Source organism: Tamandua tetradactyla, chromosome 7, assembly GCF_023851605.1.
Source record: "Tamandua tetradactyla isolate mTamTet1 chromosome 7, mTamTet1.pri, whole genome shotgun sequence".
Classification (NCBI taxonomy): Eukaryota; Metazoa; Chordata; class Mammalia; order Pilosa; family Myrmecophagidae; genus Tamandua; species Tamandua tetradactyla.
The window spans coordinates 84,692,553-84,764,641 of NC_135333.1; the positions used below are offsets into that span (position 1 = coordinate 84,692,553).

At 37.3% G+C, this 72,089-nt stretch overlaps 1 protein-coding gene and 1 non-coding gene across 2 annotated transcripts; both read left to right on the forward strand.

Moving 5' to 3' along the window:
* The first annotated feature begins 6,195 nt into the window (after window positions 1–6,195).
* On the forward strand, window positions 6,196–29,966 carry CMAS (cytidine monophosphate N-acetylneuraminic acid synthetase). The gene is made up of 8 exons (XM_077170268.1): window positions 6,196–6,531; window positions 13,601–13,743; window positions 13,892–14,047; window positions 22,356–22,489; window positions 24,230–24,324; window positions 24,705–24,876; window positions 25,677–25,830; window positions 29,184–29,966. The coding sequence occupies exons 1-8, from the start codon at window positions 6,272–6,274 to the stop codon at window positions 29,372–29,374; spliced, it is 1,305 nt and encodes a 434-aa protein (XP_077026383.1). The 5' UTR covers window positions 6,196–6,271; the 3' UTR covers window positions 29,375–29,966.
* Window positions 18,685–18,790, forward strand: LOC143642948 (U6 spliceosomal RNA). Its single transcript, XR_013156006.1, has one exon. It is a non-coding gene; the product is annotated as a U6 spliceosomal RNA (small nuclear RNA).
* Window positions 29,967–72,089: the final 42,123 nt, after the last annotated feature.

Here is a 72,089-nt window from a genome sequence, read left to right on the forward strand (position 1 = left end):
AGAGAACATTGGCTAATACAGGGACTTATAGAAATAATTAAGGAAAGGGAATTTCATACAGAACTGGGATTCTTGCATCACTAAACAGAGGGTGATAGATAGCTATATTTGGATGTTGGTGTGGCTTCATTCTTATCTGCTGACTGGTTAGATTTAGAAACATTTAAAAAACTGCAATAAACACTACCATGATTCTGTGCTAGGCACTTTAACATTATCTAACTTAGCTCCCCTATAAAAATGTTCCGCTTAAACCAAAATTGATATTTAAACATGACTTTCAGATGGTGCTACATGATGCCCTTTCCCCAGTTTTTATTTATGTCAAACTAATGTATACTGTATCTGAAGAAAGCATTCTTGAAACAGAATTCAAATAGTGTCTGTGCTTGAGTGCATGCATACCTAGAAAACTGAGGAGCCCTGGAAAGAGCTGAATCACAGAAGGGATAATGAGACTGGCCCCTGAAACAAAATTCATCAAAAGAAAAGAATGAGTCTGGAATGAGAGCTTGAAATCCGTGATAGCCCCTGAGGATGAGAATAGAGTCGTGGTTTCAAGCACCAAGGTCAAACTCAAATCCATCCATATCCTCCACCCCAGAGACCTATGCAAACCCTGGGGAGAAAAGAGTAAAGTGTTGTGTACATATATATGAAGGGAAGAACCATTTCTTTCTGAAACTCAATAACACTCTGGGGCCCACACAACCCTACTGGGGGAACCCTGCAAATATAGAGGTATGTGAGCATTCTGCTTTTTTGCTTTGTAAGATACTAACAAGCACAGGACTTGCCAGGGTGATCAGAGATCTGTGCCTTAGCTGTGTCAAAAGATCAGCATGAAGCTGAGTTGTCATTTTGGAGGTTTGGAATAACAAAGGTGACAAAATAGACTTTAAAGGGCACTCATCATATCAACCTGCCTCCCCAAGCACATGCCTATAAAGTTCACCTTCTTTTCTGTTACTAGCCAAAGCCAGTCCTTCCACTTTGCATTAGATCATATCCCCTGTTGTCTAATCAAGGAAAGTGTTTCAGCAATTCTCTCCTCTCTTTTCTGCATCATCAATTTTTCCCCTTCTATTGGATCATTCTTATCACGCATACAGATGTTATCATCTCCCCTCTCTTAATAAAAAAAAAATTCTTTTGATTCCACTTTACACTTCACCTCATGTCCCCTTCCTCTTCACTTACAGCACAACTCTATCTTCACTCACAATCTCTGAATTCCTTCCTCCCAGTTTCTCCTTAATCCATTCCAATAAAGCTTTTGCCACTACCAAACTGGTGAAACTACTTTTCTTAAGATGACCAGTGACTCCACATAGTTAAACTTAGCAGTCATTTACATGACAATTACAGCATATTTGATCATTTTTTCCTCCTTCCACCATTTTTATTCAACTTGGCTCTCAGGCTACTGTGTGGTGCACAAAAGGCTTGGAGGCAAACTGACCACAAGCAAAGGAATTTATTCAGGCACCAGCATGGTGGGGGTCTGAAGTCAGACTTCAGCCCTCCTGGGAGAGCAATTAGAGGATCTTTTATATCTGTGGGACTGGACTGGGGTGGGGGTGGGGGACAAGCGACACGTGGTTTTGGTGGATGCAGCAAGTTGGGGAGTTAGCAACTCTTCATTGGCAGGGCTTAAAATTTAAATGCTACTATAGTTTTGGCAGGGTTGTAACTGTAGGAGTTTGGGTGGGCACTGAGCAAGGAGATTTATCACAGGAATGCAGTTGCCTGAGGGCGGATGCTGGGTCAAAGGGTTATCGCAGAAATGCGGTTTGCAACTGCACTGTGGACACCTATGTTAAGGGTTGGCTAGTCATGGGAGTGGGAGGTGGGTGGTTGAGGGTCCCAGGGAATTCTAACAGCTACCAAATTGGCTTCCCATCTATATTTTCCCCATTCTATGTCAGTCTCTTGATATCTCCTGTTTTCTCACCCCTCTAAATGGTGTATGCCACAGGACTCAGTCTTTAAACTCCTATTCTTTATCACTTTTTCATCCTAGGTAATCTCACCTCCTTTCTTCTCATTTATACCTGTCACCTCCTTGCTGTCATCTATTCATAAGACTGAATATTTTCTATGTATGCTGATGTTTCCTAAAGTTATATTTATGTCCCAGATCTCTTTCCTGAACTCTAGACTAATATATTCAATTACCCACTCCTTGGAATTCCCCAGAGAACAGGGGAGAAGGGGCACCGTACAGGATGAAGAAACACAGACACAGATGATAGTTAAGTGGGGTCAGGGGACTCAAGCTTATCAGAAACAAGAGTCCTGAATATTATTGTGCTTTTACATGGGAACTGCTTTAGGGAGTATAATCAAAGCAAGATTATTTTTGAATATCTGTCATGCCTGCAAAGCTACAAAGTTTGGTTCCCAACTCCTTATTCCAGGAACCGTTTATTTCTTATCAGAATGCTCTCTACTCAGGTCTCTTCTGGCTCTTGAGTTAGTGTCCTTGAGAACATTTGCTTCAGTGGTTTTCCACATCAGCCGAGCATGGTGTTCTGATGCTCATGCCCTTGGCCGACAGCCAACCGCTTGAGCCCTCAGAGAACCATCTCCAACAACCCACTTTTATTTCCCTTTGGATGTCTAAGAGGCATGTCATATATGACATGGGTAAAACAATTCCTAATTCTGTCCCAAAACTTGGTCCTCTTAAAGTCTTTCTCATCTCAGTTAATGATAATTCTCTCCTACTAATGGTCAGGCCAAAGATCCTGGTGTGATCCTTGACTCCCACTTTCTCTCACAACTCCATCTGTTCTGTAACCAAATCCTGTTAGCTATACTTTCAAGATATATTCAGAATATGAGCACTTTACCATCCACCTTCAATGTATTTCCAGTGCCCAGAAAAGTGTTTGATACACATTAGACACATAGTAACAATGTTCTGAAAGAATGAATGCAGAGAATCATGTCGTAATCCTGATCACCATCACTTCCTTGGGAAAGTTTACCCATAATACCTGTATATGCTATAATTTGGCCTATCTGCTCCTCTCTAGCCTCATCTTTTTGCTAACTGACAAGTATTATATGTTCTAGTTATAGTGACTTACTTCAAGTTCCCCAATTTATTATGCTGTCTCATTTTCCTCTACCTTCTACAATGCTATTTCCTTATAGCACTCTCATACATTAACAATATCTCAAGAGTCATCTCAGTCAATGAGAATCCCTTTCTGGTCTAAATGTTTCTCCCTGTGCTAGCCTGCCTCAGCATGTGCACCACTATTATGGCACAAACCACACTCTACTGTACCAGACAGCCTACTAACCTATCTCCCCTGTGACAGAGGCTCAGCTCTGGGTGTTGTCATCTTGATTTGGCATTCTTAAAGTCTAACACAGGGTCTGATGCAATACATACTGTTCTAATTTGCTAGCTGTCAGAATGCAATATACTAGAAACGGAATGGCTTTTAAAAGGGGAATTTAATAAGTTGTTAGTTTACAGTTCTAAGGCTGAGAAAATGTCCCAATTAAACAAGTCTATAGAAATGTCCAGTTAAGGCATCCAGGGAAAGATATCTTGGTTCAAGAAGGCTGATGAAGTTCAGGGTTTCTCTTCAAATGGAAGGGCACATGGTGAACACAGTGAGGGTTCCTCTCTCATCATTTGAAAGGGCACATGGCGAACATGGCATCATCTGCTAGCTTCTTCTCCTGGCTTCCTGTTTCATGAAGCACCTCAGGAGGCATTTTCTTTCTTCATCTCCAAAGGTCGCTGGCTGGCGGACTCTGCTTCTCGTGGCTATGTCATTCTGCTCTGCTCTCTCTGAATCTTCTTCATTCTCCAAAATGTTTCCTTTTTTATAGGACTCCAGAAACTTCTCAAGACCCACCCAAATGGGTGGAGACACACCTCCAGCTAATCCAGTTTAACAACTACTCTTGATTAAATCTCCAGGGAGATGATCTAATTACAGTTTCAAACCTTCAATACTGAATAGGGATTAGAAGAAACAGCTGCCTTTACAAAATGGGATTAGGATTAAAACATGGTTTTTCTAGGGTCCATACATCATTTCAAACTAGCACACATACAAATGAATGAATATAAGGGTTCCTCTGTATATTGAGTTTGTTCATATACTAAAACATAAGACAAGTTTGTAATATAAATGTATATGCTGTCACTATAAATGAATGAATTATTAATCTTTGTCAGCAATGCTTCACATTCATTTTTAAAGGAAGGATGACTTTGAATATTTGCTTCCGGAGTGACTTGTATGTATTTCTCCAACGTAATCCAGTGACAAACACAAGCTAATACTTCCTCTTTCTCTTTCTTATGTGTATTTCTCCAAAGTTATCCAGTGACAAAGATAACATTTTCTCTTTTCTCTTCCTGACTGGATTACTCTTCAGACTAAAGAAAAATATTTCAAATGAGTATACTCTACTTTCACTGCAAAAAATATTTCTTAAACTCCTATGTACTATTATATTGAATAGATACATTGCATTACTTTCTACTTTTCACTAACAGCTCCCCCTTTCTTTCCTTTCCTTTCTCTTCTAGAGCTTGAGATCACCCAGTTGTCAGGCCACACAAAAATTGTGTAGTAAGAATGCAAAATATTTTATCACAGGATTGCAACTATATATAAAAAGAATGCGTGGGCAGAGACTGGAAATGTAATGTGAGATATAGTTCACCAACATAACTGAGCATGTACTGTGACCCAGGCATTGTTCTGGATGAGAGGATTACAAAGAAGGACCTGTCCCTGTCCTGGAGGAGTCCACAGTCTCATGGCATTCACTCAGATTTCTGTAGTCTCATTTGATAAGCATGTAACAGTGGTGCCTCTTTTTCTCTAGCTTGAAGGATACCAACGTGGCTTAGGCTGTCAAATTCCTCACTAGGGTTTATGGGCCTCTAGGGAATTACTGTGGAGAAATGGCAACTGTATTATCCTTGGGAACTAAGCTGTTATTGGGGTGAAGAGGAGAAAGGAGTCTTTGATGTGTAAGAAGTAGTGGGTGTTCTCCTCATATGATTACCAAAAGTTCAGGGTTGGTGTCTCTGAAACACAGGAACTGGCAGGGTCTTAAACAAGGGGTCAGTGTGCTTGGGCAATTTCACCACCTGGTCTGTAGGGCTGGAGTAGCCCATGGAGCCTGGCACCTCTCCAGACACTGCACTGCTTTCTGTTCATAGCACCTTCTTGCAAAATCAGTCCTAGGAAGGGCTGGGCCATCAGCTACTTCACTGGCACAGGGACTTCAACATTCCAAAGGCTTATTTTGTCCCCTTTAGAAAGGGCCTAGCTCTGAGAAACCCAAAGTTTTTTTTTTTCCTTTCTGAGAGTGAAAAGCAATACACCAAAGCAGCAGCGCACTACCCTCCATTCCTTCTGGATGCATCACCCCCCACCTAGGGCAACAGGAAGACTATTTCCGGTTGTTAGAGTGGTGAAAGACCAAAAGCTGTTAGTCTTCCATACAACAACCGCCCCAAAGTCTATTTTTAAAAAGTCAAATACATATGAGGTTTAAATGATGTCTTTTCCCCTTTATCCCTGCATATCTCGGCCCTGCTTTCTTCCATGTGATCATAAGTCTCCCATTCCATTTCAGAACAGCAAAGCCCACCTACCCTCAACTTTCCCCCAGATTGCAGGCTAACATGGTCCTTAGCACCTAAAAACTCATCAAGAGAACGATCCTTTCTTTGCCGGAGTCTCTAGAAAGGATTTCAACAGGTCTACTAGGTTGTATTCTTGTCCCTAGACAAAATTGTGTTCAGAAAGATGGGGTACTCTGACTAGCCAGCTCTGGTTTTACACTCACCCCTACAATGAAGAAGATATGAGTGAAAGCGCCAACAGGTGACAAATGCAGAGGTGTTCGGAAATCTCCTGGAAAAAAATGATCAGGATTCCAGGAGAAAGATGTTGATTTAAAATATAAAATTTTAAATATAAAATTGAGTTGTGTTAGGGTACATCGGGTGTGTAGTAAGAAACCCACTATAATTCTTAAGAAAAAGATTTAGCACAAAGTTTGGGGACCCACTATCAGCAGCCCCCTCAGTCTACAGGGCCCAGGCGAGTCGAGCACGAACTATAACTCCCGGCGTGCCCCGCGAGGGGGCGGGGTGCGAGGGGCGTGGCCAGGAGCAGCTGCCAGCAAGGGCGGGCGGGGGGCCGGGCGGCGACACGCTGAGGTGGCGGGGGAAGAGCTCCCGGATGTGGAGAAGCTGGGGAGGAGGCGTGGGAGGAAAATGGACTCGGTGGAGAAGGGGGCCACCACCTCCGTCTCCAACCCGCGGGGGCGTCCGTCCCGGGGCCGGCCTCCGAAGCTGCAACGCAACTCCCGCGGCGGCCAGGGCCGAGGTGTGGAGAAGCCCCCGCACCTGGCGGCCCTGATTCTGGCCCGGGGCGGCAGCAAGGGCATCCCCCTGAAGAACATTAAGCACCTGGCGGGGGTCCCGCTTATTGGCTGGGTCCTGCGGGCGGCCCTGGACTCGGGGGTCTTCCAGAGGTGCGCATGTGCGGGAGTGGGCGGTGCGGCCTGGGCGCGAGTGGGGGTTGAGGGGGAGAAGCTGGGGAAGCTGGAGAATCTGGGGGCGTCCCGGGAGGCGCTCCTGGCGTGTAGAAGGGGCGTGAGGGTCCGGGCGTCTGGGCCCAGGCCGAGGGTCGAGGGAGGAAGGGCGCCAGTTCCTTCTTTGTTACGTTGCTGCTAGTATTCGTGATCTGGGATTGTTTCTGTCCCCGTCCTTGAGAATGCCCATCTGTAAAAGGGGAGATGTCCACTTCCTAACCGTCCGCTTCGCCCGGTCCCTCAGGGGAAAGTAAACGTCTGGGATAATGTGAATTTCTTTAGGCAGAGGCCTTTGACGCTCCTTGTTGCTCAGCTTCTGATAACCGCTTGGTGTTTATGGATGAGGGAGGCATCACGTTTTTGAATGAAGTGGGGTGTCAGGGCTTTCTAGTTTCGCCCTAGGCTTGGAGCTCCTTTCCTGACTTTTGCAAAAATACTCTGCCTGTGAGTCAGCACAATCGAAAAAGCTCCCTACGTTTGTATATAGCTGAGAGACAGTGAGAAGATATATAGCTGGCTATTTTATGACATGCTTGTAAAATGTTTTTAATCATACCTTTGAACCTTGTCTGGCCTAAGGATGGTTTTAATTATGCATCAGTTTTAGAGACATTACCATATGCCAAATTGATCAATTACAACCTAATGTTATTGATGAAGAAGGGAAATAAAATTCTGTGCCAGCAATGAATTTGCACATAATAGTGTCAGCCAGATCTCTGAGTAATTATACTTGAATTAGTTATTGTGGAAAGTAAGGTATTTTTACCTTTTGATGATTGGGTTTTGGTTTTTAAAGAGATGAATGTTTTTGAAAATGATATTAATGTACAGATAGATGATTTTTATCTGAACATTCTTGTTTAAACAAGAAATGCCGAAAAAACCCATAGATTTCCTAATTTTCTCAATGTTTTAATCCAAAGGAATCCCTGGGTGGAGCTAGGCAAACAGGAGCATTGCACCTAGGAAATAAAAGTAATGTAGTAGGAAGTGTGCAAAGAAGAGATAGGGCAGGGCTGTCTCCTTCCTGAAGGACTCAGGCTTTGGTGCAGTTCAGTAAGCATTTACTGAGCACTAATTTGTGCCACACACATTCAGGAGAATATCATTATTAATACAGCTTGGTTCTTGTCCTTGTGAAGCTTAGAGACTTTCGGACATTTTTATGAAATAAAAAGATTAAAATCACAGTCAGAGTAAATTGAGAAAAAAACTATCATTTAAAACTCTTTGGGGTTGCATGGGTAGTTCAGTGGTTAGAATCCCCGTCTTTCATGCTAGAGACCCAGGTTTGATTCCCAGACCATGCATCCCCCTCCCCACCCCAACAAGAAAACTCTTTGGTTTCATGTGTTAAGCCAGTGTAGGACTTGTTGATTCATTCATTCAGCGGGTGAAATTGAGTATGCCAGCCACTGTTCTAGGTCCTGGACCAGGGATGATAGCAATAGAAGTAGAGTCGGCTTCTAGTCTCATGAAGCTTACATTTTAATAGGAGGGACAAGTAATATACAAACACATGAATATATGCGAACCAAGTGGTGATAAATATTTTTGAGAACAATGAAGCAGAATAAGGAAGTAATGCATTGTCATCAGGATCCTCCATTTCTCAGTTCTTCTAGATAAGCTCTTCCTTTATGGGGTCAAGGTGATTGTAACCCTTGTTTATCTTTCCAGGTTTAAGACTAGTCAGAAGGAGTTACTCTCCTGGCAATTCGAACAGATATCTCATCCTGTCTCATTGGTCCCTGTTCTTCTTTGAGCCAGTCATTGTGATTAGGAGAACACAGTACTTGAGTTGGCACCATTTAACTACATCTTCTACTCTTGGAGCCAGGGTTGGGGCCCCACTGGAAGCAGGTTTGTCAAGAGAAGAAAGTGGAGTACTATAACCAAAATTGAGGGGGTATAGGCGCTGAGAGTCAAAACCCAACAAATGGTCATCATAGCAGACATTGGAGATTTTGCTACAAAATGATTGGAAAACATTCATATGTTAAATGAATCTCCTATTTCTGCTTATCAAGATGCATTTATACAAAAATTGCATAAAAGAATAAATGACTCTTAAGTAACAACTTTTTCTGGACCAAGTAGTTTTATTTAATACATCTTGACTGGAATATAAGCTCCTTGACAGGAGGAATGGTGTTTTATACTTCTTTGAGCTACCTATGAGAGCTATGGTAGCTGTCACCGTATAATGATTAAAAGATATAAAAATACTGCCCTTAACTAGCAAAATGAGCATAGTCTTTCTAAATCTATCTTCTTTATAAATATCATGTAAAATAAGGCAATTTTATTCTGTTCAGTTCACATGCTGCGGGCTCTCTGGCATCCTTTCTAGGGATCTAGAAAGTTTAACTCAAAGGGTAAGAGTAGGAATTGGCATTACCTCCTCCATGAAGCCTTTGCTGATCCTCTCAGTGAAAAGTAATTATGCTTTCATTTTCACAAACTTTGTCTTCATACCTTCATTGAGTGCGTGCTATATGTTGGGAGTCAAGAGCGCAGGCCATGAAGTCAAACTGTATGAACTTGAATTCCAGCTTCACCATTTCTTAAGTATGCAACATAAGGCAAATTACTGAAATTCTCCGTGCTTCAGTTTCCTCATCTGCAAGAACTAAAGTGTTTTCTTCATAGGCTTGCTGAGGGGATTAAGTGAGATAATATCCGTATAGCCTTCAAAACATGCCCTGCCTATAGTGTGTGATCAGTCATTTGCGTTTTTCTCTTTACTGGAGGATTTTACAATCTTCATTTCTTCATGGACCAGTTCCCTTGCTTGTAAAACGAGAACGTTGTAATGATCTTCAAAATTCTTTCTAGTGCTAACATTTTTTTCACTTTGAAGAGTTAATGGGTCTTTTCTATTTTGGGGGTCAGCACACTTTTTCTATAAAGAGCCAGATAGTAAATGTTTTAGGCTTTGTGGACCAGATGGTCTCTGGTGCAGTTACTCTGCTTTGTTGTTGTATGTTGTAAAAGCAGCCATAGACAGTACATAAATGTATGAACATAACTGTATTCCAGTAAAACTTTCTTTTACAACAAGCTAAGGGGTGGGCCTGATGTCGCTCAGGTCAACCCCTGCTCTGTTAGATGAGAAGCTTGCATGCAGATACTATGATATCTTGATATGCTTCACAGGCTCTGTATAATAGAGCCTCAATTAAAATGTATTGATTTGAATTTAGTTGACTTATTTTTAAAGTAACAGGAAGAGTTTTCAGCACCTTTCCTGTTTCCCTCCTTCTCCTTTTTTTTTAATAAATATTTACTATTTGAAGAAATTGAAACCAATTGTACCTGCTTGATTTTGCAGGGCTAAAAGATGTCTTGGAGGTTGTTTTGTTCAAAAGCATGGCAGTTGGGGCAGATTTTTCTGACCTTCTCAGAAACAATGCTAACAATTCTTCTCATGATTACATAACTTTGTATACTCACTTGGAGAGTTAGCAGTGAAGAAAAATGCTGAAATACATTGTTCTCCATTTAGTTAAACAGGAATTGTTAGAGCTGTCTTTGTAAAAACTTGGTTTTCAGTGGTGGTTCAGTGCTTCTGTAAGAACACCTCAGAAGTAGTTGAATTTTAAAATATTGCCTAATGTACCTAAGAAAGATAAACAAAGCTTTAGGCTGTGGGTTTATGATTAATGAAAGGCCTATGCTGTGCCATTTTCCATAAAATGTCAGTTTATGATTTGAAATGACTGTCACAGTCACCACGGCTGCTATTCCTGTTCATCCTGTTCGCAGTAGTATATCTTTGTTTGATGTTAATGCCATTGCCATTTACTCAACCTGATTTTAGATATTATTAGGCCTGTTTGGTCACTTGGTCACTCTTTCTCTTTCTGATGCCCCATTAGCAAAGAAAAATTATCTATTCACTTAATCACTTTAACAGTTTATGATCACTGTATTTGAATGGGTAACTATAGTGTACATTTGGAATGCTATTTTCATATCCATAGTGTCATTGCCTTATGTAGAATTTATAAATTAGGCGCCTATGGACATTTGAAGATCTGAAGGTAGACTTCAGTTTTCCTTCCAACAGATTCAGTGTAATAATTATATGAGAAAGTATGTGTTCATTTATTACCGCTCTGATTTTATTATTTTGAATAGCTAATATTTATTAAATATTTATTCTAAGTTGTTTATCTTTAATCCTTACAGCGACCAAATGAGGTAAGTACTATTATGATAACTTTTTTACAGAATGTTGAGGCTTAGAGAGTTTATGAAATTTGCCCAGGGTCATTTAGCTTACAGGTGGTGGAACTGGGATTTAAACCCTTGCCTTCAGAGCCCTTGCTGTTAACTACGTCCACTTTCATTTATTCAACAAATATATTATTGGGCGGCTCTTATGTAGCCATCACTATAAAAGTACTTTGTAAAAAGTAGAACTTCATTAAGATGTTAGTTATTATTTAATTGCTTCCCCATCTCTCTTTCCTTGGTGGTTTAAAGGAAATTGTAATACTGTGTTGGCCTCAGTCTCTACTTATAGATCAAAAGCTTCTCAAGAATATGGACTGTACTGAATACCTAGTCATATCACAGTGTCCAGAGTAGTAGTACCTAGGACAGAATAAGCACTCAGTATCATTTCATAAATGAATGAATAAAAAAAAAAAAGAAAGAAAGAAAGCAAACCTCTTCCAAAACAGTCTTATATACCCCTATTATTTTTATTTACCTTGCAAACATATCAGAAAAACTCTTGAACTGTCAAATGTTGAATTTGTATTACCACAAAGATCAAGATGATAAAGTAAATGGCTTCAGTAATTTATGTCGATTAGTGACATCAATTTTTTTAAAAAACTCATTTATTTTGCTTTTATGGTTTATTTTGTACTCCATTTTAATTACCGTCTTACTATCCTCCCTTTATCTTCTCTGTTTTAAAAATTCACTGGTTTTTCATTGGTAGTTCATTTTGCTACACACTGTGACTGACATATCTCAGTGAAGTATCTGTCCCCAAATTATTTCAGAGTTCTAGATGGAGAAAAGGGGACCCTTTCTGGGCCTTGCCCAGAGGCATATGATTAGATATCATGTAACAACTGACCTTTAGCCAGTGAAAAGAGTATTTTGTTTACCAGGCTTCCTTTGACCTTTGACCTTTTCGGGTTTTTTGACAATTAACTATCCTTTGATATAAACCCTACATCTACAAATATGACATGGAATAAAATAAATAAATGAAATCCAGAACATAGACATTTGAAATGTGCTTTTTCTTTCCCTCAGTAAATGTTTAATGAATGAGATAAAAGAAAATATTATAATGCCAAAGACTATATAACTTATTAGAATGTCTTTGCATGATATCACTATTAAAACATTGTGGTTAGAGTAATATTCACCTCTGTTTCTGGCAACAAGAATTGTAAAAATCCAGGAAACAAAATTTCAATGATAACTAGAATATATCCCAAAAAAGAGCCTTTTCCTTTTACTCACTTCATGAAGTCTAATTGAGCAACCATGTAAATATGGTTAATAGAGCTGTTACACTAAACTCTCCTAGCTAAGCTGTGTTCTCCATGTCTATAAGTATTATCAGTGGCTGTAATAACTCTCTTACTTGCAAAAAGGAAAACAAAAATTTTATTTGATTATTTTGAAACAAGAGTTGTACATTAGTCTCTTCTAAGCATAACTCAGCTTTGTGGTTTGACTAACTGAAGTCAATTTTTTTCTTAAATGCATTAAAATACTTTATGTGATATTTTGGATTTGGATGGAGAATAAGAATCAGCATCTTCTTTAATTTCCTTTTTTTTTTTTTAAATTTAAAGTTGTTATGCGATGACCAAATAGAGTTCATTTCATATATGCAAGGGTAGTCCAACACGTGGAAATAGTTAATGTAATGATAATATCAATAGGGTAAAGAGGTTACAGATCACAAAATTTTAAGATCTGTAGGATCATATCACAATTCCAAAAATGCATTTGAAAAACGCCAAAGCTCATTCATAATAAAGATTTTCAGGAAACTGAGTAGTAGTAGAAAACGTCCATAACATGAAAAGAACATCTACCAACATCCTACAGCAAACATAATTTATTTTTATTTTTTTACTGGTATATATTCACATACCATGTAATCATCCAAAGTATATAGTCAGTGGTTCACAATATCATCATATAGCTGTGCATTTATCATCACATTATATCCTTTTTTTTCTTTTTTTGTGAAAAAAATGTACTAAAAGCAATATATTTCAAAGCGCAGAGCAACAGTTAGTTGTAGAACATATTTGAGAGTTTCGTATGGGTTACAATTCCACAATTTTAGGTTTTTACTACTAGCTGCTCCAAGATAGTGGAGACTAAAAGAAATATCAGTCTAGTGATTCTGCACTCATACTCATTTGTTAAACCCTACCTTCTCTGTATAACTCCACTATCACCTTTGATCTTTCTCCCACTTTTTAGGGGTATTTCTGCTATGCCCATTCTAACTTTTTCATGTGAGTAGGGGCTGTTGATAGTGTGGGGGAGGGGGGATGGAACTAGTTGATATTCTGGAGAGGCTGGCTCCTCTGTATTTCAGAACTTATCTGGTACAGGGACCCATCTGGAGGTTGTAGGTTTCTGGAAAGTAACCCTAGTGTTTAATTTCCTTTTGATATGAATTTCTAGTGCTACTATTTTGCTTAATATATAGTAGCTTCCAAAATACCAAATATCATTTTTTCCCCATTTTTATAAAACTCTCTCTAGGGCTTACATAATAATACATTCTTACTGTAGAATTTAAAAATATTTTAAAAATATTTTTAGATACAAAATGCTTTATAATTTACTTCTTTAATATTTTGAACTGTATAGTTATTTTAATGGTACTAAAACTATTCTAACATTGTTTGAGTCATATTTTTGGAATTGCAAAGCTCCTTTTCATCTTTAGTGATTTTTTTTGATAATTTGGCTGTTTTATTTATGTATTATTTTAATATCTGAACAGTGTATGGGTTTCAACAGACCATGAAGAAATTGAGAATGTGGCCAAACAGTTTGGTGCACAAGTTCATCGAAGGAGTTCTGAAGTTTCAAAAGACAGCTCTACCTCATTAGATGCCATCATAGAATTTCTTAATTATCACAATGGTATGAGTTTGATTAATAGTTCATTCAAAATTTTATGTAATTTCCAACTTTTTATCATCTCACAATACTTGTTTTAACATTTGAATTTAAAACCTTAATATTGCTTGCTTGTTAAGAACTTTATTTTGATTTATTTTGTCTTCTTAAGAGGTTGACATTATTGGAAATATTCAAGCTACTTCTCCATGTTTACACCCTACTGACCTTCAAAAAGTTGCAGAAATGATTCGAGAAGAAGGATACGATTCTGTTTTCTCCGTTGTGAGACGCCATCAGTTTCGATGGAGTGAAATTCAGAAAGGAGGTAAATAGAAAAAGCATCTACTGAGGAGTTCTGAAGGACCTCAAGAATGAAATTGTGGAATTGCTTTCACAAATTTGTAATTCCTTACATAAAAACGGCTCCATCGTATGTATGTACCACAGTTTGTTTAGCCACTCGTCTGATGATGGACATTTTGGCTGTTTCCATCTCTTTGCAATTGTAAATAACGCTGCTATAAACATTGGTGTGCAAATGCCCGTTTGTGTCTTTGCCCTTAAGTCCTTTGAGTAGATACCTAGCAATGGTATTGCTGGGACGTATGGCAATTCTATATTCAGCTTTTTGAGGAACCGCCAAACTGCCTTCCACAGTGGTTGCACCATTTGACATTCCCACCAACAGTGGATAAGTGTGCCTCCTTCTCCGCATCCTCTCCAGCACTTGTCATTTTCTGTTTTGTTGATAATGGCCATTCTGGTGGGTGTGAGATGATATCTCATTGTGGTTTTGATTTGCATTTCTCTAATGGCCAGGAACATTGAGCATCTCTTCATGTGCCTTTTGGCCATTTATATTTCCTCTTCTGAGAGGTGTCTGTTCAAGTCTTTTTCCCATTTTGTAATTGGGTTGGCTGTCTTTTTGTTGTTGAGTTGGACAATCTCTTTATAAATTCTGGGTACTAGACCTTTATCTGATATGTCATTTCCAAATATTATCTCCCATTGTGTAGGCTGTCTTTCTACTTTCTTGATGAAGTTCTTTGATGCACAAAAGTGTTTAATTTTGAGGAGCTCCCATTTATTTATTTCATTCTTCAGTGCTCTTGCTTTAGGTTTAAGGTCCATAAAACCGCCTCCAATTGTAAGTTTCATAAGATATCTCCCTACATTTTCCTCTAACTGTTTTATGGTCTTAGACCTAATGTTTAGATCTTTGATCCATTTTGAGTTAACTTTTGTATAGGGTGTATACATACGATGGAATATTATGCAGCTTTAAGACAGAATAAACTTATGAAGCATGTAATAACATGGATGGACCTAGAGAACATTATGCTGCATGAGTCTAACCAAAAACTAAAGGACAAATACTGTATGGTCCCACTAATGTGAACCAACATTTGAGAATAAACTTGGAATATGTCATTGGTAACAGAGTGCAGCAGGAGTTAGAAACAGGGTAAGATAATGGGTAATTGGAGCTAAAGGGATAGACTGTGCAACAGGACTAGATACAAAAACTCAAAAATGGACAGCACAATAATACCTAATTGTAAAGTAATCATGTTAAAACATTGAATGACGCTGCATCTGAGCTATAGGTTTTTTTTGTCTGTCTGTTGGTTTGTTTGTCTTTTTTTTTTTTTTTACTGTTATTATTATTTTTATTTTTTTCTCTATATTAACATTCTATATCTTTTTCTGTTGTGCTAGTTCTTTTCCTAAATCGATGCAAATGTACTAAGAAATGATGATCATGCATCTATGTGATGATGTTAAGAATTACTGATTGCATATGTAGAATGGAATGATTTCTAAATGTTGTGTTAATTTCTTTTTTTTCTTTAATTAATAAAAAACAAACAAACAAGCAAACAACAACAAAAAAGGCTCCAGAGGTTTTATTAGGAGCTTGATTTCTAGCCAGATAAGCTAGCAATTTATAATAAGGAACAGTTCTACTAAACTAGTAGGTTCATGTAACCAACTTGGGGAAAGGCATTTGATTTCTGTTAGTCATTGGCATTTGGTCGTCTAATAGATTCTAACATGTGGGACTTAAACGAGGTAATAAGGACAATGCAATAGAACTAGACAAGGTACAAAGAAGAGCAAGTAAAATAATCAAGATATTGAAAATAACAATTTTTCAATCTTAGCATATTAATATCAAAACCAATAAAGTAATGAATGCATTTATTGATTGATTTTATTTGGTAAACATTTATTGTCTTCTCTGCACCAGGTTCTCTGTAGTCATATGCATAAAATTTTTTATTTATCCCCCCAATCTCAGAAATAAGATCTAGGAATGATCTATTAAAGCTTAAAATATGGATTTTAGAAACAAATAGAGGAAGCCCAGTGTTATCTTATGCTATGTGATTAAAAGTGAATAGGTTCAAGAAATATCTATATTAAATAGATGACAGATCTATAAGTATTTTTAAATAAAGCTAGGAATGTTGTTTGAGAAAATATCCTTTAAAGTTAAACATAAATGTTAGGGACAGTAATTTTGCCTTTTCATATGATTTACTCCCTTGTAACCACTGTTAAATAGAATGCTATTGATAGACAATGGTTCTGAATCTGCAGTATTACTAATGATTCTATTCTTGTCTTCTTCATTTATAAATGATTACTGCTGGCAGTGCTAGTGGATTGATAATTTTAAAATTATTCTATCTTATTTTCTGTGATTTTTACGTTTTTTTTGTGGTCATTACTCTAGAGCTGCACTGTCCAATATGGTAATCACTAGTACTGTTAGCACTTGAAAAGTTGCTAGTCCAAGTTGAGATGTATTGTAGGTTGTAAAATATATTTTGAATTTCTCAGACATAGTATGAAGAAAGGATTTAAACTATCTCAGTAGTTTTTATATTTATTACATATTGATGATAATTTCGGTGTATTGGTTTAAAGAAAATATATTATTAAATTTAATTTCACCCATTTGTTTTTACCAATTTTAAATGTAGCCACTAGAAAATGTAAAATCACATGTACAGATCCCATTGGATTTCTGTTGGCTAGCATAGTTCTAGCAATTACATTATGTACCCTTAGCATATTATAGTCTACCTTAAATTTGTATTTTACTTCACAAATAAGTAAGAACCTCACGGCAGTGTGGTTTTATTTAATCCCTGCCTTTTGCACTATTGTATAATTATTTTCTACATGTTATAACCCTATAGTGCATTGGTATATTTGTTTTAAATAGTTGATAATATTTTTTAAATTATTTAAGAATATTTATCTTTACCTACATTTTTATCCTCTCTGTTATTCTTCATTCCCTACTGTCTGTGTGCTTCCATCTTTTGCATCTGTTGAAGACAAATTCTCTCGGTCTTTGCTTGTCTAAAAATGCCGGTAAAATTCATCTAGGTTGACCTCTTTTTTTTTTTTACTTTCGTCATTTTAAGACTGCATCTTTAAGATGCTACTCTTCTTTTTATCTTTTTTTTAATTGTGAAATATAACATATACACAAAAAAGCAATAAATGTCCTTGTACATTTTAACAAGTAGTTTTAGAACAAATTTTAAAGTTTGGTATGGGTTACAGTTCTGTGATTTTTCATATTTTCTTCTAGCTGCTCCAAGACACTGGAGACCAACAGAAATGTCAATATAATGATTCAGCAGTCATACTCATTTGTTAAATCCTATCTTCTTTGTTTTACTACTCCTTCTCTTTAAATGATATATATACATAAAAGCAATAAATTTCAAAGTACATCACAACAGTTAATTGTAGGACAGATTTCAGAATTTGGTATGGGTTACAATTCCACAATTTTAGTTTTTTATTTCTAGCTGCTCTAAGGTACTAGAGGCTAAAAGAAATAGCAGCATAATGATTTAGCACTCATACTCATTTGTTAATGCTGACCTTCTCTGTATAACACCACCATTACCTTTGATATTTCTCCCACTCTTTAGGGTTATTTGGGCTATGTCCATTCCAACTTTTTCATGTTGGACAGTACTGTCAGTAATATGGGATAGGGGGATGGAACTAGTTGATGTTCTAGAAGGACTGGCTCCTGTGCATTTCGGGACTTACCTGGTCCAGGGACATATCTGAAAGTTGTAGGTTTTGGAAAGTTACCCTAATGCATGGAACCTTTGTAGAATCTTATATAATGCTCTAGATATTCTTTAGGATTAGCAGGAATAGTTTTGGTTGGGATTTGGCAAGTTGTGATAGGTAGCAATGTCTAACTGAAGCTTGTGGAAGAGTGACCTCCAGTGTAGCCTCTCGACTCTATTTGAACTCTCTCAGCTGCTGATATCTCATTTGTTACACTTCTTTTCCCCCTTTTGATCGGGATGGCATTGTTTATCCCATGGTGCCAGGGCCAGGCTCATCCCTGGGATTCATCTCCCTCACCTCCAGGGAGACTTTCACCCTGGATGTCATGTCCCATGTAGAGGGGAGGGCAGTGGTTTCACTTGCAGAGTTAGACTTAGAGAGAGAAAGAGGCCACATCTGAGCAACAGAGGTCCTTCAGTGGTGACTCTTAGGCATACCTATAGGTGGGCTAAGCTTCTCCACTACATACATAAGCTTCAGAAGAGGAAGCCTCAAGATCAAGGGCTTGGCCTATTGATCTCGGTGTCCTTAATGTTTGGCATAGTGTCTGGGGTTTCCCCGGTGGTAAAGTTTAATAGTTCCATAATTTTTCTCCTATCTCTCAAGGGACTTTGCCAAAACTTTTTGATTATCTTCTTAATATATTCTGGGATGTATCCAGGCATTACATAAGCTCTACAGAATTAAAGACTCTCATTCTTATTCTGGGCTCCCTGTGTTTGGCTTGTTTAAATGATCTATCTGGACAGGTTGAATTAGATTATGTGCTACAGAACATTTAGGTTCTGGACATAACAATACTTTTTTCTTTTGGTCTCAAAGAGTAGGTGAAGTTCTAAAATACAGGCAGTGCTTGCTTTGGCAGCACATATACTAAAATTGGAACAATACAGAGAAGATTAGCATGACCCTGCTCAAGGATGACACACAAATTCATGAAGAGTTCCATATGTTTTCAAAAAGACAGAAAAAAACAATTTAAATACAAGCAATGTCTTCCTATTAAGATAATAATAATGTTATCTTAATATTATTAAGATAATATTCTGAGTTATCTTAATCCCGACCTGATGGGCTTCATTCTTATCTCTGAATACCAGTTTATACATTCATTAAACAGCCCCTCAAAATCCAGAAATAATCAATTACCACTCCAGACTAAATGTGACTGTTATAAGAGCTTACAATCTAGGCCCCAGTTTTATTTTAAGTATTTTCTAAATGAGCTCATACAATATTTGTTCTTTTGTTTCTGGCTTATTTTGCCTCACCAAATGTCCCACACATTCATTCAAATCATTACGTGCCTTACAACTTCGTTCCTTTCTGTAGCAGCACCATGTTTAATCGTTTATATTTACGCCATTGTTTGCCAGTCTACTTCTCAGTTAGTACATCTTTCAGCCACCTCCATCTACTGGGCCTCATATATAATGTCCAAAGTCAACAGTCCATCAGCACTCTCAATTTTAGATAATTTTGTTGTTCCCAAGAAAAAGGTAGCCGATAAACACACCCTCATCAAATAGAAAAATCCAAACCTCCCTTAACTCTTGTCCCTCTCTACATTATGTACCCCCAGTATTGCTGCAGTACTGTTGATGTTTTCCTGTTAAACATAGCCCATAGCATGCAATTAGGATGCTACTCCTTTGAAGATACATCTTTAAGATGTTATCTCAATACCTTCTAATCTCCATTGTTTCATACAAGATATCACCCGTTGTTCTCACTGTTATTTCCCTGAATGTAATGGGTCATTTTTCCTCAAGCTACTTTTTAACATTTTCTTTTTATCTTTGATTTTTCTACAGTTTGACTGTGATATGTGTGTTTTCTTTGTGTTTCTCCTGCTTGGGGTTCTCTGAACCTCATGTGTCTGTGGGTTGATATCTGTCATCGGTTTTCCCAAATTCTTAGCCATTATGTCTCCAAATGTTTCTTTTGTCATATTTTCCTTCTCTCTTTCTGGGACTCTGATTTATATGGATAGTAAACAATTTTATATTTCCCACATGTCTCTTACAGTCTGTTCTGATTTATTTGTTTGTTTGCTTATTTGTTCATTTTTGCTCTTCATTTTGAGTGATTTCTATTGATATGTCTTTAGTTATATTTTATATCTTGTTCATTGCACTATGAAAACCTATTCAGTGAATTATTAATTTCAGATATTGTGTTTACTGTGGGATTTTTTTTTTCCTTTCTGGAATATCTATTTGGGATCTTAAGCGATTCATTCTCTGTTGAAATTCTCCATCTTTTCATCCATTTTTCTCATCTTTCCCTCTAATTTCTTTAAATATTTATGATATTTTTTGAAAGATGCTGGTTATAAATTCCAACATCTGTGTCAGTTATATATCTCTTTTTATGACTGTTTTTCTCTTGATTATTGATCATGTATTTCTGCTTCTTCATATATCTCATAATGTTTTATCATATGCCTGACATAAAGACTGGAGTATGTATTGCTTTCCTCCAAAGAGGGCACAATCTTTCCTGTATCAAGCAGCAAGGATAGGAGTTGTAGGTTGAAGCTTTAGTTGATTTCAATTCACCTCTTATAACAGGTGTCTTGTCAGATCTATCTTGTATGTATTGCCTACCCCTACTGCTTATAGGTCTTTGGGTTCTACATACCACAATACTATAGCAGTCTCTCCAGCCTGTTACCAGCTGCCTTTGCATAAGACACCCAGCAGAAGTCCTATAGGGGGATTCATTGGGTCGGATTTCTGTAGATGTCAGTTTGTGACTCCAGGTCTATTAAAAGCAAGCACTCTGGGCGGGCCGCGGTGGCTCAGCGGGCAAAGTGCTTGCCTGCTATGCCGGAGGACCTCGGTTCGATTCCCGGCCCCAGCCCATGTAACAAAAACGGAGAAACAAAATACAATAAAAACAAGAAAATGTTTAAAAGATGTTTCCCTTTCTTCCTTCTATCCTTCCTTCCTTCTCTCTGTCTTTCCTTTAAAAAAAAAAAAAAAAAAAAAAAAAAAAAAAAAAAAAGCAAGCACTCTGATTTCTCCCTGCTTCAGCAGAGTTCCTCTGCCAGTGCCAAGCTTGCTCTTCCTCTCACTCCTTGCACATGTTCAGGGAAGAAAGGAAGAAAGCAGCCACTGATCTTTGATCACCTAGGAAGTGATTATTTCTCTTTCCTTTTCTTCAAAGCACACCTTGACTTATCTAGTTTGTTCATTGCCTGTCTCCAGCCTAAGTTGCAAATGACCTGAGAATAGAGACCTTCAGGGTCATGTTTACTGTTCTGTATCTGCTCCCTGTTCAGTATATATTTATTGAATATTTTTCCTTGATTTTCTGCTCAACACTGGAGTTGAGCAGAAGATGGTCGAGTTAAAGGGGTAAGATTATTATTCCTAGAAGCCTTTACACACAGAAGTGACAGCCAAAAGTAAAGAATGGTCTGAAGAATCAACAGCTATCAAACACACATGATAGCTGTTATACCTGTGCACATCCATGTGTACAAATTTTGGAGATATTCATTGAGAAGGCAAAGGCAATTAGTGTAAGTGTAAGCACTGAAGGCTTAACTTACTACATCATGTTATAATCATTAATGTTCATATTGTCAAGCCTTCGTTATCAGGGCTAATTTAGTAAAAATTATATTTAGTATTTTTTAACTACTTAGAAAAATATGTAATGTGTTATGTAAACATTTCCATCAGTACAAAAGTTTCAATAATTTAATGGGGAAATCTTCAGTTTTCTGGAATAATTCAACCTCAGTCACGACAGGTAAATAACATGCAATATTTTTCTACGGAAGCAAATAGTGATAAACAGATTAAAGGGCTTAAGTATTGAATATGGGTAGTTTATGTCAAGTTCAGTTGTTTTTTAAGCTGCTTCAAGGTTGCCTTGATGTCCTAGTATATTATAATTGTATAAGTATCTTAAAATTTTAATTATACAGAATTCCTCTATAAAATAGTTTCTTAGTCTGTGCTTAACTATTAGAAGGCAAAGATAAATCATCAAAATTATTAGGGATTTTTTTCCTTTAAAAAAGTCCTTTTTAATTATTGTTTAAGTTTTCCAGGGCTGCTATAACAAAGTACCACAGACTTGTTGGTTAAAACAACAGAAATTTATTATCTCACAGTTGTAAAGGCTAGAAGTCCAAAATCAAGGGGGGGCGTAAGCAGGGCCACGATTCATCTGAAGTCTGGGTTTCTGGTGTTTACTTGCAATCAATCTTTGCCTCTATCAATAGCCGTCTCTTTCTCTCTGTCTCTGCATCAGCCATCTGTGTCTCTGTCAAAATCTCCTCTCCTCATAATACTCTACTCATAGGGGATTGGGGCTCACCCCAATTAGGACATTAACATTTCGTGGGGGGGTGGGGGTACACAATCCATAACAGTTACTTATCTTGATACAGAAATATCCTGCATTCTGAATTCATTTTTATTCGTCTTTTTTTTTTAAGTTACTAAGTGAACACTATCTGTATTCAAAGCAATATGGACTTACTATAGCTTCTTTGCTTTCAGTTCGTGAAGTGACTGAGCCTCTGAATTTGAATCCTGCTAAGCGACCCCGTCGACAAGATTGGGATGGAGAATTATATGAAAATGGCTCATTTTATTTTGCCAAAAGACATTTGATAGAGATGGGTTACTTACAGGTTTGTACCTTTGTTTTTCAAAACCCTTTTAAACTCTTTTATATGTACACTTTAAGTTCTAGAAACACGTATGACACAGTTCATAAAGGAAAATACCTCTAGGTGCAAGACAGTAACTTAACAAGATGTATCATCTGAGCCATTTATTCTGCTGACATACCCCAGTAGGGATCTTTGGAATCCTTTTATTAAATATGGAAGGAATTCTGCTATACTGTAAAACTGAGATAAAAAAAGAATGAATCAAGTACTGCATATCTGACATGTGTCTGAGTGTTCATATTATTCCATTCAAAACTCTATTTGTAATGTATTTTTGTGTTACTGCTAGGTTGTGGTTATACAGTTGAATAACTTCTATTTGCTTTAAAAAGAGTGAAAAAACCAATGTAGTAGAAGTGAAAGAGCACCAATTTATGAATCAAGAAAAACAGATTCTAGTGCTTACTATGTCGCTAACTATATAATCTTGGATATATTGTTTTATCTGTTCTAAGTCTTATTACCCATATTTTAAAACCAGGGAATTAGATGTCTCTCTCTTGTCTTTAGATATTTATAAAGGCCTACAAAATTGCATTATATAATATTTAATTTTAATTATAACTATTTATTTAATACTTACTATGTACTAAGGACTATACACAAATTTTACATATATTACCTCAAGTGTGCACATACCAACTTAATGACATAGCTATTTGTATCCCAGTTTTACAGAGGAGGGGTTTGCAGCTCTGAAAAGTGAAGTAATTTGCTTAAGTCAAAAATGGCTATTAAATGTTAGTTAAGATTTGGATTCAGGTCCTTATGTTACTAAAAAAATAGCATTAAAAATATAAAACAAGCAGACAACAACAACAAAAGCTCCACAGTCTCTAGTAAAAATTCTAATGTGATTCATGTTCTGAAGGAAAAGTATTTTTTTCTAATCTTCTAATCAATGTATAGGCAAACTTTAGACTAGCTGTTTAGTAAAGTTTGAGTATTGAGGTAAGTTATATTTGATACATAAGATATCTCCCTCCCTAAGCTTTTTTCTGAGGGGGACTGTGGTCTAACCTTTTCCTAAAGTGTGAGGAAAAAATGAAATTTCTAATCATAACAAGATTTGTGGAAAAACTGGTAAGTTTGAGAAACAGAATTTTCCAGTAACTAATCTGTTCATTCAAATAATTATTGCCCCCAAGTCCCAGGATCCTGAGACTGTCCCCTGCCTTTGCCCACATATGACTCAGATTACTGTTGTCCTCTCCCATCTGTAGTTCAGGGATCCGAGACAGTTCTGTACAACAGATACTGTAGTTACTTTCCCTCACCTATCTTACCTCTTGGACAGCTGCAAATTGCACAGAAGTTCCAAAAACCTTTATACCACTCTAGGATGATGGTAGGAATAACTACCATAAAAAAGGGGACACAGCATTTTCAGAAAATTCCTTGTGGTCAGAAGGCTGGAAGGTGACTATTACTTCTGCTTTTTTCAATCTTAAAATAGAATGAGAAACTTCCAAAGTATAGATGGGATTTGAAAAATTTTAATGTTCTTTGTTTTGTGGTTTGGATATAGGGGAATCAAAAAACTTTCCCTTCCCCCCAAATTTGGTATATGTCACTGAATTTACTGGGCTATCCATTTTTCTCAGTACTGTGGGAATGAATATGTTCTGTATTATAATACATTCTTTGATATGTTTGAATTAATTAAAACAGTACTCATGATATTTATACTCCCTTTAGGGTGGAAAAATGGCATACTATGAAATGCGAGCTGAACACAGTGTGGATATAGATGTGGATATTGATTGGCCTATTGCAGAACAAAGGGTATTAAGGTAAAAAGAAACCCTTGTATAGCCTTTGCACTAGAACCTAGCATATTATTTTTAGTTGATTTGTTTAGTTATACTTCTAGACACTAATTTCTGATACTCCAAAGATCTTAGATCTTCATAAGTAGTTTGCTCATATAGGGAATATATATATATGTATATGCTTTTAATTGGCTAATTCAGTAGCCCAGGAAATGCATAGTCTTATTAGACCACACTACTTACAGTTCTTGCGCTATAAGTTGAAGTGCATATGTGAAGTAAATTTAAGCAATGTTGCTTGAGTAATTGAAAAGACAGTGGGGTGTAACTGGGTTTAGACAAATGAGAGGGAGTGATTAGTATTAGACTTATATTCAAAAGTCTCTTTTGATTTCTTTTAGATATGGCTATTTTGGCAAAGAGAAGCTTAAGGAAATAAAACTTTTGGTTTGCAATATTGATGGATGTCTCACCAATGGCCACATTTATGTATCAGGAGACCAGAAAGAAATAATATCTTATGATGTAAAAGATGCTATTGGGATAAGCTTATTAAAGAAAAATGGTATTGAGGTATGTGCCCCCTGAATATAGGAATAGTTTATATGTTAGATTTCTATTCAGAATCAAAGAGCGTGAAAGGGAAATAAGAGATTTAAATTTTTAATATTATGTATTAAAATACCTGAAATTTAGCCTGCAAATGCCTAGAAAATTACAATACTATTTAATATCGATGAATAAAATTAAGAGTTTGTCAGTCAGCAATAATATTTCCTTTTTATTTAATAAGTATAAACATTATTTTAGGTAGGAGCTGTTTAGTATTTCTCATAGGATTTTGCAACAAGAAAGATTTCCTAGATAATAGATGTCAGAATTTAGAAAAAGGCATATCTTGTGGATTTATTAATTGTAGTTTTTTCCTTAGTTTGAAATTTTAATTCAAAATAGGTTAACATTTAAGTTTATTTTCAAAAATAAAGGTAATTTCTTAAAGTTCACTAGAAATTTTAAATATGTTTTGATAAGTAACACGAGACAATTTAAAGATTTTTCAATGGATAAACTGAATCATAGAAAGTGTCTTAGGTTAATATCAGACAGTATATGTTGTATTTATTACCTGTAGGTAGAATCCTTTCCACTGTAGAAAACAGTGTCTTTCGCCTTTATTGGAGTGTTCAAGATAAAATGTTTTAAAGCTTTTTTATTTTTAATTGATACTTAGTTGATTTTCTTTAATTGGTCCTTGAGAAGGTCAAAGAACTCCTCCTTTATAACTTGTATTATTTGTAAGATTTTATTTTATTTTGAAAGGTTTCTGTTTCCTTCACTGTCTGATTTTTCCCTTGTTACTATTATTTTTTAAGGTGAGGTTAATCTCAGAAAGAGCCTGTTCAAAGCAGACGCTCTCTTCCCTAAAACTGGATTGCAAAATGGAAGTCAGTGTATCGGACAAGCTAGCAGTTGTAGATGAATGGAGAAAAGAAATGGGCCTTTCCTGGAAAGAAGTGGCATATCTTGGTTAGTATCGTTTTTCTGTTTGTTTTTCAGTCATAGTAAAATAAACTAGGATTTAAAAAATTTAAAAATAAAAAAGGTAAGAAAAAGAAATAGCCCAAGTTAGCATGACTGTAGGGAAAAGGAACTCTTATACTGCTATTGTAATATTAAATTGGGAAGCTTTTCTGGAGGTTAATTTGATAATATTTATTAAATGTAGCCTAATAGGATGACTAGGAGCATGTGCTGTGGAATCAAATTATAGCAGTTACTAGCCAATTTTGGTAAATTAAGCCTGGGCAGTCCTCATTTTTAAACTAGAGATATTAAGAGAACCTGTTGTCATAGGATTATTTTAGGAATTAAATGAGATAGTCTGAGTAAAGCTATCTTTACCCAGATATTAATTAACATTAAAAACACTAGCAGAGTTTCCAACATATGGAAAGTTTACCATGAATATTTGTTGGTGGTATTAAAATTTACGTATGTTTGACTCCCAAATTCCAATTCCAGCAAAGCAATTGGACGAATGTGCCAATTGTAGGGGAAAAAGAACGAACGAACCTAAATGTCCTGCAAACTAGACTATCCATAAAATGCAGTATTATGCAACCATTTAAAACAATCGTGTGATCTATATTTACTGGCATGGTCAGATGTCACAATAAGTTGTTTACTTAAATTTATTTATCAGGTGCCTACAATATACCGGCATGGACTTGGTTGCTGGACTTACTGCTTAAGAGCTTAAGTCCAGTGGACCACAACTTAAAATATTAAATTAATAATGACAAGTTCTTAAAATGCAAAAGTCCTGTAAGTTATATATGAAATAAATATTGATAAGGGTAATACTGGTCTCAGAAAAATGAAGCAAAAGAATGCTAAGTGAGCATATGATCTAGGGACTTAAGGAATAGCTTTTTAAGCACGTGTGAAGATCCAGTGGAGACAAAAGTACTATGTAACCTTTGATACTGATCCAGTTTTTGTAAAAAGAAAACAATTTTAATGAAACATAAGCAATTCCCAGCTATTCTTTTTTGTTATCTGTACATTCTTAAGCTAGCCTCTCTAACTCAACATTCTAATTCTGCTGGAAAGATAAACAATGAAAATGTAAAATGATTAACATAGTGCCTTCATATAATTGTAATGATAAACATAGCACTTATATAGATAAAACTCTAGAATTATTCATACCAAAATGTAGTAGTTATCAAAAAAAAGGAAAAAGAAAAAAAGTGTAGTTGTTATTCATAAGTAGTGCTAATTAGGATAATTTTGATAGTGGTGTGGTTTTCTGTTATTGTTTTTTATTTTGTTTTGTGTTTTTGGCTTTTCTTCATTAAGAAAATAATCTAGCAAGATATGCATTACTTTCATAACATTAAGAAAACTATAAAAAGTAGAAGATAGAAAATCAAGAAAGTAGAGAGTAGACTCCAAGTCTTTATTTTGAAAATCAGAGCAGTACATTGTATGGGGTACATAAATGAATTCCTTAAAAACATTGACACTTTTTATAAGTAAAACTTATTTAAAAGAAACAGTTTGGGGATTGACTTTAATATTCATAATCTTTCAGTGAAGAACATTCAAGTGTCAGTAGCAGTTAATAATAAATAAAAATTTTCAGTAGATGGAAATAAAACAAATTTTAATCAAATACACTCTTCGTAACCATCACTATATATATAGTATTTGATCTATGGTGTGGTGATAATTATACTCAGAATGGTGAACCTAAGATACTGAGAGTTTCTGAAATTCATACTATTAAAAAAGGGGGGGGGGAGGGGAGAAGAAAAAAGAGGGAAGGAAAGGAAGTAATTATGTCAGTGTGATTTCAGTACTGATTTTGAATCTTTTAAATTATGGTAATTGTTTTCAACAAATAAGTCACATAAAAATCAAAGGAAACTATTAAATATCAGGAGACTTAAGAAATATATTGACCAAATGTTTCAACTATCTCCTTCTTTCACAATGCAGCAAAGCCTCTTTGGAATCTTCCAGCCCTCATTTTTAACCTCCCATTCATGTTTAAAATGCTCGAATACTTTCTGTTTACTGCCTGTATTTTCATCACCCCATTATCTGTTTTTCTTGCTTGTAAAAAACAAATATATACTTATTGGGGGTGCAAGAGTAATTCAGTGGTAGAATTCTCACCTGCCGTATGGGCGACCCAGATTCAATTCCTGGTCCATGAACTTACCAAAAAAACAAACAGGCAAAACAAACAAAACAAACAAAAATATTCAACAAATGGTGCTGCAATAATGGAATACTCACATGGAAAAATAGTGAAATGTGACCCTGCCAAACAGCATACAAAAGAAAAAAAAAAAAAAAATATATATATATATATATATATATATAATTATTGTAAAAAAATAAAAATATTTCAAAATATTCAACATAGAAACAAAACCTAATATTTATATAGTAGCTTCTATGTGCCAGGCGCTGTTTTCATTGCCTTTCAAAAGATATTAACTTATTTAAGCTTCACATCAATCCTTTGAATTAGCAGTTACTATAGAAAGTGAAAGTTTTTTGTAATCCTATTTCCCTGAAACAGTTAAGACTTGGATGTATATTTCTCCATGTTTCCTTTTCTATGAATATATAATTTTAAAGTAAAGCCAATTTTATACTACCAAAAAAGAAGAAAGAAGTAATACTGGCCAAATCAATATATGAGCCTGGCTTGGCTTCTGATTCAAATAAATCAACTATTGAAAGACAATTTAGGATCAGTTGGGGGATATCTGAACATGTACTAGGTTATTAGGTGATATTAAGGAATCATTGCTGATTTTATCTGATGATATTATATCAGTTGAAAATTATATTAGAGATACATGCTAAAGAAATTGGGAGTAAAATATGATCCCTGGAAATTCCTTTTTCTCTCTCTCCCTTTTCTCCACAAAGCTAGAATGGGAGCGATAGACAAAAATATTGATAAATGATCAAAAACATTGAAAATTATTTAATATGAATTTAGGGTTCGTGTATATATTTGAATTTTTCCTTAATAAAAAGTTTCAATAATTGATAATTTATGTATAGAATTGTTGATAATTGTAATTTGTATGGCAAGCAGAAAATATACTACATTCTTCTCTGATAAGAACTTATTTTGCATTGCTTAGGAAAAACTCTAGACCTCAACTTCAGAATACTTTTATACAATTTAAAGTATTTTTGTTCCATTTAATATTTAGTATTCATACCTGCAGCATCTTAGGTCTTACTAAAGTTACCAGATTTATTTATTGGCTACTGTTTGCATTATTTTTTTAAGAAAGAATTTTCTTTGTCTATTTTAATGTTTGATTAGTCTTTATCTTACTTGAAAGGAAATGAAGTGTCTGATGAAGAATGTTTGAAGAAAGTGGGCTTAAGTGGAGTTCCTGCTGATGCCTGTTCCACTGCCCAGAAGGCTGTTGGATATATTTGCAAGTGTTATGGTGGCCGTGGTGCCATCCGAGAGTTTGCAGAACATCTTTTCCTACTAATGGAAAAGGTTAATAATTCATGCCAAAAATAGAAATTAGTATAATGTTGGGGGAAAAAAAAGTATACAGCCTTCTACAGCCATTTTGCTTTCCTTTTTAAGTACAATTCCATGTGATAATGTTACAAAGGGTATGATTTGTTGCGTGATATATCTTAATATCTTTTAAAGAAAAGTCTTCTCAAATTGTCATTCCAAAACCTCCTGTGAAATAATTGTGCTCTACTTTTCTCTATATGCAAAATAGAAATTGATTATAGTCTTTCTCAGATTTTTAGTAATTGCAAGTAAGAACTTCATCAAAATTGACTTTGTATTGTACCCTGTAAAACTGTGTGTTTGTGTGCTTTTAATGAGCTGGGATTTTATTTATTTGGGGACGACAGTGTATCTGGTAATACATGTCCTTCAATCAATTAATAAAATTACATTTCACAAATTTGATAAATACTGCCGTGTTGCTATAGAAGAGATTTATAAAGTATTACCTCATGTCTTTTACACACTGACCCATGCAATCAGTGAGAAAGAAACTACTGGATACATGGTATAAGGCATCTTATTGTGTGTAATGTATATATAAATATAGCATATATATACAAATACAGATATCTCAATAAATTCACATTTTGTGATAGTTGTGTCGTTGATTTAGAGAAAGCAGAGGGTATCATTTGCATTAACTCTGAGATAATAGTAATTTTGTGTACTGAATTTGTCTTTCCTCACAAATTTATAACAGACACAGATCACTCTCCCACTTGGTTGGAGTCCAAGAATAGAGTCTTACCTCATTAATGTGGACGCATACCTGATATAACCATTTCCTGTGGTTAAATTGACACCTGTGTCCACTACAAAAATATCTCATATAAAACTCTGTCAAGAAGCAAACCATCAGGCCAAGCCGTACTGGAAGATGTTTTTTTCTGTCAGGACGTGTTGGATTTATACCACTCAGAGTCTATACCCATAAGCCAGATCCAAGTTGACAAAAAAAAAAAGACCATCCTAATTTGCTTTACACTTTGTTCTGGGCTTACTCCCTTCTCTCTGGCTTTTCCACTGCTGACTATTTTCTCATACCCCCTTACCCGTTCCCAAAGGTTCTAACTCCAGACCCTGTTCTTCCACGGAAGCCACAGTCAAGGCTTTAAGTGTGCCCTGCCTAAAGGACTCCCAAATCTAATCTCACACCCCAATACTCTGTTTTCGGATTTGGTTGCATTTCACAGCCAAGTCAAACTTTTGGAGTTCACGTCTGAAATTTCTGATTTTATCATTTTTGAGATGTTACAGCCTTTCCCAATTTTTTCTTCTTTATCTTAAATCAGATGCCAAATTTTGAGCTAGACACTATTTCCCCAGTGTTCTTTAATTTATCCAATACTGTGACTAAATATGTTAATCATGTGTGTGCTCTTGTCCTTTCAAAACCTTTCAGTGACTCCATGCTGACACAGAATAAGATAAAACATTCCCCAGTCCAAAAATTATAGTCTGAATAACTATTATACTATATAACTATAACTATAGTCTGAATAACATTAGTAACCCTTAGTTACTAATGATTTTCTGTGGATCCCTCTACCCAATCAAGCTGCTCTGTGTAATTCTCCAGTACAGTATAGACTCCTATACTGATGCCATTTCTTCTCCAGAAAAGCCTCTATTAGCCTACTTTTCTCAAGTCTTACCTTTAATCTTTAGCATGAATCATTCATGCCTCAAAAAACTCCCCCTATCACTATACTTCTCAAAGTGATTGCCATAAATGAATACAGATTATACTGGAGACTTTGTTTCACTTTAATTATCCAAACCCAAGTAAGTGATACAGGGAGAATTCTTATTTCACTGTTATTCTTATTTCATGTGTTCCCAGTAGTATGGAATATTAGTCAAGAAAGCCAATATTTAGCTCCAACAGATAAGAACAGTTAGAGTTCATCATCACCCCTATCCTTTCAACAAGGAAAACTACTGAGTAAACTGAAAATCAGTGACTTCTTGGACCCCATCAGACAACTGAGGTCACAGGAAAAAACAGCCACCACAAAATCTCACAGACAGATGCATTCAGAGATATATAGCATCTCATATTTGCTTACCTAGAACAGAAGCTGCTGATTGCCATTAATTGGTTGGAACACTTAAGAGAATAGTATTGGTGAATTACTGGAGGGGGAGTGTGGACTAACAGAGTGAGAAACTACCAGAAGCTGCAGTCATGGGTTCACAATCTCACTCCCCAATTTAAGGTTCTCACAGTGAGGATCTGAGTATCAAGAAAGATTCCCTTGTAGCTCTGAAGGAGGGGAAGTAGCATCGTGAACCCTCTCACGTTCCCCCCTTACATGTTGCCCCAAATGCAGGCCTGCTATCCAGGAGGAAAAACTCTCAGAGGGCAATAAATAACAAAACCCTACTCCAGCCCCCTCTAACCTGTCCATCTCACTTAAGGGGGGAAAATATCCATAGACTATAGTGAACAGGGCTTTAAGGAAATAGACTAGGGATGCTGCAGCTGGGAAAGGCAGTAGGGAGCAGGGAGAATATAGCTATACACCTGAAGGAGGGACAGAAATACTTGTGAAGGCCACATTCCCAACATGGCCCTGCTCAAAAACAAACTTAATCAGATTTTAAGTTATTCCACCTTTTCCACACCATAGTCCACACCAATGGGTAAAACAATGGATTACAACTGGAAAAACTGAAAGACAGACTCTCTGAGGATCATTATTAAAGGAAGCTCCAGAGCCAAGAACAACGACATCAGAGGATTTGAAGTCTCTGGTGTCCATAGCTGCAACATACGTTAAATGCAGCCCAACTCATAGTGAATTAATGTATGTCTTTACACTAAAGACCCATTTGTCTCAGTGCCTGTTAGCAATACCACCTCTCCAGCTTTGAACAACAACAACAAAAATAAGCCATTCTAAAAGGTAAGAAAGAACAATCTGAGAAGACCAACCAATCATCAGATCCAGACTCAGGTATGGATGTTGGTATGGAAATTTAAAATAACTGATTAAAATGGAAAGAACTCTAATGAGAAAAGTACATAGCATGTAAAACCAGATATTAGCAGAGAAGTATTACTGAAATCAGCAGAGAGGTATTTCTGAAATCCTCAGTTCTGGCTTTTAAAACCTCCAAGTGATTGGATGAGCAATACCCACATTGCTGAGGGCAATCTCCTTTGATGTTAATTGTTGTTGCAATCAGCCATAGATGCCATCAGCTGACTACAGATGCAAACCCATCTCCCCTCACATTAACAATCAGACCAGTGCTTGCCTGACCAAACAACTGAACTCCATAACCTAGTCATGTTCACACATGAACTTAATCATCACATCCATGCATATCATATTCAAATTGCAAAAAAACTAAGGGAAAGAATGAAAACAGGGGGAAAATCCACAGAGGGACAAGGGTAAGAAGTACAGCAGAATTCTTGTCAGAAATCATGCAAGTAAGAAGAGAATGGGGTGAGCTCTAAAATGTTGAAAGAAAAAAATTGCCAAGCTAGAGTTCTATATCCAGCAAAATTTTCCTTCAAAAGTAAAAGAAAAATAATGACTTTCTCAGACAAACAAAAACTGAGAGGTTAACTAACTCTTTTGCATTTTGCACTTTATACAAGTTAGCCAACCTCTCTGGTTCTCAGCCTCTTTACCCTAATTGAAGACAGTAATATTTTCACCTCATAGGACGGAGAAAAATTGAGATAATACAGGTCATGTGCTTTGAGGAGTCCCTGACTCATGAAGGTACACTTCAAATATGTATTATCTATATTATTATTATCGACTTGGTGATTAAGATATTTATTCTAGTTTCAATTTTGTCACTGATTGATGTTTTTCAAGTCATTTTACATCCCCAAACTAGTTTATTTCACTATCACCTTAGGTAGGTACTTATAATAGACTACCTTTAGTGTCCGTTTTAATTCTATAGTTGTAAATGCATCGATGTTTTACTTAGAGGAAGCATTTCACATAGAAATTTGTACCTTGTTTATAGTAAATGTAGGCATTTAGGGTTTGGAAGCTGATAGGCTACAAAATTATAGCACAGAAGTCTTTTAAAGCTCTTGGCAGCTCAATGAATTTGGAAATGAAATAGTTTTGATTAAACTCTGTGATTGTTTGAAGGAGAGCAGATATCAATAATTTTATCTGCAAGGACTGTTTGCTTTTCCTAAATTCAGCAATGATGTGTCTCTCACGTTAAAGACTCTACGATACTCCCTGAAGGTAGAAAGATATATACGACAAAAGTTCACCATTAGAGTGGGATGCATATTTGGGAATTGGATGAGAGATGAGTCTCAAGAGGTATACAAGCAGAGAATAGATCTTACAGGGTCTACTGAGTTACCTTTGGGAATTTTTACTTTATTTTCAGAATAAGGACAGAGAGAGGTCCTTTAAGGGTATGAAGAGGAAAAGCTTTTCAAAAGAATATAAAAATTGAACTGGGCCTTAAACACTACAAACACAGATTTTGGAGCCAATAGGCCATCTGATCTACTGCTTTGCACTTCACAATAAACTCTCCTTCTCTGAAACCCTGGTATCTCAGGAATTGTTCATTTAAGTACACTGGGCAGAGAATCCCCTGCTTTTATTCATTATCAATTTGGCAACTCTAACAGGACAAGATCTCTAAGAAGTAGGCAGTCCAGCTGCATGAAGTTCTGGAACCCTAGTAAGACAGATAAATCCAGTAATCACGTCTTTTGCAGCTGCTAGACACTTTTAGCCTAGAGGCTCAGCAACCAGATTTTGATCTGCTCTGCCAGCACACCAGGCCCTTGAGAAACAGTTTCCAGTTCTAGGTCCAGACATCTAACTGGGTGAGTAGGTCACCAAGGGAAAATGGGTCGGGATATTAGTATGTAGGTTCAAGTTCCCTGGACCTGGATTTTGAGGCCTGGTTCAAGTTCCAGAATGATCCCCTTTTGCTCTGACATCTACACTTTTCTGTTTTCTGAGTACCACTCTCTATGGGGTTGAAGGCCCTGACCAGCAATTATTTGGTAGTTAATGAAATGAAGTATTTGATGCTTGTTTAACATTAATTGAAATGTTACTTAGATATAGTGTTTAATCGTTAATTGGCATGTTCAGTTTAGTTAATTGGTGTGTTACTTAAATATATAGTAAGCGTTAAGTGTGTTTAAATTGTTAATGTTTAAACTGCATTTGTGTTGTTCAAGAGTTCCTAATAAGTTCCTGATAACTGAAATTCTTTAAAATGTGAAATTCTAATTCTAATAGCATCCCTGAATATAACCTTTCGGGTTATATTTTGAAAGATTGAAAGATTGTAGTTATGAGCCTATGGAAAAAAGTGTTTTATTTCTGTAATACAATTTGGCCTTGAAATGATTTAGAATCAAGAGAGAAATGGCCTGAAAATGGTTCTATAGGAAAAAAAAAAAAGTGCTGTTCTACAATTAGATTTGTTATGCAAAAGAAAGCAGAAATGGGGTGAAAAGATGTGTATTTAGTCCTTTATTTATCTCTCTGTGATGGTAAGACTTAGTGAAGCCTAGAGTAGACAGTGATGGTGACTAAATGTAAAAATATAAGAATGTTTTTGCATGAGAGAGCACAGATGAATGTCAACATCGCAAAGTGTTGAAAATGGGATGGAATATTATAAAATACAGTCAGTGCAATCTAGAGTCCATAGTTAACAGCAACATTGTAATATGTTTCCATTAAATATAACAAAGGCAATAGGCCAAAGTTAAATGTCAATAACTGGGAGATATGGGGAGGGGAATTGGATTCTTTGAGAAAGAAATGAAATTGCCCTTATATTGATTGTGATGGTAAAGGCATGGCTATGTGATTATACCAGGAACCACTAATTTTTTACTCAGATTGGATTGCATGGTATGTGAATAAAACTATTCAAAAATGAACAGAGAGATACAAGTGCTGGAGAAAATGTGGAGAGAAAGGTGTACCTGTTCTCACTGTTGGCAGGGAAACATGGTGGTGCAGCCCCTCTGGGGGACAGTGTGGTGGCTCCACAGGAGGCTAGGGTTGGGGTTGCCATATGATCCTGCAAGCCTGTTGTTAGGTGTGTACTTGGAGGAACCGAGAGTGGAGACATGAATGAACATTTGCACACTGTGTTTATGGCAGCAGCTTTCTTTATTCGTAATAGATGGAGGTGGCCTAAAGGTACATCTACTGATGGAACAGAAGGGTGAACTGTGGTGTATGCGTACAAGGAATATTGAGCAGCTGCAAGAAGTAAGGAAGTTGTGAGGCATGCAATAAGTGAATGAACCTTGAAGACAGTATGTTGAGTGAAATAAGCCAGAAATGAAAAACGACAATAATGACAACACTATATGTCTTACTAATATGGAAAAACTATAATGTGCAAACTCTGAGAATTTAATTTGAGAACATAAGTTATCAGGTGAAGGCCTATTGTAAAGATTCTTAAACTGCAAGCTCCTACAGCAGACACATCTATTCTGGAGTGGTAACTTTATTTCTAAATTCTGAGATGCTGAGCCTTTTCTGTGTACCCTGGTCAGTCCCTGGAACTTCCGGTATCTGCAGACACCTGAGACTCAGAGCTAGAGTTCTGCAGCTACGAAAGTGAGCATTACCTAATACAGCAACTATTAAAAACACTGAAAAAGTGATCAGACTTCAATTAGAGGTATGAGCAAAGCTGATCTGGCTAGGACCAGATCAGACCAAAAGGTAAAGGATTATATTGACTGTATATTAAAACTTCAACTTCTGTATGAGTCCAAAGGAAGAGAGGTTATATTTTTGGTAGCATAATATCTCATTTAATTTATATGGTCAGCTATTTTGAACACCATAATTGCATGGAACCTTAAATAGGGAGTGAGAACTTGTTGGTTAGTACGATGCCTCGATACATCTCAGAGTAATATGGGCAGAAGATAAAACATGTATTTGCAAAACTCCCTTGAGGGACCAGGGAAAAAGGTGGAAATATTAAACTTTCCCACCTGGAGACGACCTAATATTCTTGCAAGCATTGGGGACTTCACAGTTGATGGGCCAGGCCCTCAGTCTTGGCGCTTGCCTTTATGAAACATTCCCACAAAGGAGACACTAAGCCTACTTATGATTATGTCTAAAAGTTCCTCCCAGAGAACCTCTTTTGTTGCTCAAATGTGGCTTCTCTCTCTAAGCCAATTCCACAGGTGAATTTACTGCCCTCTTCCCCTACATGGGACACCACTCTGAGGGGTGTAAATCTCTCTGGCAATGTGGGGCTTGACTACTGGGGTTGAGCTTGGCCCTGCATCGTGGAACTGAGAAAACTACTCGACCAAAAGGGGGAAGAGAAATGAAACAAAAGAAAGTTTCAGTGGCTGAGATTTCAAATAGAGCTGAGAGATCATTCTGGAGGTTTTTCTTAGTACAGTATAAAGAAATCCCTTTTCCGTTTTTGATGTATTGGAGTAGCTAGAGGAAAATACCCAAAACTGTTGAACTGTAATCCAATAAGTCTTGATTCTTTAAAACGATTATATAAATATATAGCTTTCAAGGTATGACCATGTGATTGTAAACCTTGTGACTAACACTCCCTTTATTTAGTTTATGGTCAGATGAGTAAGAAAATTAAGACAAAAAATAAACAATAGGAGGAATTGGAGGATATAGGATGTTTTGGGTGTTCATTTTTTCTTTTCTTTTTTTTTATTTTTGGAGTAATGAAAATTTTCGAATATCGATTGTGTTGAATGTACAGCTATATGGTGATATTGTGAACCATTGAATGTCACTTTGGATGATTATATGGTATGTGCTTATATTTATCAGTAAAACTGAATTCAAAAAAGCCCATTTGGGTTGGAACATTTGATGAGTTAGCCAGGAGACCAAGGATCTGCCAGCCATAGAGAACATTACTCTAGGGAAGGGAGACTCTGCAGGGGTAATCCCAGGGTGGCCTGATTCCTTAATGTGGGGAGGGGTTGCCCACTTGCTTGACTGCACTGCCATTGGTTGGCCATGGCTACAGCAGACTATCTCAGAAAGACAAAGAAATCAGCAGATTTGAGGGATGCATTGAATGAGAGGCTATACCATATAGATAAGAGTTTAGAAATATTGGCATGCTGGTATGTTAGAGTAAGAGGGCATAGACTGCCCAAGAGGCAAGTGAGATATATCCTGACCTCCCCTGACTTGGGCCCAAAGGCTTTGGATCCCATAGATTGTTCATCTGATAATGTGAAGGAGAAAAATGAAGAATTTGGGAAGCAATGGATAAAGTAATGCCATCTTTGTATGCAGTGGTTCCAACGGGTACCTCTTCACTACATAGAATTAGCACTCAATTATATTGTTATCACTTTGTTCCCTTTAGTATTCTCTTAAATAGGGCCAGTCAGCCTGTTTTCACCTTCACCTGGGTAGGAGAAAAAGGCATTTTCATTGTGTTCACAAGAAGCTATTTCCGTAGCCCAAACTTCTGCCACAGTCTCATAGCAAAGGAGTTAAGTTGAAAAGTGTAACTCTATTTCATTATATTGATGATGTCATGTTAACCAGTAACTCTTTTCCAGAACTAAAAGAAGCCTCAGGCTCATTGTTATTTCAGGGATGGGCAATTAATCATGATAAACTGCAATGCCTTGATTGCCCTGACAAATTCTTGGGTGTTGAGTAGTGGAAAAGGCAAAATTTATTCCTTTTGTAGCAATTGATAAGATACAATGTTTCCCTATGCTGCATATGCCAAAACAACTAATGGTTTTCCTGGGGTTGTGTGGTATTGAAAACCTTTCATTCCTCTCTTAGTCCCAATGTTAAACCTGTGTATGCTTTGTTTAGGAAAAGCCATTCCTGGGAATGATATACCTCCCAGAAGTCTGCTTTTGAAAAAGCCAAATGAGCTATATAGCACTGGCTCAGGATTTACAGAGGGGGAGGACCCAGATGTGCCTGTGAATTAGATATGTCCAGCACCAGTACTGGCTTTGGATGGGGCTTGTGGCAAAAGCAACAGGCAAAGCAAGTTCCCATCAACTTTTGATATGAACTACAATATAGCCCTTTAGGAAAACAATTGTGTGCTGCCTGTAATGCCTTACTGCAAGTTGAAGGACTAACTCAGAAATGCCTGTGAAATTAAGAACAGCCATCCCCATACAGAGGTGGATATGTGACACTGCACTAAGCCTCACTCTAGCAGTGCACAATTGAGCATATTAACGAAATGGAAAGCTTATCTGCTGCAGCACAGCATTTTCAGCAAAAGCCTCTTAAGTGCAAAAATGCATGATATCCTTAGACCAGTTTTGTATAAAGATGAACAACACTGGCCCCTCCCTGCTGATCTTCCTGAGGTGTCTGTCTCTGTGTTCATCATTGATGGATGTGGCAGTATACTTAAGTCTGCCTGGTATACTGATGGATCAGCACATGGGCAATCTGCTACTAGATGGCTGTAGCTATGCAACCTAGTATGAACAGTTATGTGGTGGGAAACTGGGACTATGCAGAGCAGCCAATGAGTTGAATTAAGGACTGTATGGATGGTCATTGTTCATGAAACAGGAGATGAATTAACTGTTTGTGCTGACAATTTGGCAGTAGACTGGGCTTGACAGGGTGGATGGCCATATGGAAGCAAGAGCAATGGACTGTTGTTAGCTGCCCTTTATGGGGAAAAGAAATGTGGAAGATATCTGGATTGACTGTCACAAGCAAAATGTAACTGTGTTTCATGTCTCTGCCCATAAAACTGATTCATAGCCTGGCAATATTGAAACAAATGCTTTAGCAAAAAATTCATAGTCTAAAGCCAACATCACACAAGGCTGCTGAATGGTTGCATAGAAATATTGGACACCAAGGGTACCAGATTCTGTAGAGACCATCACAGCAGTTCCAGCTGCCCATCTCCAGACAATAACTGGGAGAAGTCGTGGATGTCTGACCTTCCCATTCACTGTGATGCCCAAGGATGCTTCCTCATCAACTTAGTCTCATCAGCCACAAGGAGATTATAGTCACCAGGTGGCAGGTAGATTATATTGGGTTCCTTTCCTTATCTGGAGGTGAAAAATATGCTTTACAGCCATAGACTAGACTGTTGCTGACCTTCTCAGTAGGGACAGCTAACCAAAGAGCTATAACACATATCATAGAAAAACTAAGTGCATTCTTCATGATCCCCTCACATGTGTACAGTGATAGGGGACCCCTTTTTCCAGACAACTAACCCAGGCCTGGGCTACTGAACATTATGTCTTATGGACATTTCACTTACCTTAGAACCCCACAGGAGTGGGATTAACTGAAAGAATGAATAGACTTTTAAAAGAGCAGATAGAAGGTAACAAGCAATTTCTGTAGCAGTGGACACACCAGTTTTCTCCAGCCTTCACCAACCTTGATTCATGGCCCTGTGAAGCTGCTCCCAGTCCTGTTGAACAGGGAATTTGTACCACCATGCAGGTGGTACAAATTCAGGTAAAAGAGCCAGCAATGCTACAGCCTCAACAATGTAATGAAAATAACTTGCTCTTGCCTGCATCACAAGAATTAGAAATTGTGGAAAATAAGGTCAACTGGCCATGGTCCTGGCCAATATAGCAGCACTGGTTGAGAATCCTAAGCCCATGGGCATAGGGGCTGGCCAAAATTTAAGTATTAAAGCTTAGTTCATATAAAAAAATGCCAAAAATAGGGCGGGCCATGGTGGCTCAGCAGGCAGGAATGCCTACCTGCAATGCCAGAGGGCCCGGGTTTGATTCCCGGTGCCTGCCCATGTAAAAAAGAAAAAAGCCAAAAATAGTATACGTAATCAACCCAGGACTCCCCTATACCCCAAGGCACAGTATAAATGACTCTGTGGATACTTATTATGCCCAGGCTAACAGTGCATTTGACTCCAGAAAGCTCTCTGCAATTTCTGCGGGAAAAGGTGTGGTATCAGTCTACTAATGGAAATCAGTCTTATATCCTTTTAGCCCGTAGCATCATAGCAAATACCTTACTGCAGTAGGGTTCTGTGGTAAGTTTTGTGCACAATGAATCTCACTGGTGAGTGTGCGCTGAACTACCATTTGGGTGCCACCAGACTGCCTTGGACTGTGACTCCTGTGAGTTGGACTATGTGGAATACCTTGCTGACTTGGCAGAATTCAACATATTGGAAAATATGAGAAATAATTTTCTCATTTAGGACTGAAATCACAGGTTTTATCAATTATCAGCAGGACAGTTTAAATCCCTTTCTTTGCCATAACAGCATCACTTTGTGGGATCCTCATGCTCTGTTGTCTCTTATGCTGTTGCTGTGGAATGTGTATGTAGCATCCTCCTACGGTCAATGCAAAGTGCTGTATGGAGGTAGATAGTGGCAACCCAGGGGTCAGGACCCCTCCCTTAGGGAAACATGTGGAAACCTGCATGACATTCCTTAAAACGCCCCTCCCCTAATCACTGTTGGTAACCAACTCTCAGGAGACTCTGCTGAACCAAATCCCATGACAGTCAGCTGAAACCCCATTGTAACCAAATCTTGGGGGGCTCTGTTACACTTTACAAGCTGCCCCCTTGGTACTCCTCTGCTCTTTTTGGTTTTGCACAGAGTGCTGGCTTCCATCTCCCAACCAACTGCCATTGGGAAGAATTTTCTCCTCTCCGTTAGTCCCTAATGAAGCTCATGGGTAATTTTCTGCCTGGCATGTTCTTTGGTTTGGGGTTAAGTTGTGTTGGAACACTCTCTCAAAGGTAAATCTCTGTGTTTGTTTTTTTTCATGTATCCAACTTTCCATTTGTGTCTGTCTGTTTGTTTGATATAATTTTCCTACCTCCAGATGGTAATACCGAATTAGGAAATAAAAATTCGTAAGAGCTCTATTCAAATTGTTTAAAGCTATATAAATTAATACTCCTCAAATCCCAAAGGAAAAAAAAACCTCTAGGTACCTGGGGGTCAAGTCTTTAGTACTTGTAATTACTGTAAACAAGCCTGAATATTGGAAAGAAACCACTGCCTGGAATTTCTTGAAGGAAACAGAAGACTGCCTGTAGAAACAGCACAAACTTTGCCAATTGTCCCATCAAATCCTTAGGTGAAATAGATCTAATAATCAGAGACAAAAGAAGGGAAGAAGCACTATACTAAGGCCACCTTATGACTCTTAAATCCCACTGCCCTCATTTAACCAAATTCAACAAACCAGGCCTCATTCTTTATGACTTGGCTGGATATGAATGAACCAGTTAAGGCAGTTGTGGGTAAAGGTTAGGTACAGAAATATGGGACATATGAGCTTGGTTTATAAGTCTTTCTACTGAGCCTGAAAATTAGAAATGATAAGCACGGAAGAAATGTTGTTGCATAAGCCATATTTATTCTGAGTGAATTTCCCAATTATAAATTTTTTTTCCAATGATGTTACTGGACAAAAACAGGGGGTTCTCTACCTGATGCACAGCACAGCCAATCTGGGTTTCAAAGAAAAAGAGTTTACTGCTAGGCACAAAGCAGGAGATCTGATGGCCTAACAGCCTAAAAATCTGTCTCCCCAAACTGCAGTAATTCTGATAATTCTATGGCATCAAAAGATGGGCAAGCTTTAGGATGATGAGCACAATAGCTCTAGTTGATGTAAGTAGAGGTGATCTGATTATGAAGCATATTGAGATATATTACATGTCACAGAACATATGTAAGAAAATAGCAGCTTTAATATGATGGTGGGTGTGATTTTTAGTTTTATAATGAGGTATAGATGACTTATAGGTTAAAGTTCAACCTGCTGTACATGTCACACAGGCCTATTTTGGTTAGATCCAGCTTTGCTTATCACAATAACTTGAAATTGGGGTGGGTTGATTCTTGGGTGACTTAAGTTCCTTCATTAATAACATTAGGCTCTGACATTAGTGATCATAAGGCTCAAAAGTTGAAAAATCAGATAAAATGGATATGGGTCAGTCACAAGTTTTTTTACAATCATAAGGGCATAAGATAAAAGTTATAAATCATTATCAAAGATCAAGGAAGCTTGATTGTAGTTTGGAGATTTCAGGTACTGTCTACTTTAATATACTAAAAAGAAAAAAAGAAATATGTTTATAATGATTCTGTAAGCACAATCAGTGCTTAAATCCTAACTTCTCAGTTACAATAATACCTTTGCAAGGGTAACTGCAATAAAAAAAATCATTACTAAAACATAAATAGCCTTGGAATATGAGTAATTGAATAAGATTAATTGCTGAGTTTCAGTAAGTATAGAAAAGTATCCTTGAAAGCTATGGAAAAGTTTTCTTGAATATAGGATTGGAACAGATTAAACTATTGTAGTATAGTCTCCAGAACTTGATAGTCAATATACTTTCAAGATTGCTGATAATTTTAAGATATTATGAAAACAGAGATTTTTTAACCTCCAATAGAAAAAAAGCAAACACAGCTGCAAGAAATACAGTTATAATGTCTAGTCCCATTCCTGTTTTATGATGACTCTTGAACTAAAAAATAAACTTTATTCTACTTGGATATGTTCTCCCTAAATTTATACAAATTTACTGATAAAATAAGCTAGCATTCTATCTATAAGATCTCTAAGAAGGTGAAAAATGTGAACTTGTATTCAATGAAATTGTTCTTTTTTTGACAAACTTAAAGAATAATTTTGTTTTTAGGATGTTTAAAGACAGTATTAAAGATCTGTTAGTAACTTAAGGTATGTGGGTCTGTAAACTACAGAGAATGTACTTTATTAAGGAAAGGAGTGTAATTTTGTCCTCCAGAATGTGTAGGATGAAGCCTGGTTGAATTTGGAAAGTTGTAGAAGTGAATTTTGTTTGTCATAGTCGTGTGGCTGAAATTTGATAAGCTAGTCTAAGGGAGTGTAGTTTTATACTAAAGTAAAAAGGCTAGTCTTAATATGTTAAGACAAGACATGAGTGGATATGGAAACTTGTAGAAAGTTTGTGCAAGTGAATTGTCTGTAATTGTCAATGCTGACCAAAAATTTGATAGGCTTGTTTATAATATTTTGTATGAGCTTTTGTGTCAAACTTTGTATTCATACAAAACAGGTGTTTAGTTTTCTCTCTGTTAAAATAATATGGATTGTTGGTCTACATTTAATGAAATGTTATAAAAAACTTGTCTTAACTATCTGAGTTGTCTGTCTAGAAGACAAAGATCTATACCATATCAGAATTATATCCTTCTTGATGTTGATATCAAACTTATCATCTTTTATTTTAGAAGACAAGTCTTCACATGTTTAGAGGCAAACTGTGGCAGATGATTTGTTCTTTTTTTTTTTTTTGCATGGGCAGGTACCAGGAATCAAACCCAGGTCTTTAGCATAGCAGGCAAGAATTCGGCCACTGAACCACTGTTGCACCACTCCTTTTTCCTTTTTTGTTTTCTTTTTCTTTTTTTTCAGGATTTGTTCTTTTACCTTGTAAAAGTGAGGTGCTAAAAATAGTTTGCTATACTACAGAGGGAGTATTTGGAAAGTGTTATAAAAATTAAAAGGGATTTCCTATCTTCTGTCAGTTAAATTTGTATGGGTGATATGTTATTCATACATTTAGAGATTGTATAACATTCCTAAGAACTTGACAACATTCTCACTGTCCCTGTTATGTCCTGATACTCACCTGCTATGATGTCAGACAGCATTATGTTGTTGGTCAGGGTTTCAGTTATCCTTAGAAGAATGTTACATGTTATGGAAACAACCACATTTCCTTGATAGTTACTTTACTTTGCTCTAATGCCTCTCTAAAAGTTCGTGTGGTCAGCTACAATTCAGAACCTCATCTTCAGCAAAAATGGACTTTAAAAGAGAAGCAAGGCAAGTATATAAATTATGTTATTAATTAACATAACCTGGTAAATGTGTAAAGCTGGGACAGGAAAAACTTCTGCTATGGTTTGTGGTTGATGGCCCCAAATTAAGTCAATAGTCAAATGTCCTTATTTCTGGAAATAGCTTCATTTAGAAAATGCTTATATGAAAATCAGAGCCTACATTGTAAGCTCATACAGCAATTATACTTATTCCTGAGCTTTACTTGTTATTTCTAATTTCTGAGATGCTTTGCTCTTTATGAATAACCTGGGAACTCCCTGGAACTTTGGGTACCTGTGTGACACCTGGTTTCTATGAGACCAAAGGATGAAAGCTTTATTTTGTCCCCAAATTTAATGTTTGTAAGCACACCATTTGACTTAACCTGTCTAGTCAATTTATTTGAACAACCCAATTCAGCTTTATTTGACATGGAACCTAGAATAATAAATGAGATCTTAATATTCTGTACTGGTTGATGTAATATCCTGATGCATTTCAGACTGTTTTGGGCATAAAATGAAAAAGTATTTGCAAGGCCTCTTGAGGGACTTGAGAAAGAAAATGTGCTACTATTAAACTTCCCCTCTTGGAGAATTCCTGCTATTCTCTCAAGCAATAAGGGCTCACGATTTAATAAGCCAAATCCACAATCATGAGGCTGGCCCTTGTGAAACTTATTTCTGTAACGGTGATGCTAAGCCTAATTATAATTAATACCTAACAGTCACTCTCTGAAAACCTCTTTGTTGCTCAGAGGTGGTCTCTCTCTCTAAGCCAAACTCTGCAAATAAACTCACTACCCCCCCAACCACTCTCTGGAACATGACTTCCAGAGGTGTAAATTTCCTTGAACCCATGGAACATGACTGAAATCACTCAAGTGAGTTCCTGTCCAACGTACACAGAACCCAATTCTGGGACACCAGGATTTCAAGAAAGGAAACAGCTTATTAGCAAAGGCTATCCCAGCTGAGACAAGAGGGAAGTCCTCAGGTCTGTGTCTTGTGCAGGAGAGAGATGAGGGATTTTTACATGATTGGACAAAGGGAGGTGGAAATAGAGATATCAAGAATGTCAGCACATAATGATTGGCTAATAAACATTCAAATTGAGAACTACAAGCTGTCTATTGCCACTGGCTGTATAAGCATTCAAGTTAGGAATTACAGGTTGGCTGTTACTACTTGCAGTTTCTCTATTTTGATGAGTGGGCTTGTGACATTGCCAGAACTTATCATGGTTGGACATCTCACTTCTTGTTTGGGTTCTTGTTTGGGTTCAGTGTTTCTCTTTCCTGTTGTTCTTGCTCACTTTGATTCCACTCACAGGATATTTTTATGTTCCAGGGTAACTTTAAGTTCACACTTCTTCTTTAAGTGCATGCTTCATTAGTTTCAGTCAGTTCTGTAGGGAAAGAAGAAAACAGGAACTTGTTAAGCAAGTCTCTCATTGACCTTAAAAGAGGGATGTGAAAGCTTTATCAAGTTAGTTAGAGAGGGGATATCCTCTCTTAGTATATGGTAGTTTCATGACTTCCAGGAGTAACATCCCTGACACCATATATTAGCAATGGATTAGTGATCAAAAGGGGGAAAGAAATAAAATAAAGTTTCAATGACTAAGATATTTCAGGTAGCCAGAAGGTCATTCTGGAGCTTACTCTTAAGCAGGTCTCAGCTAGATATTGCCAACACTATTCTTGGAAACCCTAAGGAACACCCTCAGTTCTATGTAAAATCTACAAAAAAAATTATTTCCCGAATGTAATATAGTTATAAATCACTTCCTTCTACTGCTTTTATTTAAACCTAGTTCTCAACTTACTTATTAAGTTTTTTTTCTCAGGGATGTAAAACCTCTGGATTATTTCTATGCCAGTTAAGCCCTGAAACCAGAGGTACTGGTCTCTGCAAGAACAACAACCAGTTTCATTCCTCTATCCTCTAAAGTCACTACCCCTCCCCTGTAAGGTTACTTCAGCATGAAGAAGTTCTAACGGTCATTGCCAAGATAGCCTTCAAGGTTGAGAAATATATGAAAAAGGAAGGAATTATAACTGAGAAATTAAGAATTAACAAATGATTATGATTACTGAGTCATCATATAGATTTTTTTTTCTTTTTAGTATATTGTAGAATAGCCAAAAGCTAATACCTGAAATTACTGAAACTCCCTGCACTAGTCATCGCCTTGTTTATGCTTACTTTTGTAATGGCTATTCTAGCTTCCTTTCAGCCCAGTTTGTAATTACTATTGTGAAGGTTGATTGTAAACATTTGGAAATGGATAGAGGGGATGATAGCACAATACTGTAATTGTAATTAACAGTGCTGAGTGTGATTGTGGTTGAAAGGGGAAGTCTAGGATGTTGTATGTTACTAGAAGGAAAGCTAACATAGTGAAACCCTGTTGTGGATGACATCTATGGTCAACTGTACAAATATAAGAAAGTTCTTACATGAACTAGAACAAATGTATTTCACTATTACAAGGTGTAAATAACAGTATGTATATAGGAAAAGATACAATTAATGCAAACTAAGGACTATAGTTAGCAATAACTTTGTAATATTCTTTCATCAATTTTAACAAAGATATTATTCCAAAGCTAAGCATCAATAATAAGGGAAATAGGATTTTTCTTTTTTCATAGCATGAAGAGTGTTTTCAAATTGATTGTGGTGGTGAATGCGTAACTCTGATTATATCAAGAGCCATTGTACATTTTGGATGGATTGCATGATCTGTGAATAAAACTGCTTTGTTTTTAAAAAAAAAAAACTTCAGAGAAATGGAGTTAACATGTCATGTTCAGGGAATGGAAGAGGTCTATGCAGTTAGGACCTACAGACACTAGAAGGAAATGGTGAGAAATGAGATCAGAAACATAAAACCAAATAGTGGGGTATGCTATAAAGAAAATGCTCAATCCCCGTGCTGACTGTGAAATACCCAGTGTTCTAATTCAATCTATTATTAGCTTGACTGTCTACTTTGTGTTTGCTGTCCCTCCTTAAAAACTTACAGCAACTCCATACTGCCCAAAGAATAAGGTAAATTCTTCCCACTACAAGTGTTATAGCTTCCTTTTGTAAACTTCTCGCCCACCCTGATTCTAAAACCAGCAGAGAGTCATGAAAAAGTAACACAAGGAGAGTATGAAATGAAGTGACCATCCTGACACTGTGACCACTCTAGACTTTATCTGCTTCTAGCCTCTTTCTCATCTTGAGGGCTTTGTTCCAGGAATGCTCCTTACCCCATTCTTAGCTAATGCCTCCTCACCCATCAGATCTCAGTTCAAACAACACTTCCTCAGAGAAGCCTTACCTGACTCCCTACTTGAAATTATACCCCCCTCCCCTGCCTTTGCCCATAATTCTTTTAAAGCCCACTCTTCCTTTAAAGACCTTCGAATTTATATGGATGCTCATTTATTTTAACATATGTCTTGAAGTCCCTAAACTTTATGAAGCCTGTCTTTTGTTTGGCATCGTGTTGCCTCAATATAGTGGATGTTGTCATGTGCCACGAAATCCCCCTTCAACTGGCGAACTTTCTCCCCCTGCTGCTGGGCGTGTGGTCAGCTGACAACCCAAGGCTCTCAGCCATCTTTAAACCCCTTCAGCTGAAAGGAGTTGCTATACTCAAGGTCACGCCTTTTCCCAGAGCAGTCACAACCAATGATGGGATGGATGCTGGTGATAAAAGTCCGACCCTTCACCCCATAAGGGACAACACAGAGAGACTTCAGAGCTGTGGGGTTAGCTGAGACCTTCATTTTTCCCCTCTGATCAATCCTTTTTCCTCCCCTTCTCTTCTGCAAGTAGTGATCCCAAGGGCACTCACCAATAAACTTCCTGATCACTAATCTCTCTCTCAGAATTTGCTTCTCAGTCAATACTGAGTATTTACACTTGGTAAATATTGCAAAAAAATAAAGCCTATGCCAACTTGGGAAGGGTATTAGATAGAATTATTACTGTTACTGAACTGGCAAGGGTAAGAGTGTTAATTTCCTAATTACTTAAAAGGCCATAAGTAGCACTGTAAAATTTTAATGGTTTCCTTGTTCTTTCCCATGTATAGTTCTTTGCTTAGTTTCTATATACTGATATGAATCACTTCCTTCAGGTCTAAAAGCTTAGACCTACTATCACCTAAGAGAATGTTACCTTACCCAACCTGGTGCTCTTTCTTGCATGCACTGGTGTGGGAAGTTCTAATAATAATAATGATAATAATACCAAATAATTTTGATTTTTCGATATCTCTAATGTAAGACGTTTTCATGCTTTGGTAAATTTAATGGTAAAATTAAAATTTAATGGTAAAGTAGATGCCACTTTAGTTCTATGCTGAGGTCTAAAATTTAATGGTAAAGTAGATGTCACTTTAGTTCTATGCTGAGGAAAATACTTTATGCACTTAAAAAAATCTGAGTTTGACATTTGGCCACTGGGGGTCATCACGGATATAGCTTTAAAAATTATGGCACTTTCCAGCTGATTGGAAATAACAAAATTAAATGATGTTTGATAACATTTTCATTGTCCAACCTTCATACATTGAACATCAACGTCTGCTATGGGAAACTCTTTATAAAGTATATTTTCAGTATTTTTAAATTCTTTCCTCACCACAAATCCTATGGAAGTAAAGTCACTTCTAACAATGTTTGGGGGTGGACTCTGAGTGAGTAGGGAAGTTCGCATGAGTGGGGTAGGAAGCCTAAGGCTGAAGGAGAACATGAAAAATTGTACTCCTGACTTGGGAGAAGACCAGAGCCTACTAAAAAGCAGCCATATTCCCAAGGTTCCCAGGTCTGTCACTTGTTACCTCAGGCCGTAAAGTGATCCATATATATGTTAACTTTTTAATCCTCATAATCCCATTAAGTTAAATACTTCTTTTCCCTTCATTTTTACAGATGTGGAAACTGAGGCACAGAGAGATTAATAACTACCCAAAGTCAGAATCAGGATTTAAGATGGGATATTCCCAATGGGGAGTGGACTGTGAAGGCCTAGGCAGTGTTTTCTCAAAGTGTGGTCCCTCATCCAACTGCATCAAAATCATATGTAATAGTTGTTAAATACAATAATTGTTAAAATACATATTCTCGGCCCCGCCCATCCTAGAGCTACTGAACCAGTATCTTTGGGAATAAGGTCTGGGAATCTGCACTTAAGTAAAATTTCCTCAGGTGACTTTTATACACACTATATTTGAGAAGACTTTACGAGCAGGAGTGAATGTGGAAGACCTCCTTTCCTGGAAAGGGCAGAGAGAGGATGGCGCTCAGAAATCTTAGCAGGGATAGAATCCATGTTCAGGAACCACTGCTATAGACACTTGTGGAATGAAGACCTTCCTCATTACTAGGAGGCCGCCAGGGGTTCATGCCTACCCACCCTTTAATGGACTCTCACAGGTCATCTGTGGAGGCCTCCTCTAACGCAGAATTTCTAGACCCTGACTGCATATTTGAGCCTCTGTGCAGAGCTTTAAAAACAGTCAGATAGGGCGGGCCATGGTGGCTCAGTGGCAGTTCTCTCCTGCTATGCTGGAGACCCGAGTTCGATTCCCAGTACCTGCCCGTGTGAAAAAAATAAAAACAGTCAGATACCTGGGAACTCGCCCAGACCAATGAAATCAGAATCTCTGGTTGTGGCCTCAGGGAATTGGTATTTAACAAATGAGAAAGAAAAACTTACCAGGTGACTCTCATATGCAGGCAGAATTGAGAATGACTGTTCTTAAGCAATACTTAGCTGAATGTTTATCAATTTTCTTTTAAAAATTGTCAATTCCTATTTTAAAAAATGTATTTGTGTTTCAAAAATTTATCAGTTTTTATTTTGAGTTTATAGAATCAAAGATGATTCTCATGCTGATAATCTGGAGAATGCACTTTGGGGAACTGTCTTAGAGAATAAGAAGATGAGGCAGGGAAAAGAATGATGTTTCAGTTTGCTATAGCTGTCAAAATGCAATACACCAGAAATGAGTTGGCTTTTTCAAAGGGGATTGATTAGTTTACAAACTTACAGTTCTAAGGCCATAAAAATGCCCAAACAAAGGCACCAACAAGAGGATACCTTCACTGAAGAAAGGACAGTGGCATCCGGGGTTCCTCTGTCACATGGGAAGGCACATGGTGACATCTGCTGGCTCTTCTCTACTGGATTAGTTTCAAAATGACTCTCTCAGCAGCTGTGAGTCCTTCTGAACTTCTCCTGGGACATTTTCTTTCCTCTCTTTAAACATCTCTGGGTTGTCTGTCATAAAGTGCTCTAGGAAAGGATTCAGACCTACCTTAAATTAGGTGGGCCACATCTCCATGGAAACAACCTAAGCAAAAGTTCCCAGCTACAACGGGTCTGCACTCACAGGGATGGATTAAAGAACATAGGCTTTTTCTGGTGTACATAACAGTTTCAAACCAGCACAGATGCAAACAAAATTTTCTTAAAAATTTTTTTTAAAAAGTTAGACTAAGACCCTTTGTCGGCAGGGTATGCCTTAAAGTGTGGCTGGCTTTTTGGATTCAGAGACAGAAGACAGCCTTGAACCTCATGTGAGACCAAGCTGGAGGGGTTTGTCAAGCATTTGAGCCATAATCTCTCTCCTCATTCCTGAACCACTTGGCCTGCCAGTTGTACTTTGCAAAAGAGGGGATCCGGGTGGCAGTGAGGGCACTCCAGGATGCACCCCTGCCAGAAAACTGTATCCACCAGGTATGAGAGACCACTGCCTCCCAACTGCAATACCTGGGACTCCTTTGTGTGCCATTTCTGATCTCACACAGACCCTCAGGTCTGCAGAGCTCTGTCATACCCTTCTTTAATTTTCAGCCTCCACTGCCAGACTTGAGCTCTCTGAAGAGGCAAAACCATCTGGCTTATTCGTCAGTATTTCCAGGGCATAGTAAGACATCTGGAGTCTGTTCTAAAGGATTCCCAATTCTTCCTCAGTCTCCCATAAAACTGGTGGGCTGTTCTCCTGAATGGAGACCCTTTTGTGTCCACGTTGCCAGATGCGTAAGGTCCTGACAGGAGAGGACTGGAGATGGGAGTCAGAGTAAAGACAGCACCTGATGTGGCTGAGAAATGACATGTCTCTGTATCTTGTGCTTCCATCTTCCACACACGCCCCCTTCCGACCCTGCTTCCATGCTCCTCATTCCTCCCCCTTCTCAGGGATAGTTTTACTAAGGAAACAGCTCAGGGCACGGGGAAGGTCCAGAACTGGATGGGACCTCAGGGTCTTTTTGTATAGTCTCCTCATGTTATAGAAATAAATATTACTGCCCAAGTGTTCTTCCTTACAATTTTATATCATGCATTATATAGCAGAGACCTGTTAGAATGCCAGCATTTATGACTGAGGCCAGGGACTGACTTCAGCCAACAGGTTGGTGTCCTTCACAGTAAGGCATAGACTGAGGTCTGTATAGCGCACTGGTTTCTGTCCTTCTGCAACGCTTGGCCCTTTGCTTGATTGACATCTGAGAAGTCTATGACAAGGCCTATTGCTGCTGCCACATCACCCTTTGGACCTGATGATTTGTGCTTTGTGGAGGGCTCCAGGCCATCCCTATTTAGGTTTTGTAAATCTCAGGGGACCTTTACTTCACCCTCTAGGTGGCTACATAAGCTTTGTAACCTCAGTTATAAATCAGCAGCAAAACTCTCACAGATTAGGATTCAGTTGACCTTTAAAATGATGTAAGCAAAAGGAAAATAGAAGGAGATGTTTATTGAATTGGCTAGAACTGGCTTTTGGAGCAAAATCAGCATTAATATCAATAATTCATGTAATTAACCTAATGATTTTTAAATCTCTCTATCTAGAGTGTATAAACCTCCTTATATCATTTTCCATCCATTTGTCTTCATAGTTTCTGCTCAACTAGATACTATTTAGCAGGATTGACCTGATTATACTAATTTATTTTAATGAAAACTCCCCTTTGGGCCAATTACTCAGAAAAAAAGCCCTTTCTGTCTAAACCTTGGCTAGACATCACAAGGATGTTCCCTCGCTGCCTGTCTGAATCCCTCTTTAATTGTCATTTATGCAGACCCAGGTAGACTGAAATTTTCACAAAATGAAAGAGAAATCGAAATAATTGACACCCTCTTAAACACCTAGGTTTTCTCATCTCTATTAGAGCAAATTTCATAAATTTTATCATACTATAAATCAATATAAATCATTAAAATAATTAGAAAAATGTGAATTGAACAAAATCATATTTTTAGAAACACAAGTCACACGCTAAGCATCATAGGAAGAGACTGGCTCAGCCTTGTGCCCCTAGTTGTGGATTATAGTTTAAGCATTTCCTTACTTCCCCAGGGATAATAGTAATCCAGCCAACAAATGTCATGTCAACAACTGAGGATCCGTAAACACTCATAGCTATAGAGCAATACTCACGAAATTTTTCAATTTCTAATGATTATAGTGCAAATGAACCAAAAGATAGCTGAATTTATTTAGCTACATCTGTTCAGGTACAACTTGTGTTCACACTACTCACACTTTGGGAGCATAATAATTCCATGTATCGACAGTGTTTGACTATAATTGGTTTTCTAATTGAAAATTGGTGGGCTAGTAGATTAATTACTCATTATTTATTCATGTTCCATGTAGCTTTTCATCAAGGTAGCCACAAAGTCTGTTTCTATCTTCCTCCTTGCTAATTCCTTAGAAAATTCCACCTTGTCCGTACCTGTGCATCAAGAAAAATGATCAACAATTCTTTTATTAAACTAAAATAAAAATAAATAAAACCAATCAGAACATTATTAGATCCCTTTTCTTTGACAATGATTTTCAATTACCTGACATAGGTTGGTATTTTATGAATGTGTGAATAATCTGCTTAAAGACAAAAAAAAATTGTTTTACAGTCTTACACATTACTAGGAGAAATCACAACAAAAGGAAAGGTTAGAAACATACACACATTGTGTGAACCCTCACAAATCTCTCCACAGACTTATTTTACCCTATAGGTGGTAGCTATGGGCCATTCTTGTCATTTAGAATTGATCTTTGCTTACCTTTATGCTTGAAGGAGGCCTGGTAAAGAAAGTCTTTTCATTATGCTCAGAATAGATTAAGAGATAAGGAAAACAAGAATCAATAATATTTTGTGACTGGTTTGATTTGAAGAGTGGATGAAAAGCCAAGAATCCAATATGACTGTAAGCATTCATATCTGCAGGACCAGAAGCTGAGCAGATAGAGACAGGAATGTGTTTATTCATTCTTTAAATCATTCATTCATTTTTCCATTCAACATGCCCTTATTGAACAATTTCTATGTTCATCATGAGTCACATGAATTAGAGGTTTTCTGCTAGCTCCCTGTAAGTTTACAGTAAAATTGGAAAGAAAAACTTGCATAATGTGACATACTTAAGTAAAAATGGAAGGGAATATATGATTAAGTAAAAAAAAAAATTGACTAATGCTGACATTAACAAATAGGAAAATACAAAAATAGCATCAAAGTGAGTTGTTATAATGGAACTAAGTTTCCTGGAAGAGGTAGAATTTAAGCTGGTACATGAATTCAACTAACCTACATTTATTAAGCATCTATTATGAATGCTGCATTTGGCTAAGCATGGTGGAGGATACAAAATGAACAGGACATGGACCTTTACTACAGAACTTTACAAACTAGAATGACAGATAAACATTTACCATTCCAAGGCCTGCAATAGGTAAGTACCCAAAGTAAAACATAAGTGAAGTGTCACTGGAGATTCAATGAGGAAAAATGAAAAATGGATATCAGGGCAAGTTTTTATAGAGTTGGTGTTGAACAAATAATGAGGGGGAAATGTCTTTAAGGCACAAAACAGATGTATGGAAGTGAGAAAATGCAGGTTAATGAAACCCAAGAAGAATCTTTAGGATTTAGCAGTTGTTCATTGACTAAAAAGGGAAGGGGAGAGAGCAGTGCAATTAAGGAGGAAGAAGAGTGGAAAAATAAAGGATAGAAAGAATCAGCAGAAGAATATCAGGAGGCAACTTGGATGAAGGAATGCATATTAAGTTGTTTTGTCAGTCCCAAGGAAGCCAATATATATATATATATATATATATATATGATAGTGCTCAAAGAGAGAGAAACAAATTACTCTGGAAGAGGGGAAAACCCATGTGAGCATGAGCACCAGAATAATCAATTGGCAGTACATTTCCAGCAATGGCCTGGGTGGATTTAGCTCATCTGGCCAACTTGACTAGTGACTACTTTCACTCTCCGAGCAGTGATATAGGAAATAGGCCAAGGGTGAGTAATAGGATCTGAAAGAACTGGCCAGAGCCTATTTGTACATTTTCCAATCCTGCTTTGCCTCCCAGAAGCAGAGACACTCACAAGGGGTGTGAGTGAAAGTTAGAGAGGATAACATTCTCACTAAAGTATAGATGTCCATTGATTAGGTACCTGATTACTTCTGGTATGTATAGCAACTACAAGAAAATAATAAATGTCCACTTAAGGATATTTTTAGTTGGAAGAACCACTAGCTAGTTACTCTGTGATATTTATGTATGCCAAAATATAACTGGTGGGTGGTGTTTATTTGTAGTATTAAATTAATGGGTACAGAATAAGCTTTGACAAAAACAATTTTTCCAAACCGTCTTAAAAACACTAACCAGGAAAAGGATTTTTAAATTGACTATAAATATCCTTTCATGAAAATGAAAAAGGAAAGGCTAATGTTAATTTCAAAGTCATATACAATTAGTTATCATTAATCTGCTTTAACAGAAGCAAAGCAAGCAATGTCCAGCATCTTCATTCACAGTGTACTTGGACTTCCAGGACCAATCCCATCTCGATTTATATCCCAGACTTTCTCAGCCAATTTCAGAAGTCCAGGTGTACCAAATCATTCATCATTGTGCAGGTGCTGGTTTCCATAGTGCTCTATAAATCTTCTCTTTTGACCCAACCTCCCACACCTCATCACCTTCTCGACTCCTCCCTGCCTCAAGGAACAACACAGCCATCATCAGAGAATCATACAACCAAACCTCTGGTGTCTAACACATATTTGAAACTTAGCATGGCCCAAACAGAGGTATCGATCTACACATCCCTCCTCCTCAAATTATTCTCTATAAATTTTCACCTCTCAGTTAACGGCACTTCCAGATGTTTGTTCAGTTGATTCTCCAAGCATCTAGGCTTCATCTTCTATTACATTCTATTACATTCTCTCTCACTTTTATATTACTAAATTTATTATCTCAGTGTCCATATTATCTTCCAAAATTGACCATTTCTTATCATTTCCACTGCTGCAATCATAGTCCAAACCCCTCCTCTTCTCTCACCTACACCATCACAGTCATTGTTTATCTCTGTCTCCGCAGTCCTTCCTCCATTGAATAGCTAGAATGAGCTTTCTAAAGTGTCGTCAGAATGTCTCACTCCCATGTGGAAAATACCCCATTTAGAATTAAATCTGAAATCCTCGCCATCTTTTCAAGGCTACCCTCATAAGGTAGGCGCAGTCATCATTCAAGTGGAAATGCTATGTCTCCTCCTGAGTCCTTGCACAAACACCCCAGTTAAAGCAGCTCGGGAGTCACCATCTACCACATTGCCCTATATTATCTTCTTTATAGTACTGTATAGTATAGTTCAATATACCATATTGGTGCCTGGTACATTTCATATGTTTACTTTTTTTTATTTATGATTATATGCCCCCTAGAATATAAGCATCCTGTAAGCAGGGACTGTTTCCTTTCAAGTTCATCATGTGTCCCTGGCTACAACAGAGCCTGACCCATTGAAGGTGCTCAAAAACACTTGTGACTGACTGACCATAGACTGGGAATTCAGGCTCTTGGATGGATTCCAGTTACAGCTTTAAGTGGTTGACCTTAAGCAATTTTCTTATATGTAGATAAAATTGGACTACATCATCTCAAAAGTACCTTCTGGTTATAAAATAGTTTAGTATCATCAAAGTCCCATTTCAGTTCTTTCCATCTCAGTGATGATGTTAATGTTGTGACAGATGGCATAGGCTCGTAAAATTTGACCCCCCCAAACACCACAGTCATTGTGTTTTTCATTTAGCAGCCTTGGCAGGCCTCCTTTGTAATACCCTGATGATGATCTGTCCTTCCTTGAACATCAGCATCAGGGAAATGCTAGTGTGGTTTATCTCCTATGTAAGGATGAAGATGTGATCAAGATTTCACTTGATTGCCTTTCTTATTCACTAATGTCATTTGTTTTGGGAAGTGGGATGTATAAATAAATCTTAGAAATGCTAATTTTGAAGAATAAAGAAACTAAATTACATGAAGTCAACAGGAATATATTTTATTTGTAACAAATATGTTTACATAGAATATTTTTGATGATCTAATTACTTACTGAAGCTTTGATAAACTTGATACACAGCATTCCAACGGGTGACTAAAATAAGATTCACCATGCATTAACATGCAGGATCAAAGTTTTTGGCTGAATTTACTACCTCAATACATTGCTTTGTGTTCATAGCTCAATTTGTACATTCAATATACAGTTTTGATTCCATGTTAAGCCTTGAATTAAACAATATGAAACAGACGTTAAAATTTATGTTTGATTTACATAATTTGTCTATTGTCATATAGGTAATAATCCTAAATTAAGTTTGCTGAAATTTCATTACAATGTCCCATAGGCTAAAGCCATGGAATAATACACATCACGAGAAAGAGAGAGAATTACAGAAATTGGATCAATACTGGAAATGCCTTGGGGGTGAAGCATACCTATTCAAACCACTATAAAGCATTATAAAAACTTCAAGGAAAATTATGCTTTTCAAAATTGAGAAATTAAATTCTTTCAATTTAGCTGACTTGATTAAAGGTAAAGAAAACTACTGGAATGCCAAGCCAATACGATTTTAATCCAGATTAAAATCCAGTAATCCAGATTAAAACCCAATCACCTTTAGTTGATTCTTGTCTGATCTTTCATTCTTCATTCTCACCAACACACTGGAACGTGGTCATTTGATAATGTACCTATTAGGTGTTCCCACCTTGTAGGATTATGCTTGCCATCACTGTGACACTAGAGAATATTTCTACACTAACATTGGAGAATGTTGAAATAAAAATGTTTTTCTAGAGATCATGATTTTTCAAATAGGCAGAAAATAAATTCTATTCAGATATTAATTATCTTAGGTAATCCCTCACCTCTTTTGTTATACATCAATGCAGTTTGTAGAATACCAAAAATAGCATGCTCTTTCTGAGTAGATTACTCTTTGCCTTACTGAATATTCTGAAAACAGATATATAATTCACCCATTCAAAATTTTATAGTTCCTTTTATTAATAATTCTCTGCTACCACCAAATACAACAATAATAATACCTCACACATGATATTTTCATAAAGTGTCTTGTTTTTCGCTGAAAGACCTGTTTTGCGCGTTGGTGAAAATACTTACGTATTCCCCATGCACTGTATCACATAAAATGGAAACTGGTTTCATTTTCCATTTATATTAAGAGTAATCCTCAAAGTGCCTTGCAAGTTCACTGCGTTTTATTCTATCTGTGAATAATTCATCAAATTTTCTCTTCTGCTTTGAGGTAAGGTAGTTTATCCAATCACCCACTGCTCCTGGAAAAAATTGGAAATGTATCAGACAAGAACCAATTTAAATCTGTAGGTTATTTATTCATAAAAGAAACCTGTCAGATTTATAATAAAATATGAACTTTTGTTATCTCTTGGTGCTAAGGTGATGGGGGATTATTATTTTCTTCATTTGCTTTCCCATAGTTTTTAATTTTCTGTAATTATTGTATTTCAGTTCACAACATTTAAAAAGTATCTTTTAAAAAATAAGAAGATAAAAATTATATAAATGTCAGAGGTTTTACCAGAGCAGGCAAAGAAGTGTCTCATCTAAACTTTAAAACATAAAAATACAAAGTGGACATAGTGAAGTTTCTTTCATTTTTTTACCCATGAACCTCCACAGTAGAAGCTGTGCTGTTTCATACCTCAGGGCTGGGCAATAGGCCTCATTTAAAGAAATTTATTTCACAAAATTGATAACTGAGAAGTGAAAGCATAAACACCAAGTTATGTGAAGCTCTCGCCTCCAATTTAAAGTGTTTGGGGATTGAAATAAGATGCACACTTTACACAGTGTTTCTTCTGATTTTACAAGTTACCCTTTTCAGCTCTGGTAGATTGAATTTTGTACCCCAATTTAAACAGGTTCTTAATCTTCATCTGCAGTCCTGTGACTGTGAACCCATTGTAAATAGGAACTTCGAAGATTTATTTTTAGTTAGAATGTGGCCCAACTAAAGGTGATTGGGTTTTAATCTGGATTACCGGAGCTCTTTATAAACAGAAGAAATTCAGATATAGTAAGAAAAAGCCACAGGGAGAAGCCAGAAGCTAGAATCAGTGGAAACTGGAAATCAGTGGAACCTGGAAGAGAAAGGAGTGGATTTGGCCATGTGAACTGAAGCAGGGATACAACCCAAGGACCCCTAAGGATCTCTAGCAGCCAGCACTGTTACAGACTTTGGGAGAAAGCTACTACTTTGCTGACACCTCAACTTTGAGCTTCTAGCCTCAAAACCATGAGTCAACAATTTCTCATCGTTTAAGCCAACTCATTGTGTGGTATTTATCAAAGCACCCTGGTAAACTAAGACATCAGCCTTTGCCACAGGGTCAATCCCCAGGTCTTCCCTTCTCCATTAGGCACACTGCGCCAAACCCCAACCCTGGATCTTGCCCACTGTTTTGGTTTGCTAGTGCTGTCAGAATGCAATATATCAGAAATGGATTGGTTTCTACAAAGGGGATTTATTAGATTACAAATTTACAGTTTTAAGGCCATGAAAATGTCCAAATTGAGGCATCAATAAGGGCATACCTTCACTCAAGAAAAGCCAATTGCATCCAGGAAGATACATGATGACATCTGCTGGCCCTTCTCTCCTGTGTTGGTTTCAGAATGGTCTCTCAGCTCCTGTGGTCCTTCTGGCTTCTGCTGGGGCATTTTCTTTCTTCAAGCATCTTCCACCTGGTTTCATCTCTCTTCTCTGTGTCAGCTCCGAGCTCTCTCTCTGTTTTCTGCTTTTATTCTCTTCGGTGAGGACTCCAGTAAAAGGATTAAGAAGAACCTTGATTTGGGTGGGTCATATATCTGTGGAAATATCCTAATCAAGAGGTCCCACCCACAATAGGTCAGCACCCACAGGATTGGATTAGAAGTACGAGTTTTTCTGGGGGTACATAACAGTTTCAAACCAGCACATTCTATACTCTGGACCTCCAAAGACATGTTCTTTCCATATACAAAATACATTCATTCTATAACAATGTCAAAGCAGCCTTAAACCATTTCAGTAACAATACAAATACAATACAAGGGCAAAAACAGTACAAAGTCTTATCAAAATCAGCTGCAGGCATGATTGTCCTAAGGGAAAATTTTCCTCTGGCTGTGGACCTGTGAAACTCAGAAAAAGTTATCTGTTTCCAATATACAAATGAAGGCCAGTCATAGGATAAATGTTCCCATTTCTGTAGGGAAAAATTGGATGGAAAATAGAGATCACTGGGACTAAGCAGTTCTGAAAACCTGTAGGGCATGCTACATTAGATTTCAAAGTCTGAGAGACAGATAAAGAATAATGTTTTATCCTTGAGGCTTGAGAGAGTGGCAGTCTCACCCTTTCCAAGGGCTTATGCAACAGCCCTGACCTTTGCAAACACTAGGGTGGGGTTCTAATATTAAGGAACATTGGAGAAACTGCCTTGTTCTCAGTCCCACCCTCTTCAATCATCTGGGTGGCACTTGGGCTCTCTGCCTTCTCCGGGACACACACCCAACTCCTTCAGAAGAGTGGAGTGGTGACCAGGCCTCCCTAATCCCCAGGAAATGTGCGCCACCCTTTCTGAGGCCTAAGGTGTCAACAGTCTTCCCAAACAATGAGGCAGAAGGCCTGCCCTCTGCAGGCAGGACAAATTTACCCTCTCCACAGGCATAGGTGCGTCCACTCTCCTGGCCCAAGATTTCTTGGCTCCAGACCTTAGTTTCCATGGTTCTGCCTTTGAAGTAATTTTCCTTCAAAAATTGGGTTGGTTTTGAAATGGCTCTCTTAGCTCCAGAACTGGGTGGATCATATCTCCATGGAAGCAATCAGAAGGTCCCACCCCCAGAAGATTGGATTAGAGAAACTGGGCTTTTCTGGGGTGCATAATAGTTTTGAACCAGAACACTCACCATGGTCTTTGCTGCTCCTAGCCCAGAGCTTCAAACCTGTGTCAGTGACTCACCATTTCATCTCTTTTAACCCTTCTGTTACAGACTGTCTTATATTGTGCTGTATAAAGTCTTTCAAGTGAGGATCTGTGAGAATTATTGTGCAATCTTGCAGCACCTAATCCAGTGCTGACCATATATTATGTGCTCAATAAATACCTGTGTCTTGATTGAATGTCAGACAATGTCACCTATAGCAAATAAATATATTACATATTAGAAATTTTTGCTGTTACTAATCCCTGATCCAAAGGGGATAAAGAGATGAAGTTTAAGAAGGAACAAAGTGGGATTATTCCATTTTGGCAAAAAACAAAAGGAATGGAAAGGAAAGGGAGGGATTTGGAAAGATCTGCAGAGGAAAGATCCCTGAGTTGGGAAATCACATTGCTTTTTAAACACCCAATTAGAGGACAAGGTCAACTTCAGGGGTTCAAACTACTGATGTACAGGAAATGATTCATCAGTGCCTAGCCCTTAGAAGAGAAATATTAATTACCTATCAGTTCTTGGTCCTTCCTAATCTCCCTTCTGGATTCTGGTACTGAGTTTGCCTGAACCTCTGTATCTTCCTTCATTTGATCCTTCCATTTGCCTATCTGGTTTCTGATTTATTCTTTCACTCAAAATTTCTTTTACTTTTTTAAAATAAAAATTATTTTTTTAAATAATATAATAGGTATGTAGGTTATGGACAATACAGGGAAGCAAAAGAATATAAAAATCAAGGGACTATACTCAGCTAACACTGCTTAATAAGTTGGTTGGTATTGAATTCTTCCAGGTGTTCTTTGTAAACATAAATCATGTACACTACAGAATTACTAAAATGACATAATTATAACCTTCTTTTTACACCTGTTATACTTTGATCATTTTCTCATGTTGCTACGTATACACCTACAATAAAAATCGTGGTTGAGAAGAGTGAGGCTGTTTGGATTCCACCTACAAGCCATGTGACTGAACAAATTACTGAAGTATTCAGAATCTAGTAACACAAATGCCATCCTCAAAAGTTTGTTGTCAGGTTTAAATAGAATAAATCAAGTAATGTTTTGGGCAGACAGTAAGCACTAAATAAATGCTAGGTGTTGGTATTTTAAATGTCCATGGTTCTGTAATAAACCCATCCATGGAGGTAGCAATATATTTAACAGTTTCTGATCAGTGGCCTTTTGAGTAAGTAATTCTCGGTTTCATTGTTACAGGCAATTATGCAATACACATCTTTGTCTGTACATCTTAATACACTCCTGTAGTTTTCTCTCTAGCTTTTAATTTGTGTGGGTCCTGGACTTCTGACGCTTCTGTGGACTGCTCTGTATTCTCACTTGTTACCTTTTCACAACAGCCACCATGGTCACTTTCTATTTTATTGGCTCTATTTTTTACTTCATAAATGAAATCCGTGGGAAAGAGAATTATATTACAGAGATTCACTTTAAAGATAACTCCAGGGATAAATTCTCTGTGTGCAAAGGAATCTGAATCGATGACTAGACAGTTCTTTTGAAATAATTCCTTTCAGAGGATGGACCTCGCTCTCTTACCCCAATCCAGTCCATGGAAGGAGGGAAGTAAATGAGCTCTGTGGATCTTTAGTATGTCAGAGTAAAGATTTACAAATACGTACTTATGGTGACTGGGATCAGTGAGGATGTTTCCACTGCTGACCTGCTGTGTTTAATTAGATCCAGTACAAAGGAAACACATTGGGTAGAATTTAACTGCATTATAATTAATGTTGTGAGCTACAGTTATGATTTTCCTTGGGGATGTGACAGTTCAGAGATTAACTTTATTCCCGGCAGAGTAATTCTTCTCAAGTTTGTAGGATAATTGGGGATGTTATTTCACTCATCAGAATCTCAAAAGGCAGTGACAAAATATTGCAGAGATAGCATTGATTCCACTAAGCACCCAAACTTCCTCATTCCTCTCCGTATTCTTTACCACGGTCCCCCAATCTTTCTGTTTCTCTTCCCTTTTCTTCTTTTGCTTTCCTTCATACATACTTTTCTTATTTTTTTTTTTCTGTCTTCCCTTTATCTACTGTTCCCCTCCCCTCCTAATCCTTTTCTTGATCCTGCCTCTCTCAAGCTTCCATCTCATCTTCCTCCTGTCCCCACACCCAAACCCTTTGGAGACCCATCATTAGCTGCTTCACCCCTTCTTTATACATCTCATCCCTTCAAGACCCAAGAGGCACCCATCCCCACCGCTATGGAAACTGCTCTCACAAGTGACAAACTAAAAGCCATGTTTGACCCCAACTTTTCACATAATTCTGGCTCATCCCTTTCCGTGGCTTCTCTTGGGCAGTTTCATTCATACTGATGTGGAGGTCCTTAGACCATGGAAGGACCATCCCTTTCTCCCCTAGCCTTTCCCATCTTGAACTATTTTCCCTATTTTTACAACCTTCTCATAACCCCTAAGCTGACTTCTAAACTGAGCTCACCCAACAGTCACTCCCTGCCACTGTTACTGCCCCAATTATGACCCTCAGTGTTTTTTATGCAGACTGTCAAAATAATCTCTTAACTGGACTTTCTGCTTCTGCTTTCAATCTCTTCCAATCAATTCTCCACCCTGGCACTATAATTTTCTGACTATGTCAGGTCCCTTCTAAAAACAACAAACAAACCTGGGAAAAAATTAAAAAACTCCTCATCCCTCATTTCTTTCACTCTGCCTTACACACCACACACCGCTCCAGCACATGAGGCTACTTGCTTCTTCTAGAATACATTGTCCAGTTTCATGGTTGTTCCGAGCTTTTCTTCTTGCTGTTAGCTGTTGCTGGAATATATATCTTCCTTATCATTTTCCTTGTAAAATCTAGCTCATACTGCCAGTTCCAGATCAAATGTGATCTCCTCACCCTACTCTGCCAGGATATAACTCATTCTCCCTTATCCATGTTCCTTATTCACATTTGTCCATACTACTAGTATAGATGCTGTCACCTTGTATTACTGCCAAGATTATGATCTTTTGAAGGACGGTGTTTACTTTTTGAACCTTAGTTCTTACAAGTAATAGTTTATTTATAAATATTTGCTGAGTTGAATTCTCACCTTCCTTCCAGCTCTGGTTTTACAAGTATGGGGAAATAAAAATGAACAATCAAAATGGAGGAAAAGAAACTTTGCAAAGGTAAGAACTTTTGCAAAAGACAAAACTGCAACAATATTAAAATAAAAATGAATCAAGATGACAAAAGAAACTTGCTAAGACAATCTGTTGTACTTCAGTTGGCAAATTTTGGCTTGGTAGGAATAATATTCAGTAGACCAAGAAAGGGAAACAAATGTCTGTTTTCTAGAGAAACCTGACCACATAAATGCGCATAATTTTGTCTTTATCAGTTATTTCAAAACTTTTTTTTTTCTCCCAGATCTGGATGAAAATTCACACGGAAGTCAAATCAATTCTATATCCAGATGAACCAATTCTCCTAAATTAAGTCACTAGAATTAACAGGGGAAATTTATTCCCTTCTCTTTCCACACAGAGGAACATCTTTAGATACTACTCCCACCCTTTATTTTTCCTGGAGGAAAAGTCATCTAATTGGTGAGTTTGGAAAACTGCACCATTCACACTTATCAACTCCCATCTCCTAAAGAGAGCTGGTGCTTGTGTACTTGTAGCCATCAAGTTCTAAATGGCCTGTCCCAAGGGGAGAGAAGTCTGCATTTGACTAGCTGTGGCTGGGAGAGTATGTTTACCTAATGCAAAGGGGAAATATTAGCAAACTCACTAGGCCACAGACTTAGGGCACATTCTTCAAGTAGCTTTATTGCCTCCATCTTCTTAACGCTGCCTATCTCTCAATGGGTTCCTAATTGGGCATGGAAATCTCAACATCTGGAGAGAATGCAATTCAACAATTTCATTTTATAAACATTCACTGAGGAGTGACAATGTGCAATATGCTGTGCAAGATATGAAGTGTAAGAAGGTGGAATGAGAGATTAAAAATGGTATAATAGAACGGCTTCCAAATATATGCTTCAGGCATGTCGCTTCTTGACTTATCTTACACGAATACCAGGTTCCTGTTTAATGGGAGGGCACAGATGGTATGATTTGGATCCCAGTTTTCTTTGGCTACATTATTTTTCATTCACTGATTGATGCCATCCAAGCAATATAATTAATTTCACTGTCACTCACCTTTATGCCAAGGAAAGTATTTATTTTCTTTAGGCTTTTAGAGAGATCCTGAGTTATAAGCCAGTAAATTTTTTTTTAAGTATAAATCTTAGCAAAACATTCATTCCTTAAAACCAGAAAGGCAGACATCATTTATGGATTAACAGTTTAACTTAATGTGATATAAACTTTGTTAAAAAGTTAAGAAGGACTTACTTTCTTCATAGGACACAATTAGACGGTTTTAAATCATTTTTATGTATTTCCCAGCTTAAAACATGATCAGTGCAGCATTTGTACACAAGCAGAAGAAAAATGAATTATTGTGTTAATATTAAACATAATGAGTTTGTGCGCCTGGGCTCTTCCCATTTTAGGTAAGCATTCAATGCCAGTTATATACATATTAGACTCTAGAGTACAACGAGTTGGCCTTAGAAGAATTCAATTTCATTATTGTTTAAAGTTAAAAAATTGTGATATGAAGTCATCCCTTTTAATAAGACTGCTGATGTTTTTTTCTTATTTTTAGTAAATAGACTTCTATAATCAAAAGACATGGCAGCAGAAATAGAGAAATATATATTCTCCTAATAATTTGTGTTCTAATAACTACTTTGGATCTTAGAAAAGATAAGGAAACATTGGGGATTTGTCATTTTTCTTCTTGTTAAGGTGTCATGCTTTTCATAATTATGACTTCTCACCATGTAAAGTTTATAAACTGCCAAAAAAAATTCTATCCACTTATTTTAAGGCTGAAAAATATTTTTAGGGTTTCATCTTTAGTTGACATTATCTCTTTATTATTGTTGTTAAATGACAGCCTTTACAAAATCTCTTGGGCTTCAAAGTAAAATATTGTAAAGCAAAATGACTTTTACAGCAGTGATGATTAAAAACACAAAGTGAGCAATTTCCTCTTGTCACCACAGGAAGTCAACTAGCTTGAACGTCTAAAGCATAAACGTAGTCATTTAAAATACACATATACATTGTTCCATGCATGATCTCAATCTAATACCCCAAGCATAAAAAAGCTACTCTACTAGTGAGCATTCATTTAATAAGCGTTTATTAAGCTATTAGTGTCAGCCAGACATTGTGTTAGGCATTTTGAACATTAAAGCTTTGAATGAATTAACTCGTATCTTTATTAGTCATAATATATTACATCATTTATTGGCAATCATGTCAACTCTCAGATTCTGGCTCAGCTGCCCTGTTTTGGCCTTGATCGTTTATCATCAGCTCTCACTTGCTTTAAAATTCTGTTACTAACAAAAGCTGTGAATTCTCTGTCCAATGTGCTCAAATGACCAATTCCTGAGACACCAGGGTTTCAAAAAGAGAAAAAATTATTGCTAGGCATAAAGCAGGAGATCAGATGGCCTATTGGCTCAAAAATATGTCTGCCCAAACTGCAGTAATTCTGATAATTTTATAGTATTAAAAGATGGGCAGGTTTTAGGATAATGAGCATAATGGCTCCAGATAATGTAATTAAAGGTGATCTAATTATTGAGCATGCACAGATGGATTATATGCTTAGTCACAGAACATATGTGAGAAAACTACATTACTCTAATATATCAGAAAGTAAAAAATAATAGCTATATAGCCACTCAGTAATCATAATCATCCCTTAAATCTTAACTTCTTAGTTACAACTCTACTGTTCTCATTTCATTTGCTATTACTGACCCTTGGTTTACAAATCAATTGCCTACTTTAACCTTTCACTTCCAGTTTTCAACTCATACATAGTATTTGGATAGCAAAGGAATATGTTTCTATACACACAAAACCGCAGAAAAGAAGAGATGAGAGGGAGATAATCTTAGCAAAGTGCCTTTGAAGAAACAACATGATGCTAGTAATTAAGAATAATTCTCACTTAAAATTTTGGAATTTTCATTATTCCATAATTAATTTTCTTCAGAAATATAGGTTGCATCAAATCAACTTCTATGCTAACAAGTCATAGCTAAGTCTAAAATATTAGCTGTTTAACCATAAGCATAAAATAAAATAAAATAACTCGACTTCCGGAGAAGATGGCGGCTTAGTAAGACGCGCGGGTCTTGGTTCCTCCTCCAGAACAGCTACTAGGGAGGTGGAAACGATACAGGACAGCTCCCGGAGCCATGACAGAGACCAAGAGGACAGCATACCCCATTCTGGAACAGCTGACTGGCTGGGAAAACCCGCTCCAGTGAGATCGCCGAGGGGCGCGGGCTTCCCTGGGCCGGGGCGGCAGGCGGCAGGCGGCCGGAGTCCCTCCCTCCCTCCTTCCCAGGCCGGCTGGGAGAATTGGACAGGCGACCCCCTCAGGCCACGATGGCTGGAGCCCGCCCCCCAACATGCGGCCCCCCGGACTAGCTGGGAGAATTGGATCGGAGATCCCCAAGCCGCGGAGAACGGCGACCGGGATCCCTTCCAAACACGTGGCTTCCCGGTCCGGCTGGGAACGGTGGATAGACACTCCCCCAAGCCGCGGCGGCTGACGCCCCCCCACCACGCTTGGTGCCCTGGGCCAGCAGGGAAATTTGTACGGGCGCTCCCCCAAGCCGCGGAGGCTGGCGACCCCCACCTACAGCGAGAGTTTTCCAAAGTTAAAGGAGCCAGAGCTCCTTTTACTGGTGGGACCCGCAGACAGATGAGCGCCACGAGCGCCACCTACTGGGCATGATTAGAAAAACAGCCCAGAGATTTCACAGAAAAATCTTTCAACCTGCTGGGTCTCACACCCAGGGAAATCTGATTAAAAGCCCAGATGCCAGCAGAAGATAATGGATCACGCTCAGAAAACTGAAGATATGGCCCAGTCAAAGGAACAAACCAAGAGTTCAAATGAGATACAGGAGCTGAGACAACTAATGCTGAATATACGAACAGAAATGGAAAATCTCTTCAAAAGCCAAATTGATAAATTGAGGGAGGACATGAAGAAGACATGGGCTGAACAAAAAGAAGAAATAGAAAAACTGAAAAAACAAATCACAGAACTTATGGGAGTGAAGGACAAAGAAGAAAAACTGGAAAAAACAATGGATACCTACAATGGTAGATTTAAAGAGACAGAAGCTACAATTAGTGAATTGGAGGATGGAACATCTGAATTCCAAAAAGAAACAGAAACTATAGGGAAAAGAATGGAAAAATTTGAACAGGGGATCAGCGAACTCAAGGACAATATGAACCGCACAAATATACGTGTTGTGGGTGTCCCAGAAGGAGAAGAGAAGGGAAAAGGAGGAGAAAAACTAATGGAAGAAATTATCACTGAAAATTTCCCAACTCTTATGAAAGACCTAAGATTATAGATCCAAGAAGTGCAGCGCACCCCAAAGAGAATAAACCCAAATAGGCATTCTCCAAGACACTTACTAGTCAGAATGTCAGAGGTCAAAGAGAAAGAGAGGATCTTGAAAGCAGCAAGAGAAAACATTCCATCACATACAAGGGAAACCTAATAAGACTATGTGTGGATTTCTCAGCAGAAACCATGGAAGCAAGAAGACAGTGGGATGATATATTTAAATTACTAAAAGAGAAAAACTGCCAACCAAGACTCCTATATCCAGCAAAATTGTACTTCAAAAATGAGGGAGAAATTAAAACATTTATAGAAAAAAAGTCACTGAGAGAATTTGTGACCAAGAGACCAGCTCTGCAAGAAATACTAAAGGGAGCACTAGAGTCATTTATGAAAAGACAGAAGAGAGAGGTATGGAGAAGAGTGTAGAAAGAAGGAAAATCAGATATGATATATATAATACAAAAGGCAAAATTGTAGAGGAAAATATTATCCAAAGAGTAATAACACTAAATGTTAATGGACTGAATTCCCCAATCAAAAGACATACACTGGCAGAATGGATTAAAAAACAGGATCCTTCTATATGCTGTCTACAGGAAACACATCTTAGACCCAAAGATAAACATAGGTTGAAAGTGAAAGGTTGGGAAAAGATATTTCATGCAAATAACAACCAGAAAAGAGCAGGAGTGGCTATACTAATATCCAACAAGTTAGACTTCAAATGTAAAACAGTTAAAAGAGACAAAGAAGGACACTATCTACTAATAAAAGGAACAATTAAACAAGAAGACATAACAATCATAAATATTTATGCGTCAAACCAGAATGCCCCAAAATACGTGAGGAATACACTGCAAACACTGAAAAGGGAAACAGACACATATTCCATAATAGTTGGAGACTTCAATTCCCCACTCTCATCAATGGACAGAACATCTAGACAGAGGATCAATAAAGAAATAGAGAATCTGAATATTACTATAAATATAAATGAGCTAGACTAAACAGACATTTATAGGATATTACATCCCACAACAGCAGGATACACCTTTTTCTCAAGTGCTCATGGATCATTCTCAGAGATAGACCATATGCTGGGTCACAAAGCAAGTCTTAACAAATTTAAAAAGATTGAAATCATACACAACACTTTCTCAGATCCTAAAGGAATGAAGTTGGAAATCAATAATAGACGGAGTGCCAGAAAATCACAAATATGTGGAGGCTCAACAACACACTCTTAAACAACGAGTGGGTCAAAGAAGAAATTGCAAGAGAAATTAGTAAATACCTCGAGGCAAATGAAAACGAAAACACAACATATCAAAACCTATGGGACACAGCAAAGGCAGTGCTAAGTGGGAAATTTATTGCCGTAAATCCCTGTATCAGAAAAGAAGAAAAGGCAAAAATTCAGGAATTAACTGTCTACTTGGAAAAACTGGAGAAAGAAAAGTAAACTAACCCCAAAGCAAGCAAAAGGAAAGAAACAACAAAGATTAGAGCAGAAATAAATGAAACTGAAAACATGAAAACAATAGAGAAAATCAATAAGACCAGAAGTTGGTTCTATGAGAAAATCAATAAGATTGATGGGCCCTTAGCAAGATTGACAAAAAGAAGAAGAGAGAGGATGCAAATAAATAAGATCAGAAATGGAAGAGGAGACATAACCACTGACCTCACAGAAATAAAGGAGGCAATAACAGGATACTATGAACAACTTTACACTAATAAATAAAACAATTTAGATTAAATGGACGGGTTCCTGGAAAGACATGAACAACCAACTTTGACTCAAGAAGAAATAGATGACCTCAACAAACCAATGACAAGTAAAGAAATTGAATCAGTTATTCAAAAGCTTCCTAAAAAGAAAATTCCAGGACCAAACGGCTTCACATGTGAATTCTATCAAACATTCCAGAAAGAATTAGTACCAACTCTCCTCAAACTCTTCAAAAAAATCGAAGCGGAGGGAAAACTACCTAATTCATTCTATGAAGCCAACATCACCCTCATACCAAAACCAGGCAAAGATATTACAAAAAAAGAAAACTACAGGCCAATCTCTCTAATGAATATAGATGCAAAAATCCTCAACAAAATTCTAGCAAATTGAATCCAACAACACATTAAAAGAATTATACATCATGACCAAGTAGGATTCATCACAGGTATGCAAGGATGGTTCAACATAAGAAAATCAATTAATGTCATACACCATATCAACAAATCAAAGCAGAAAAATCACATGATCATCTCAATTGATGCAGAGAAGGCATTTGACAAGATTCAACATCCTTTCCTGTTGAAAACACTTCAAAAGATAGGAATACAAGGGAACTTCCTTAAAATGATAGAGGGAATATATGAAAAACCCACAGCTAATATCATCCTCAATGGGGAAAAATGGAAAACTTTCCACCTAAGATCAGGAACAAGACAAGGATGTCCACTATCACCACTATTATTCACCATCGTGTTGGAGGTTCTAGCTAGAGCAATTAGACAAGAAAAAGAAATACAAGGCATCAAAATTGGAAAGGAAGAAGTAAAACTATCACTGTTTGCAGATGATATGATACTATACGTCGAAAACCCGGAAAAATCCACAACAAAACTACTAGAGCTAATAAATGAGTACAGCAAAGTAGCAGGTTACAAGATCAACATTCAAAAATCTGTAGCATTTCTATACACTAGTAATGAACAAGCTGAGGGGGAAATCAAGAAACGAATCCCATTTACAATTGCAACTAAAAGAATAAAATACCTAGGAATAAATTTAACTAAAGAGACAAAAAACCTATACAAAGAAAATTACAAAAAACTGTTAAAAGAAATCACAGAAGACCTAAATAGATGGAAGGGCATACCGTGTTCATGAATTGGAAGACTAAATATAGTTAAGATGTCAATCCTACTTAAATTGATTTACAGATTCAATGCAATACCAATCAAAATCCCAACAACTTATTTTTCAGAAATAGAAAAACCAATAAGCAAATTTATCTGGAAGGGCAGGGTGCCCCGAATTGCTAAAAGTATCTTGAGGAAAAAAAACGAAGCTGGAGGTCTCACGGTGCCAGACTTTAAGGCATATTATGAAGGCACAGTGGTCAAAACAGCATGGTATTGGCATAAAGATAGATATATCGACCAATGGAATCGAATAGAGTGCTCAGATATAGACCCTCTCATCTATGGACATTTGATCTTTGATAAGGCAGTCAAGCCAACTCACCTGGGACAGAACAGTCTCTTCAATAAATGGTGCCTAGAGAACTGGATATCCATATGCAAAAGAATGAAAGAAGACCCGTATCTCACACCCTATACAAAAGTTAACTCAAAATGGATCAAAGATCTAAACATTAGGTCTAAGACCATAAAACAGTTAGAGGAAAATGTAGGGAGATATTTTATGAAACTTACAATTGGAGGCGGTTTTATGGACCTTAAACCTAAAGCAAGAGCACTGAAGAAGGAAATAAATAAATGGGAACTCCTCAAAATTAAACACTTCTGTGCATCAAAGAACTTCATCAAGAAAGTAGAAAGACAGCCTACACAATGGGAGACAATATTTGGAAATGACATATCAGATAAAGGTCTAGTATCCAGAATTTATAAAGAGATTGTCCAACTCAACAACAAAAAGACAGCCAACCCAATTACAAAATGGGAAAAAGACTTGAACAGACACCTCTCAGAAGAGGAAATACAAATGGCCAAAAGGCACATGAAGAGATGCTCAATATCCCTGGCATTTAGAGAAATGCAAATCAAAACCACAATGAGATATCATCTCACACCCACCAGAATGGCCGTTATCAACAAAACAGAAAATGACAAGTGCTGGAGAGGATATGGAGAAAGAGGCACACTTATCCACTGTTGGTGGGAATGTCAAATGGTGCAACCACTGTGGAAGGCAGTTTGGCGGTTCCTCAAAAAACTGAATATAGAATTGCCATACGACCCAGCAATACCATTGCTAGGTATCTACTCAAAGGAC

Coding starts and splice junctions, on each gene's coding strand:
- CMAS (XM_077170268.1), top strand. CDS start 6,272: ATGGACTCGGTGGAGAAGGGGGCCACCACCTCCGTCTCCAACCCGCGG. Junction 13,744..13,891: donor ATTTCTTAATTATCACAATG/GTATGAGTTTGA, acceptor TGTCTTCTTAAG/AGGTTGACATTATTGGAAAT. Junction 25,831..29,183: donor GAAAGAAGTGGCATATCTTG/GTTAGTATCGTT, acceptor CTTACTTGAAAG/GAAATGAAGTGTCTGATGAA.